The 72089-nt window shown below is 31.4% G+C and overlaps 1 protein-coding gene across 1 annotated transcript; it reads left to right on the plus strand.

The window, feature by feature from the left end:
• The first annotated feature begins 9245 nt into the window (after positions 1 to 9245).
• Positions 9246 to 22219, plus strand: LOC127714622 (uncharacterized). The gene is made up of 5 exons (XM_052220693.1): positions 9246 to 9340; positions 11569 to 11633; positions 15222 to 15366; positions 18616 to 18736; positions 21879 to 22219. Exons 2-5 carry the CDS (start codon positions 11625 to 11627, stop codon positions 22039 to 22041), a joined length of 438 nt encoding a protein of 145 aa, XP_052076653.1. The 5' UTR covers positions 9246 to 9340; positions 11569 to 11624; the 3' UTR covers positions 22042 to 22219.
• The last annotated feature ends 49870 nt before the right edge of the window (positions 22220 to 72089 follow it).

Here is a 72089-nt window from a genome sequence, read left to right on the forward strand (position 1 = left end):
GATAAGTGAAGTATAGTATGTCTACTTCAAATAACGTTCAATATTCGAATTTTATATCCATTTGATGTAGCATAGAACAATTTTATCTACCGATTTGTAGGCCATACATAGTCAGACTCCAATAACCTTAACAGCAATTATCAAATCATAATGACCAAAACGTTTCGTCAACTGTCTATAACAAATATTCCTGATGAAACAGAAGTGGAAGATACTGACGGTAGATCAAGTACAGAAGCTTTGTGGTAAATAAACTCAGAGAAATGGAGGCGAAAGATGTCTAAGGGGTATTCAAACTCATCACTTGATAACAAACTTACAATGTCATGCCAAAAAACAAAAACAAAAAAACGTCAAAAAAAACAAACAAAAGATCACACAAAATACAACATCGAAAACCAAAGCAACGTAAACCCAACCAAATACTGAAGGCTTATCGTGGCTCATAAGTACAAACCCGGCGATTAGTCTCATTCGGCAGGTCATAATCAAGGAAAAGAAGACAGAATTTTGGTAACGACATTTGAACAAATTCGTCGTCAACTGTGAAACAGGTTTTTCATAACGATCAAATACCTTGTGATGACATTTTCGAGTTTTCGAAGGGATGAATTTAACTTCAGCATTGGAATTCTTCGTTAGATAGCTTCCAGATACATGATATAAGAAAGCAACCCTCTATCAAAGAAATCATAAGATGAAATGCAAGTTCTTGAATTTGCATTCAAAAGGTGACATTTTTTTATTCTATTTCATTTGTCCGATCAAAATGACGGAGACATTGAATATTTTACTACAAATGATTTCTAACACTCAGACACATACTGCATTAGAACAATCACTCAACAAGTATGACAACTCTCGAGAAGAGTTGCGTTCTTATACTTGTTCTGTTACATGTACAAAACGTTTTGTAAATGTCCAGACCACTGACAAGAATGATTAAATCAAAATGGTGATATTGTATTGTACATGTTGTTATCGACACGTGTTAACGGACCGTCTATAAAGTATGAGGCTCTCGGGCCCACGTGTGCAAAAGATATGAATTAACACAATGTTTTTTGTGCTACAAAAACGCCGGTAAACTGTAGCCTACAAGTTAACAAACCCCATGAAGTATGAAAGGAATTTGGCAAATGGTCCAGTAAAAGTTTGCATTTTGTTATTATGTTACAATTGTCAGCATAGGATAAATGTATCTTATTTCTCGCAATAGATATCAAATCAAAACAACGGCATCGTATCGTCGAGAGAATATAACGATAAAATAATTGTAGAAAAGGGTATTTAGGTTACAATACACCATTGAGTATTATAGACGCAATCATTTCAAGAAGATAACATGGTATTCAGAACTGGGAGTAAACGAATCCTGATTAGTCGTTGTGTGCAGCGGATAGTTTTGATTAGTAGATTTTCATTGCACTCTGCATTATATCGACGGCTAAACAATAAAGTTTCCTTACGTCTAAAGGAACTAATGCTTTCCTACGATACGACGAGACCCTTTTTTAAGTGCAGAATTGAAAGGAAAGAACGATTCAAAGTTTTAATTGCGTTAAGAAAAGCCACGGGAACATATCTTTTTTTAAATAAAAAATACTGTTCTCAAATTCTACTTATTCTGATATTTTTGTACAAAATATTTAAGTATTACAAATTCTCTTTATCTGCATTTTTCGTACAAAACAATTATTAATACTTTTGCTTTAAACCAATATAATCAAAATCTCTTTTTATATTTGAATTCTGCATTATTTGGTAGTTTTGTTAGCGGTAAAATAATTGTTTCAATTTCAGTTATTTTCTCCAACTAAACTTTCTATAGTTTTGTCTACAAATAATAAGGATTTTCTATCCCGTCAGTATTTCTCAATGCTCTTCATTTTTGTATTTTATTCGGGTTAACGTTTTTAAACATTTTTTGGAACGTTAATGATGAGTCTTTTGTATACAAAACGGTAGTCTGGCGTTCAAATTTTTAATCCTCGTATCGATGATGAGTTCATTTCTTACCTGAATTTGCCTAAAAATCCAAATATTTACAGGCAGATGTGTATAAGGAAGAGTTTGCAAAATCGATTTTGTGATGGACCAATCCAGGAAGTCAAGCTGATGTAGTATATTCCATAAAAAACCAAGAGAGAATCGTCAGAAGGAAAGATAGCAATCTTTATCTTACGTCCTTTACATTTCGAGGAATGTGATTGGTTAAAAGTAACCGCGCGAAGACCATGATTATTTCATATCGAGTTAGTAGTTGTGGTTTATTTCAATACACGGTTAATAGTGGCGTTACGTCCCTATGTAAAAACAAGACAATGTTGGGGAATTATATGAAAGGTTTCAACAGACGAAGAAATGATGATGAACGGTTGAAATAAATTCATAAAACACATTTAAAGCCGACAGGTTGTTATTGCTGGATTTTGTTTTTGTATAGATCATTGGAAGTAGGTTCTTATTATTGAAGACTTTATCACTTTGATAGACCACTAGTCTAGCTACCACATGTTCACATAGTTGGTAAGATAATTTCGTTACACAACCTATATGGAATTTACGGACCCTATATATATCGTATTATGTCACTAGCACACTATGTAACTAATAATATTTTGCATACCTACTTTAGGATAGAGCGCCATATTGTTTGATTTGATCTCGAAGGCGGAGAAGCGACACATGATATACAGGTCTTATTATTAAGTGTTATTATTATTCCAATGAGCACCTGTTAACTGTGCAATCTCTCAATGTTATATAAGAGCATTGAGTTTTATATCTTACAATTTGTTCAGTCCTTGTGGTGTAGGCTTAACGAGTATTTACCGATGTTGAGACTGTTTGTACCAATCTAAAGTTTATTTGTCCTTGCTATTGTATAGAATTCTTTCTTTTTTAATATCATACAAATCTTTCACTTTCGAGCTTTGTCCGCGCAGAAAACATTTAACAATTATAGCCTTTGTGCGAGGTCGATAATGGGTTGATATAACATCGTATTGACCTCAGCCAATAGATTTCTAGAGTGTATTTTAGTAATGTGCTGTATATTCTGTGCAATATGCTAAACACAATAGTATTGGTGTGCAGACTGAGTAAATACAAATATAAATGTGATCAAGTTTTAACCAATCACAAATCCATAAAAACTTTCGAATAATAATATTAACTGATATAATGTCCTTGAAATATCATAGGGAATAAATCCGTCAACAAATACAAATCGTTTTATATCTTAAAAGATTTAATTAACAAACTTTATATATATATGAAATTCGTACCATGAAATAATCATTCACTTTAATCCTAATGCAAGTACACACTTCGATGCTCAATAATTATCTTTACATTATCAGAAATATCATAAAGATATGTTCTTAATTTTATGGGGAACATCCTGTCCATGTTTAATACTTAATATATTCCAACAGATGACATTACACAAATTTTTCTTCTGTTAAATGAATGATTTGTATATCATCATAATTTGCTATTTATATAAACCACATTTTGGTATAATAATTATTTACCATATCAACATTGAATATTTTGAATGTAGAATGAAATATGTTTACAGTATGATTGGTTTGAATCATTTAATTTATAAGATTTAGGAATCAAAATTTGTAATTATTTAAAAACCCACATTGAAATTGTTTTATATCAACACACCCACATTTGAATTATTTTATACTTTAGATTTCATAGCCATATTTGCATTTGTAAAAATATTTATATACCCAAATTTTCAATTACTTCATGTACTTTACATGCCCAACTTTTATTTTTGTTGTAAAGAAGTGTAACTTGAAACAACAGTATATCATATAAAGAGAAATAAAGATTAAAGTTATATCATGAATATTGGTCATGATTTGTAAAACTCAGAACTGGTAAGTAAATTTAAGACACCATTCAAAATGTTCAGAATATGTCAAGCCATACTGAGAAAAAAAAGAGAGTGTAGAGAATATGTCGAGAAATTTCAAGACAGTATTCAAATGTCAAGAATTTGTCAAGAAATTTTAAGACCATATTCAGAATGTCGAGAATATGTCGAGTAAATTTCATACAAATTTAATATAAATGAGAATTTGTCAAGAAAAATTAAGACACAAGTAATACTTTTGCAGAATGTCGAGTAAAAGTTCATGCAAATTAAGACAAAAACTGGTCTTTTCAGACTTTTAGACTTTTGTAGTGGTTGTGACCACTAGATTTATGACGTCAAAATACATTTGCATAACAGTTTTCCAACTGCAAAATGTAATCATAACCCTGAGAAATTGACCAATCGACACCCCAGTGAGTAGTGGGCTATTACGAGTTTACATTCACTTAATAACACGAAAAATTTAGATGAAATTTTTCATCTGGTATTGTGTGTTGTAATCTCAAGTTATGCTTTCCTATGTTCATCTAATGTAATACATGGAATGTACAAGGCATAATCTGTTCGCTAAGGTTATAAAATAGTTTTAGCATTCGACTATTTTTCGTCAAGCCGAATTGGTAGAGAGAAAGTTTTGTTTATTGTTATGCACTGCATTCATTTAACGTGACATTATCAAACAAGTGTCCATTGTTCAGTTAAACTTCTATGCACTCTATAAAACCAGGAAAAAATTTTTAAAGGGATGGGAACTATATGCCGAACGAATTTTCGTATCGAGTAATCTGAGGTTTTGCCAAAATATATGGTCTCTCTTTCAGCAAAGAGAGTGCGACAAGGAAACCTTAAATGCTATCAAACGAAATGTATAGTAAAGACTGACACACAATCTAGATACCCTGGATGAGATAACTTTTGGCTAGACCCGCAATTAAACATTGTGTGTTAAAACTTGTCTTATTCAGTATTTTTGATACTGTGTGACATTAAATTGAATGTATACTGCTCTCTTCTGGTCTTTAGCTACTGTTGTTTTCTTATGCTTTCTCATTCATATATATTCCACTTCTCCTTTGAAGTCTGGTCTAAAGCATATTTATGACATAATGTACTCGTATATGTGCAAGTAACAAACGTAAGTAAAAAATAACGGTCAATATGTATTAGATCAAGACATTAAATTACTTCGCGCTGTAAAACAAATCAATAAAATAATAAAAGAAATTATTGTTATTCATCTCATAATCAGAATTGGGACTTTGTGAATATAGTATGAAACTACACGATCAAGGAGTAAAATAACAAAAATTGCGGATTAATAAAAGAAATAATATTCTTATAAACAAATTACACAATAACAGATACTCTAAAAATTTACAATACAACAATTATAGTGGAATGTTCAGTGAATGTGGTAATACTAAAAGAACATGCTGGTAGACTATGAGGGCTTTAAGTATATGACATTTGTTTTGTTGATAATAATAATTACCAATGAAGGGTTTTGATATCATAATATTTATTAATTTGCCAAAAAAACAAAAAAAAAAAAAAAACGTTTGGTTGCACTATATGAAGAATTGACATTGGCTTCCGAATTTCAGGAGCCTCTTGTTTTCAAATTCTAAATTTATAATGACTATTTGTCTTAGTACATAGTTATTATCCGCAAATTTTACCATAGTCATAAAAGATTTATATCAGAGTTTGTAAATGTGATAACATAAAAATAAATAGCAAGAAAGAACTGGCCAGGTCAATGCAAAGGTAAAGTTTAACGTGATTCTAGTGTGTGTGTGGGGGGAAAAGGAGGGAGGGGGGAACAGACAAAAACGGATTCAAATGATGAATGTTACATTTACGGAAATTTAATATATCAAATCTCTTTCCTTAATTTGGTTTAACTTATTAATGCATTAACCGATAAATTAATATAATTTTTTATGAAAAAAATAATAATAATGTTCAGGTTATGTTTTCTATGTGTTTTTTTTTTTTTTTTGTATACTGTTGTTTGCATTTTGCCAATCTCATATAATAACATAGCCGACAAGTGTAACAAATTGTCCAGTTGCTGAAGACTAGTATAAATGCAAGCACATCAGATATTTTAAACTGATGTTTAGACAGCTACTTATGCTAGCACATTTGCCAACATCACTTTGTAAAAATGTGTCTTTCTCCATACTTTATGCATCTAGAAAAAGACTCATACCACATCTTCTTTTTTATACATACACAACCCATGTAACTTGGGACTTCCTTTCACTAATTAAAACAAAGACAACAGCATCAGGTATACCGCTTGCTCTGTAGATCTAGATAAACACATATAGTGTATTGTACACGAAGACGCCAAAGTGATGGTACTGTGTCACGGAGTATCTAATTTAGATACAAGTAGCAATTGCCAGTAATTGTACCACATACTCGACGAGAGACCACACTCCGCCAAACAGTTAGAGGTGAGGTACAGCAAACTCAACATTCTTCAGAGGAACTTCAACACATTTATATCCTAATAGACAAGACATTCTTCATTAAATTCACGCCAACTAAGAAGCCAATCAGCTTGAAAATAACAAGACGGATATGTTACCATTATCCTAACCAAAATCCCGTCATCTTTTATTCAAATGTGGCATTAACGAAAAACTCTTTTTGCCAAATTTAAATAAATATGAGCCGGGTGCCACATGGATCTGCCTTTCCTACAAGAGCACCCGAAAACGTCCCAGTTTTTATTTTGGTTCGTGTTGCTCAGCCTTGTGATTCTATATTGTGTTTTGTAGGATGTTTGTCTTTTGGTCGTTTTTCGTTTTTAACGGAGTGTCGTTAGTTTGTTCTCTCCATATGGATTTGAATAACTCTTTGGTATCTTCTACGTCTTTTTTAGAAATTGGTATTAGCAGACATGCCATACTGTGGACTGCTATTCGACGTTACACAGTCATTCACTATCAGCATCATTTTCATCAAAGAAATAAAAAAAAACCAAACATAGACAATAGACTCTCAACGTTTATTAATCGATTTCTGCAAGACGAACTCGTCCAAGTCAAAAAAAATTATTAACTTGTATACAAAAATATCAAATGTTGGGGAGACAAGAACAAACCAGTATAAAGAGTTTAAATGAACTACAATGAGTCGAGCATGATCTTCAACTTTGTACTTTATTTGGCCTTTGTAAGTTTTTTTTATTAAAGCGTCACTAATGAGTCTTTTGTAGACGAAACGAGCGTCCGGCGTACCCAATTGTAATCCTGGTATCTATGATTAGTGTATGGCATAAGTCACCATACAAATTACAGTGAACAATTCAAACTGGTCGGATAAAAGATATCAACAGAAGGAGATATGGTATAATTGCGAATGATATAGCTATCTATCTGATACTGCGTGAAGCAAGTGTAAGTACTAGTATATAAATGACAACAATATTTTTATATTAAAAGACTGAACAAAATTTGTCGTTTTAAGAAAGATACCTACCGCCTCTTTTTTTCTTTCAAACACTGATCCGGCATTACAACAATAGTCTTGATCACTCTTTGATATCACAAAATGGTTTCTGTTAAAGGAAATATTGCCTATTTCGCTCAACTGGGCATATATATATGACTTTAATTTGAACATGACTGTTATTGTAGATAAATAAGTTTGGTTGCACCAAATGGATTGTAGAATAAAATATTTAGCGGCAAGAGTAAAACCATTTTCATATATCTAAAAACTTTAAACTAACACAAATAAAGGTTAATGTAAAAAACAAAAAATCGTTAAACTACCTTTATGAACACCACAAACACTGTATAAGTAAAAAAATTTGGAGGATACAGTAAGCTTAATATTATATTTCCTTTCTCCTGTCGTGATTCAGGATCAGATTTCAATATTAGTTTTTCGTTTTATGCATCTCTTAATCTTATAAATGTTTTATATTTTGCAAATGTAAACCACTGATTCTTTTCTAAAATGTAAATTTTAGAAATTAGTAAGAAAATGAGGGTACTTTCGACAAAGTTGACTGTAGATGATTTGTTGTCCCCTTATTATTTTATAGCATATTCAGTACTTTGCTTTCGCATATTTTTTTTGACAAGGAAATATCAATCTAGATAAGCACTTTTAACGCAATATACTTACTAGGTACTATTTGTATAGAATAAAAAAAAAAAAAAAGAAAATGAAATGCTATATGATTTACTATCGTATGTCAATATTTATTCAGTATTAAACAGCATATATCATTATAGTCGATCTATTTGACAACTAATGAAATATTCTTTTATTCAAATCTGAACTGTTCGCAACGAAATCTTTTTGGGTTTTATATTCGATTAAATTCAATGTCGAGGTTTATAACTCTTATCATTTTAAATAAACTTTAAATAAGAGTTTTTTTATGTGTTTAAATAGAAAATTATAATCAATAAAAGTCGATTTTTTAAAACAATTAAAAATATAATTAGTCAGCTATATTACAGTATACAAAATAATCATTGTCATTTGTTAATCAATCAGTTATTGTACTGCTTTATTCACACGTATATATTTGCCCGGGTTCGATCATTCACTATTATTATTGAAACATCAATAGAATATGTAATGTATGTTTTAATTCCTTTTGAAAACTTTTTAATTTATTTCATTCATAACATAAGTTAAGTACACAACTTTTACTGTCAGAGTTTGCTCACCAAATTTTGTCAATATACCGGAATTATAAACATTACTGTCAAAGAAGTTGGATGATTGGTTAGCTCGAAAACCAGGTTTTACCCACCATGTTCTTCGGAAAAGGTCTGTACCTAGTCATGATTATCAGAGTTGTTTTCCGTCTTACGTTTGATTTTGTCAGGTTTTCTGGACTACTCTCTTTTTTAATATACTGTGGAGCTCGGTATTTTTGTTAATACTTATTTTTATTCCATTTTCTACAAATCATTTTCGTTCCCTCTCATTTCTAGTAGAGGAGGAAGCAATATCCGATGCCCACTCTATGTACTTCAATCTAATCTGACGTACCATGAGCTAATAGTTTACCTTTAATATAAATGCAATTTCACACTTCGATGCCTGCTTATCAGTTTCTATCATGAATATAAGATTCAAAGGTTATGTGCATCCTTATAAAATTCGTAAACAATTTAATTGCTTTCAAACTTTTATGCATTAATTTTCTACAACATCAATATTTGATATCTTTAAATGTATTTCACCAAAATAAAATCCTAAAAAAATCCTTGTTCTTTTGTATTGGAAAATCAATGAAAGCTTATCTTTTAAAAACATCGAGAATTTGGTGTCATCTATAACATAATACTTATGAAACGCCCAATAGTCTGACTACCAACTGTCTATCAAGCGGCTAGTATTTATACTCCTATGTAAACATGAATGAACCAAAGTTTCGGTTATGCTTCTTTTGACAAGGTAAGATTTGCTATTTAGTACTAGAACTTGTTTTCGTCAAATAAAATATTCACTACTTGTAATTTATTAAATTTCACTAGGATTATTCCTTATAAGTCTTTGGTGTTTTAGAATTAGTGCTTCGCAATCAATAAATGCTTTGCTATTCAACAGGTTTAGACAACGCTATATATTTCTTATCTTCTTATAACTATTCTTATAATTTGGAATAATACTGTGAGGGAAAGCTGATTATAAAACCCATTTCTGTAAATCAAATAGAGCGGATTCCATAGCTAGCTTTTGTTAATGTCAAGCAACAAAACAACAGATACATAATTGTATGTTTTAAATCTAAAGGACTTGCCAGGCAGTATTTATTGTCAACAATGTATAAAAACAAAAACGATGAAAAATAAACGAGAAATCTATTGTATAATGAGGGGAGGAAGGACCTTTTTCGGAATGTCGGGATTAAGCTTTTCTTTGGGGGGGTTCAGGATTGGGCCTATATTTTCGCGGGAATTCGGGATTAACCTTTATCGGAAGTCGGGAATTTATTATTAGTTTTTCTGGAGACGGGTAAGAATGCTTCAATTTTTTGGGGGGGAATTCGGGATAAAACCCCCTCTTTCCGCTTTCTATAATGAGTATTTATCATGTAATTTATTGGTTGACACTCGTTGCTGTAGTTTGTGTCTATAGGTTTGAACAAAATTCAGACCGTTAGTGTTTTCCTTTGAACTGTTTGACATTTGTCATGTTGGGCACGTTTACACCTTGCTATGCAGTATGGGTTTTGCTCATTGTTAAGGCGTACGGTAACCTTTAGTTGCAAAGTTCGATGTCATTTGGAGTAAATTGAATGTTTCTAAAAGACATTTAAACATGAGTTTACGGAAATAGAACCGTACTATTAAAACCAATGCAAAAGTAGAAAAGACAATTGAATTGGTTTTTGAATGTTACATACTGTAATCGTAAATTAACGTTGTTTACACGGACTCATTAGGAAAAATTATTACTCATCTAAAAGACATATACTGTGGAGTCAGTTATATTTGTAAATACCATTTTTTCTTGTGGATTGAGGAAAACTTGTGGATATTTGTTTTTTAGTGTTACCAAAGTCTGCATACAAACATATGGACTATTTGAACATTTGAATATGAAAATTGACATCACTCGCATAATAATGAATTCACAGTTATCAATAAAAAACATCACAAAAAATTGTCATTTTTATTTGGTTAACTTCGCAAAACATTTTATCTATTTTTTTTTAATCAGTTGGAGCACATTTTAACTATGAAAATTTCACACTTTCAACCATTGATTCCATATCTTACTAATAGCTCACTTCGAACCCTGCCATTTTTCGTGGGATTAACTAACATTAACCGATGTTTAGATTATTCACCCAACTCAAACATATAGTGATTTTGAACTTGGGCAACTGTTCTATCTTTGGATACAATTTCCAACGAAAAAAGTTGAATGCCCTCCAATGTTTTGTAGTTTCAATAATAATCAAACGATTTTTTACAATATTCACCCCAAACCGGACTTCTGCTAAAGTATATTATACTTTTTTAGTAATAAAAAAAGATTTCCGGCTTTCAAAAGTTTATTATTATGATATAGAATGTAGTTGACCGTTATAAATAAGTTCAAAGATGTTTATTTCAATGTTATAAAAACTATATACCAATATATATATATACAATAAAAACCTCACAAAATTGTCATTTTTATTTGGTTGACTTCGCAAAACATTTTATCTATTTATTTTTATCAGTTGGAGCACATTTTAACTATGCAAATTTCACACTTTCAACCATTGATTCCATATCTTACTAATAGTTCACTTCGAACCCTGCCATTTTTCGTGGGATTAACTAACATCAACCGATGTTTAGATTATTCACCCACGGCGGGCATATAGTGATTTTGAACTTGGGCAACTGTTCCATCTTCGGATACAATTTCCAACGAAAAGTTGAATGTCCTCCAATGTTTTGTAGTTTCAATAATAATCAAACGATTTTTAACAATATTCACCAAAAACCGGACTTCTGCTAAAGTATATTATACTTTTAAGTAATCAAAACGATTTCCGGCTTTAAAGGGTTTATTATTATTATATAGAATGTAGTTGACCGTTATAAATAAGTTCAAAGATGTTTATTTTAATGTTATAAAAACTATATACCAATTTATATATGTACTGATTTTCTACTTTATTTAAGGTTTCTTTCCACATTTGTTACTTGGTGTATTTTGGATAGTCACTTTATCTTTGCAAATGTCAGAGGTGAGTATTAGAAAGATGTTTTCAACAATTTCCAATATTTATTATAATTCTATTTCCATAGTTTTGTTTTTGTTGTCTTCAATAGCTTGTGTTTGAATGTATGATTTTGCGTGTGTTTAGATATATATTTTACTTTCAAAAATAAAAATGGTTGAATGTCGTAATTTTCACATGTTAATACATTAAATTATGTAATTCAGAATGTTGAATATTATAAAATCTCTGAAAAAAATGTATTTTTATTGATAAGTATCGATACACAAACGCGCGAAAATAAAAAAAAAAAATAAGACAAAACAATTATAGTATGTTGTTTTTTCTTTGCATTGATTTTAATGTTCATTTTTAAAATTTTTGTTTCCTGTTTGATATTATTTCTTCATTCTTTTTTCGTTTGTCTTGGTTGTCTTGTGATTTTTATAATTTGATAATTTAGACATCTGTACATGTATATTTTTTATTTATTCAAAAAATCATGATAGTGATATACTTTCCTTCTTTATCATAAACATGATAAAAAAAAGTGTTTATGCAAATAAGACAACTACTCTCTAAAAGACTTAAGTACAAAGATGTAAGCAATAACCACGGCCATCAACAATTACTAAACTCATACCTTATTGCATCAATAAAAAGCCCGTGTTAAAAAAAATTAAAATACTGCCGAACTGATTTTCTGTTCGCAAATAAAATGCAGACATACTCCAAAAAATACCCAAAAGGAGAAATTGTCAAAACTCCTGAAGTTTTATATGTAATTTGTTAATATTGGTCTAAAATATAAATCCATGTATCAGCTATAGATCATATTAAATGAAATATGCACATTTCATTTCGGAACCAAAATAAAAAATAATTGCCGTTATATGAATTTCTCATGAAAATGGCAAATGTATTGCTACTATTCTAAACAATAACTGCTTGTGTATATCTGGAAAAAATTCACACACTTATGTTGTTTTTAAAAGGCTAGATAACATTAAACACATGGATGAACGGTTTGTATTACCCAGGTTTAAAGTAAAATGTCTCCATTGTATTATTAATAAATTCAAATAGCCATATCGTTGTAACGGATAATTATTACTACTTTGGTTTTATTTATCTGAATATCAGTTATCATCCTGTAAAATAGACAACATTTAAAAAAAATTGGTTATTGTATATTAGCAGATCACTTTTCACCGGATACGGCATATACTAACACAAGGTAAGCTCAACAAAATGAAAAGTCGGCTTCGGCTGAATTGCAATTGTTCAACCGATTACAACTTTTTTTTGCTTGCTTTTAAAAAAAAGATAAAGTTCATTCTCAACTGAAACTAACGCTAGAAACGATTAAGAATTATGATGATCGATTAATCAATGCTGGATATCCATCCAGATACATGTTGTCTCTGATGATTTCAAAATTTCTATTTTTTTTTTATCATTCTCATGTACAAAACCATATAAGATTTCATTCAAAGATTAGGAAAATTCTATTTAACAAGTTTGGATATGCTGTTTAGTTGTCAGCTACAATAATAGATATTGATCAACATGTTTTTAATATAAAATCAATGAGAAAATTCAATGAAAAATCAGGTAAAAAAAATATACCTGATACATAGGACAATATTAAACCACTCACAGGAACAGACAAACCAGTTTACTAAAGTAAAAAAAAAAACATAATTACTTGAAACTTTAAACAGGAAAAAAATATAAAACAACAAAAGTCCTCTAAAAACAACCCTAAACAATTGAGATGAACTTTTGGATGTTGAAGAAAATAAAAAGTTCCTAGCCCGATTGTAACATCTTATGTGAATAAAGTATGGATAACCTACTGCATCAAAATTGAAGTTAACTGGTCATACCAATCTTTAAATACTTCAAAAGCCTTTCTCGAGAGACTAATGGAAGCAATTATATTCAATTAAGAACGAATCGGATAAAGTTACTAAAACGATTTCGTCACGTAGACGGATCATTGCTTAACAGGGTTAAATTGACTTTAGATGTTTAGAATTACAGACCTACATCTATCCCCGGGAATTCGTTTCAAAATGATGTTGGATATATATAACCTCATTATATGCGCCAACAAGGAAAGCAGTTAAAAAAAATGTCACTCTAATTATAATTTGTTAGTTTATAAATAAAATGGTTTTCTTTCACTAATTCACATGTGGTAATTATTGCATACATAAATTGGTATTCAATACACAGCATTAATCCAAACGTTTTAAAAGTAGAAATATTTGATTGTGAGCGTAATATGAAATGAATGTATTCATGTGAGAAGAGTAAAAGATACAATTGCTTTTTTTCAGTGAAGACACATCAGAAAGTCTCGCTGTTTTATATCAAATAATTTAAAAAGGATACGTAAACTGGAAAAAACCCAAATAAACCATATAATTCTTAGAATAAGTTATCAAAAAATGATTATATGTAGATATCAAATGCATGTAAAACTACATAACACATGTGTGTACAAACCTGTTTCCATATAACAATAAAATTGAGAATGGAAATTGGGAATGTTTCAAAGAGACAACAACCCGACCAAAGAGTATAAAACAGCTTATTTAAATATATAATAATAGCATACTATTTCAAATGAAATTTTGCCGGCTAGGACTTTCAACAAGGTTACATAATTACATCTAAAGTTTTAAAACATTGTTTTAAAATTTAGCAAGTAAAAGAAATCAGTATTTAGTTACTCGTACAGTTAACAAAATTGCATATGAAAGCTCGATTCTGATTGGCTTTTACATTTATCTCAAAAATATAATTTTTAATTGACAAACAAAAGTTATCTTTTTTTGTATAGCAATTTAATTCACAGTTGCCATTCCTTGACTTTATAAACAATAATTGTTAAAATAATAAAAGTTCAATGTCTGACAAAATGCACAAAGGAAATATTTCAACAAGTTCAGCATTGATAACTTTGAAAAATAAATCGAATAGCATAAACTTAAATAACAATGACCAGTCCATATAACAAGAAATGTTGGGGTTATATTGAATGTATTGGGTAGGGAGAAAATTATAGATTTTAAAAGGATATCGTGTTGTTATCTCGACCAAACAAGAATCATCCAAACAGCTGTTTGCAAGAATTCACAAAATTATGGCATTGTTTTCCGAACTCTTATTAGAGTGTGTTTCAGCAATACAGAGTTTTAGCTTCAAAAGTGAATAAAAGTATTAACTTTATCATTTCTTAATATATTACAAAAAATCTCATTCTGATTAATTCATTAAGTTGTTATAAAGTGCTTTAAGTGAACCATGGTAGAGTAAATTCGAATTCCCTCATAAAATCATATCACCAACTTACACTACATGGTAATATTATTACCAAACGTTGAAAAAATGTTACAGTCAAAATAAGTAAATCCGTAATCACACAGTCACGTACACTACATGGTAATATTCTTACCAAACGTTAAAAAAATGTGTACAGTCAAAATACGTAAATCCGTAATAAAAGCCTAACTGATTACCATTTATCTACAATTTTTTTTTGTTCCTCTCGACTGTATGACTGGATATTAGAAATTATTTATATGCTAATGAATACTGTTATAGGGAGTTAAAGTAGCGAAAGAATGCGAGCTAGAATATGAAAAGCTGAAAATGGACAAGAAATATCATTACATAACATTCAAACTGGACAATCAGATGGAAACCATTGTGGTGGAAAAGACATTAGACCGAGGCCTTTGTGATTCAGGTATGCACATGTATCTCAATTGAATTATTTAAGAAACTTATTCTTCTGTGTTGTGGATACAAAAAATGCATACGTGTCCTACAAACAACGTTATATTGATCAGTCGTCCCAGTGCCCTTCGAAACTCCATTTCAAACTATTTACATCAATTTTATGAGCAAAGCCGGGATTCAGAGTTATTTTTAAACAATCTTTTGTAAGGGCAATGTGAATCAAATGTGGCTACTTAAAAAGTCTAAAAATCTGTTCAAGCACATGTAATTATAATATATTTCTTCATGTATTAGTATAAACAAATATTTGACTTTTCTATTCTTTACACTAGCATTTAATATGTTTTCATGATCTTTGCTTTCAATGAACGTAATATATCTATTGAAACACAAGTGTTAATGCGTGATAAATGAAAATAACACTTCATTAATGTTTGCGCGTTCGAAACGCTTTTTAGGATTTACCTTCACCAGGAACCCTAATATTTTAAAGCCAAGGATGTACAAGACAAAAAAAAAAAAAAAAACGTGAAGTGCTTTTAGCTTGCACTAAACAGTAAAAGTGTTTTGGTGTTTATTCATATATCCACGAATCTGTGACTTGGAGACTTCTTTGATATTGTATACCGGTCTTCTTGTTTATTGATGAGTTGTTTGTTTATTGTTTAATGTGTCTTTCGTAGCACTAATATTGAGTTTATCCCTCCTGATTTGTGTTTTTTCTTTCTCTTATGTACTTACCCCTTGTTAGTGCACCGATAGAGATTGAAAATTTTGAGAGTTGAGATATTGATGAACTAGTTTATTCACAGCAATTTGTCAGAGTGTTTATGCTGAGGAGTTTGGTACCTGTTCAATGTTTGTCTTACTCATTATGTATAGCTGTCGTTACAAGTTATAAGCCTGTTACAACCACTGGTTCGATGTCACTGCTGTTGGAAGTTTCGTCCCCTAGTATAAAACCTACATAGTAGGCAGTACTTCTGTGCTTACAAGCAATATCATTGATATTGGTATCTTCAGTAAAATAGCTATTAGTAAAATTATCAATTGTTCGAAACACTAATTTTTTTATGCCGCTGTCAGGTTTGATACATGAAATGTTTGATTTTTCGGTGTCCAAAATGAATTTGTGCAGATAAAAGAGGCATCGGGCGCACAATCTTAAAAGTCTGGCAATGAGTTCATATGTGTATTAGTCTTTCGAACTCTTTTCACAACATGATTCAAAGTTTAGCGACAATTTGATTTCATCTGTCTCTATTAATTTGAAATATACGTTGAATTTCACTTTTATGATATCTTAACTTTACGACTTTCGTTTTCCAAGTATCAGTTAGTCTATGAAAGGCATGTGCTATGAAATTGAGATTGAGGGGCTTTTCCCAAGCACTTAATATCATAGTATGTACCTTTTCATCGACTATCCAATTTAGCACACATCTACAACTCAAGGAATCTTTTAATTAGTCTACTGATAGTTTATTTTGGCTGACTACCTGTATCACAGGTGTTTGTAAAACGAAGTTCATTAACTAAGTTTTCTGTTTTGTAAATTTACTCACTATTTATTTATAAGTCAATCTGAAATCAAACTATGTGATTTTAAAAAGCCTTTGAATCCTGATTGAAAAGATTGTAGCTGCTGGTGTAAGTATGTGTCTATCTACATGCAGTTATTTACATGGCAAGATGAAAACAATTGACCAAAAACTGGCATATATAATTAAATTGCAGTAGAAGCTTTACTTTTCACAGACAAACTAAAGCTATGATAAATTTGAAAAATATAGATATATGTGCCATAGATAGTTTAGCGGTTAGGTATTAAAAAGCAACTATCAATAGATCAATTTGAAAGATGGTATATTTCTTTTCATTTCAAAGTTAAAACTAAGAGCTTTATCAGATTATAGATAATGATGGGACATTCCCTTCAGACGTTATCAATGTTTTTCAATTTATGATGAAATGGATCAAGTTCCTTAACAAAGTTAAAACAATCATCATTGAGTTACCTTTTTTCCCTTCCCAAGGTTTCATAGTACATAGGACATACTGTTTTTATGTACAAAGTAATTACATGGATGATAAATTACAGCAATTATAAGATAGCGTTGTACTATTATCATGGACAATATTTGTTATTCTTTATATAAAGGATAGAATATTGCAATTGTCAAAAATATTTTTTTTAAACCAAATATTTTAATAGCAGAATATATATAAAAGTCAATGTGAAAAATAATTACAAACATTTTTTTGTTCAATATGGGACACAGCATACTTTTCCAAAATCGCCAGTGGCAATCTTTGTTTTAATGTCTTGATTACGATACAATGGAATCTTACCCTTGTGGTCATTCATGTATAGCTACTAAGTACACGGAAAGGGTATGTCCTATGAAACTTAGAAAGCAAATTCAAGCAATTTGATTGGACGAGAAGTTGTAAGTATGTGCTAATTGTGAATTTGCAATTTTAATGTAGCACCATTCCAGTAGATCTGGTATAGTGAGTATATACATTGTGTATCTTAAAATGGGTACAATATTTTAGGGTGTACGTTCCCTATCATTATTTCATTGAAGTAAGTATTTCCGAATATCATTGATATGTACATTTTCTGCAGATTAACTGTTTTAAATTGTTGACTTATTCAAAACACTAAAGGTTTTTTCTATCACATGGCAAAGATAGCCTCAGACGTATTTGACACTACTTTTCGAAATTTTTGGTTTTCAATATCTTCAGTTGCGTATATGATTTGCCTTTGAATCGAGCACCAATGGTGAGTCTAATGTAGACAAAACGCACGTCTAAGTTACCAAATAATAAGCCTGGTATCTTTACTGATTTCTACAGCCACCTTCATGATTTGATAGACCAATATAAAAAATCTGTGTCTTAGTTTACAACTAAAACGTTCCGTCGTAGCTATACATCTCATCCTTAACTCGATTATGACAAGGAATGCAACTTGTCAACGAATTTGAAATTGCATTTTATAAACGACGGTTTATACTAAGGAACTGCTTATCCCTCCGGAGAACCTGTTTTTTTTCTCTGAATTTTGGTTGGTTTCTTGTTGCTCAGTCTTTCCTTTTTAGTGTTCAGTGTTTGTTATTGCAATTTTCCTTTTTGGCCATGGTCTTGTATATTTTTCATTGGACGTGAGTTGTGTTGCCCGTTTTGTATATGCTAACTTTTTTCTATGAATATGACAAGTTAACTTCAAAAAAGATTTTTTTGTCAGACGTTGCGTACAAACGATTCCTCCAAGAATTAGTAGAGACAGGTGATTGTCGATTTGCTGCTTTTGATGTTCAGTGGCAACACCAGCTCGAACTGAAGAACGATATCGTATTCTTTTCTTGGTAAGTGTATTCAAATGAAGAACTATCAGTCGTAGAATGATTTTTACACAAAGTGTATCACCACGGAAAACGATTAACTATTTAAAATTCTTTCATGTCAACAATGAAACTAATGGATGTATACATATATATTTTTGTTATCATTATCTCACTTTGTTTCTTATTTTCCTAGATTTTGATTGACTGGTTTGCTGAAATCTAAGTGAAAAAATGCACAAAAATAACATTTAAAAAGGGTTGCTTCCAAAAAATTTGCCAGGAACAGTCATTAATGATTGTCTTTGATAGGAGTTTGCCAATCCAATGGAGGTCATATTTTGGATAGTCTTGATTGTCTTATTGGGATGTAAAATCGTTTGTGTGAAAAATATTAGACAATAATAAAACATTGATAATTGAAATTTAACTATAAAATCTCGATTATGAGTTAATAGCTGTTAGTTTTTCTATTCATATCATATGTTTCAAGTAAGCAACATTAAGAAAAAAATAGCAGTAAGAAACCATTTCATTTTTATAAATAAAGCATAAATTCAACTTTTGAAGGGCTAGTACTTGAAATAAAATTAGTTATGAAATTCTACCAATTAGAATCAGCTGTCAGTTGCACTTATGTTAACTGCAAAGGGGTAAAGTGAGGTTATAAGATATGCCATTTTGGGCAAGAATTTTTAATTTTTGACGTTGTATTATGTGTACGTCACTGCCTTGAACGTTGTGATTGTCAATTTGTCGTATATTAGACACTTTGACTAATATACGACAAAGTGTCTAATATACGACAAATTAGACACTTTGACTGTGTAACATAGTGTACATGTATATGAGATCAGAATTTCCCAAAAGGGTAAATTCTTCTCATGTCTCTACTTGAAATAAATTGCAAATCTATATAAAATCGGAAATCAAGTTCACAAGAGTTTTAGGATTCATAAATTACTAATAAATAAAATTGAGAATGAAAATGGGGAATATGTCAAAGAGACAACAACCCGACCAAAGGGCAGACAACAGCCGAAGGCCACCAATGGCACTGTATGAGATGAACAAGACAAGTTTGCAATTCGCCGTTTCAGTTAAGTTTAATCTGCCTCATATCTTGACCTACCTCTAGAAATTGGCAACGAGGGTCGGCTTAAAACAAAACTTTTCGACAAAAGAGATTATTTCAGCTTCCCATTTGTGAACTTTCCATTTCTATGTAGCAACATTCCAGCAGCGCCTGCATACGGAGTATACATCTCCCAGTTGATACGATATTCGATACTAACATTGCCAACACAACGGGTGCCACATGTGGAGCAGGATCTTCTACCATTCCGGAGAACTTGAGATCACCCCATGTGTTTGGTGGGGTTTATGTTGATCAGTCTTTACTTTTCTATGTTGTGTTTTGTGTACTATTGTTTGTCTGTTTTTTCTTATTTGGCCATGGCGTTGTCAGTTTATTTTCGACTTATAAGTTTGAATGTCCCTTTAGTATCTTTTGCCTCTTTTTCAGAATCTAAATGAATGTGGATAATTTCATTGCACGTACCCTAAACATGTAAAATGTAATAACGCCACGTCATTGGTTCAAATGCCATTGTTCATAAAGTGTTTCCCTAATCACAGCGTGTTGATGTACGCTTTTCAAAATATTACCAAGAATGCGTTAGATTTTGAAACTGCAAATTCTGAATCAAGTGAACTTTGCGAAAATAACAAAGAAATTCCGATGCAATATATATTATACTGTCCAAAATGATTTAACGGAAACGACGCCTCTCTCATCATTTCAGATCACGAATCATTTTTGCATTTGCATTCGTGAATGACATTCGATGCACATGTTTATATCGTCGGTTTTGATACTTGAATTGCGCTTGAATTATACGGACTTTTCTAAATAAATCTTCAGAATGTAAAGCAAAAATGTTTTATGAAATAATCAGTATTGCTGGGCGACGAACATTTTTATACAAAACCTCTGTTTAAAGATCGTTAATTTAGGTAAGAGTGTTATTTTTGGCATCCTACATCGACTATGTATATATTGACTTCAATGGGAAACATTTAAATAAGAAAAACTATGGGCTTGGAGGATGACTTACATATCAATTCAACAATTTATTTTTAATAATCGTTCGTCTTGGCGAAAGATAATGCCTAACAATTGTAATTGTAACATAATTTGTTTTATAGAGGAACGAAGAGCCATCGGGGTATTGTTTCCGGTTCTCGTCATTAGTGGGTTCCAGCCAGATAGAATCTTAATTGACTAGGATTGTCAGTTTTCCTACCGAAGGTCGGTGATTCTCTCCGGGAACTCCGGCTTTCTCCACCAATAAAAACTGACCGCCACGAAATAGCACAATAGTGTTGAAAGTGGTGTTTAACACAAACCAGTAGACTGTTACTTAAGTCATTAGCTTGTTTAATATCGACACAGCGCGTCGGACTTGTACATATCAGGCTTAATATTGCCATACGGTAATGTGCATTTGATTTTTCACTGTACTATAAACAGCCAATCATCGTCATATATAGTAGAACTTGTTGTTTTCTGTTGTTAATATGGTGATATATAGATATAAAATACTTCACACTGCATTAAAGGTCTGGTTGATCTCATGTTACATGTTAAATATTAATACCACCAGCACTGGTAAATAAAGAGTCTTAATCAATCATTATGATTTAAGCATCATCTGAAAAGTCAGAAACTAAAAAATCGTTAAGTTCTTGTTAAGAATTTAATTAATGGTCTGAGATATATTCTTATAGTAAATTCAGTGCTGTTCATACTTTTGCTTGCAGCTAACCAAGTAGTGTCCAGTATCAATTTAATATATTCTAATTTTTAAAAGGTTCAAAACAGCTACTGAAGAATATGAACATAGACTGAACAGATAACAATTGACTGAATAGATAAAAATTTACTGCGAACAGTTCTGAATTAACCAGAGTGATAAATCTGAAAATTGACTGAAAGACTGAACATGACTGTACAACTTTTTTTTCAGTCTTTTAGAGCTGTTCAAATCCAAATGATAATTTCAGTGTATAATTAGTTTTCTAGTGCAGGTTGATCTGTTGTTACTATTGTAAAAGATTATCTAATTGTTGGTCTGCAATACAAATTTACCTTGGTTTTTTACAGGTTACCCGAAAACAGCCCTATGCGCAACAAGATGGTATATACTTCATGCAAAGACTATATAAAGAAAGCGCTAAAACCCACTACAGAAGTACAGGGAACAACAATTAATGAATTCGATTTTGAAATAGTAAAAGCCAAGATCATTCTCGGCAAAAAATTTTGATTTTATGAATTTAATCATTTACTCTTATCACATATTGGAGTTGTCTTTTTTAGACACTTCTTATCAGTTTAGACATGGGAGATAACACCTTTTACCTTAAAAGAAGTTGTAAGGAAGAAAACTCGATATCTTTAAGAGACTTTAAACTTTAATTAAGGTACAGAAGAAATTTCTGAAATCATTAATCCACCTCTAATTCCCATTTCCCATACGTCTTCCACATTTTTGTATGTTTTCTTGTTTTCGAAAGACAGTCTTATTGTATTATTACATAAATCTATGGAAGATTCATGTTTTTTGAAAAAGTAAAAACCATAATCATACGAGGCAAAAACTTTTGATATTATGAATTTAATAATTTGCTCTTATAACTGATTTCAGTTAACTTTCTTAAAGACATAGGAAATACCAACTTCTATCTTAAAAGAAGTTGTAAGGAAGACAACTCAATTTATTTGGAGTTCAATTAAAATACGGTAGAAATTTTTGAAATCAAGTTGAATAATCCACCTCTAATTCCCATACATGTTTTACATTTTTCTGTTTATTCGTGTTTTGGAAAGACAGTCTTATTGCATTATTACTTTAATATATGGAAGATTCATGTTTTATCTTGTTGTCACATTCATAAAACATTTTTTATTAAAGTTCACCATGAACTGCGTTTGTTGTGTAAACATTTGACGCTATCGGTAAAATCTAACCTGTAGTAAACCAGTTCGTGTTTTAAGTTTGATTTTTATTTTAATTCTTATTGTTATAATAATTTCTGCAATCGTGTTTTTTTCTTTCTCACAAAGAACAAATATAATATCTTATTTTTCTATGTTGTGAAAATACCACTTTTCGCTTTTTATCAATGAACTTTTGAGATATTGTTATTTATATTTTTTACTGCAAGAATTAATTTTTAATGAGTTGTCAAATACTTAATAAAATTAAACATTTCTCTTCTTAGTCGTATTTGTATTTTAATAATGGGAATCGTAGATATAAATTTCTTGTTTTGAGTTATAATTATTCTTATTTTGTGAAGAAGAACCACACTGATTCTATCAGAAATTACACTGTGATTTTGATATTATCAGAATGCTGGTCTTTTTAATCGACAATATATTTGTTGAGTTTGGAGGATTGATTTTTCAAGACAGTCGGTAATCCAATGGGTACTAATTGTGCACCCATTCTGGCCGAATTATTTTTGTACTAGTATGAAGCAGAATTAATTCAAAACCATCTAAAAGACAAAAAGAAAAAGCACCTTGCAAAGTTCTTTAATTTTACTTTCAGATATATAGATGATGTCCTATCACTGAATAACCCATATTTCAGTCAGTACTTGCATCTCATATATCCCAGTGAACTTGAAATTAAAGATACTACTGATACAAGAAGGACTGCTTCATACCATGATCATTTCATCAATATTGACACAGATGGACGACTTCACATTAAAATCTATGACAAACGGGATGATTTCAACATCCCAATTATCAATTTCCCATTTCTCTTCAGTAGCATACCCTCTGCTCCGTCGTATGGTGTGTACATATCTCAATTGATACGTTATGCTCGTGCAAGGTCACACTGTCTTGACTTCATATACAGGAGTGTGCTCTTGATGCAGAAACTGCTCCAACAGAATTATGATTAAAAATGACACTCCGTAAATTTAATTGACACCAATTGGTTGATCTATACGATGTATCTGTGTCTAAATTAACTTATGACATTTTTACCACGTATTAGATTGTGGTTTAACATCTATGTCGTCTGTCTGCTAAGTACCGAACGTGAACTATTTCCGAATATGACTGTTATGGCGAGAGTGAATTTACATTGCTATACGACGTGTCTCGGTATTTTGTACATCCAACATTCATGTATCTATTTGTTAATGTTTTTGTTATGGTTTCGGTTGAATAATGTGTTTTGTCGTATCGTTTGTTGTTCAAATAATTATAAAAATGCCTTTCAATACCATCATTGTCATATTCCCGAATATGACTGTTATACTGAATGTGAATTTGCATTGCTGTGCGGCGTGTCTCGGTGTTTTGTACAACCAACATTAACGGATTTATTTTGATGTTTCTGTTATGGTTTCGGTTGGATAATCTGTTTTGTCTTATCGTTTGTAGTCCAAATATAATTATAAAATTGCCTTTCCATACCATCATTGTCATGAAAATTGTTTGGACGAATATTGTGAAAAAATTGTATAAATTTCGAGATTGCATGCTAGTTACGTGATCGCGTCACTGTTTCTGATATCCTGTGGTGTTTTTCGTTGATGGAATATGTTTGTTGTTGTTCTGTGGTTTGCATGTTATGTCGACTATTATATTATTTGTTTGTGCGTTTCTCTGTTATGAATGTTCTTGCGTGTGTTTGTGCTGTATTTCTGTCACGTAGTGTTTTAGCGATATTTGTTAACATTTTCATAAAGCGGGAGGTTTGGCATGCCATGAACCCAGGTTCAACCCACAAATTTTTCTTAAAATATCCAGTACCAAGTCAGGAATATGGCAGTTGTTATCAAATAGTTCGTTTCTATGTGTGTTGGCGTTTGTTTTTGTTGCACTTCGGTGTTCCTGTTGTTCCTTTGTTTTCCTCTTATAGTTGATGTGTTTCCCTCGGTTTTGGTTTGTTACCCGGATTTGTTTTTCAATCAATAGATTTGTGACTTTTGAACACCGGTATACTACTGTTGCCTTTATTTACTTCTTCACATCGACAAAAAATAGAGAAAACTATGTTTCCTAGAAATGAATATCCATTTCGATTAACGTGTCCTAGGTAGTTCTGTGAAATAGTCTATCATCTAGAAGCAGAGTGTATATATTACCTTCTGACAGAATAGTGTTTCGAACTTTAAGCTGAAATTCAATTATTATCATTATTAGGTGCACTTCTGATACACTCTAAATGCGTATGGCACAATAAAGTTCTGCATGTCTTTATTTCATGATGAAACATCACGTTAGTTAAAAGCGGAGAAATATATAATAACAGTATTTCGCAAAGTTTCTCATTTTTCAAAGTTGCAGTTCAACATGAAAAAAGTAAATTAACAAAAATACCGAAATCCGAGGAAAATTCAAAACGGAAAGTCCCTTATCAAATGGCAAAACTGAAAGCCCAAACACATCAAACGAATGGATAACAACTGTCATATTCCTGACTTGGTACAGGCATTTTCTTATGAAGAAAATGGTGGATTAAACCTGGTTTTATAGCTAGCTAAACCTCTCACTTGTATGACAGTCGCATAAAATTCCATTATATTGACAACTGAAGAAAATATCAATACAAAAAATTGCGTATGGTTAAATCATATTTTTTGTACGTCATATTAATTCGTACTATGCGGATTTTTTCAATGGGAATTGTGACGTCACAATACGTTCTTAATACCACGAAAACCCATAATACGAAGATACAATTCAGAATATTGAGTAGGAATTTTCTTGGCCGTACTTGTTTTACAATTTTATTTTATCGAGCTAGAAAGCACGTGGTATAATATGAAATAATTTGAAGATCATGTATTATTAGTAGTGTTTTACAACAGCGTTATCTTAAGATGAAAACAATTGACAATTCATCCCGATTCCTCCAAAGGAAATGCAAATGTTGAATAATTCTACTTTTAATTGCTATAATTTTATCATCTAGCTGAAGATATTCGAAAATAAATGAAAAGATATTCCATGATTTAAAATCTGCAAACATCACGTTACTCATCAGCATATGAATAATCCATTGTCCACTGGACCTTTGAAAATCATTAGTTCACATAAAAAACTTATAACCAGTATTCATATGAGGCTGAGTTCATAGAAGAGCTTCTTGAGAAGAATGGTAAGAAGCTAGCAATATCCTTGAACTTCACATATCGTTATAAAGAGGATATCCTCTCACTAGATAATTCAGTTAAAAATGAGTTTGGTTCATATATTGAACGCATCTATCTCATCGAAAAAAAAACAAATAAAGGATACAAAAGATAAAGTTAAGTCTGCTTCATATCTTAACTTACATCTAGAAATTGACAATTTCGAACAAACGTTTACGATAAAAAGAGATGATTTCTGATTCCCAATTGTGAAACTTTCGATTTCTATATAGCAACATGTCAGCAACGCCTACATATTGAGTATATATTTCCCAGTTGTTACGATATTCAAGAGCTTGCATTTCCTATCATGATTTCGTTGATAGAAGGTTACTGCTTACAAGGAATCTTTCAACCAAGAGTTCCAAGTTCAAATTTCTGAGGTCCCGGGTTCCAGTCCTTGAGGAGACAACGTGATTTAGAAATAAGAACTTAGTCATTATAGCTAGGGTATGTGTTATGAGAGTCAAAATGGTATGATAACTCTTGAGGTAGGAGTGTGACGGGATTGCTTCTCTTAGTAGATGTTTAGATACTTAGCAAGCCGTAAGCGGATGAGCGAGGACAGTACTTCTTTAGCTGAGTCGGTTAAAGCACTGCCTCGTAACATAGAGGTCTCTGGTTCGAGTCCCGGAGGAGACAAAGATGATTTTTTAATGAGCGTCATGCTCTCCAGTTACATTTGGCACCCATCTAAAAAAAACCATGGTGATTAGAGAGGATGTCCAGCCAGGATATGTGTTGTGAGAGTCATAATTAATTAATAGTATGATGACTCATGAAGTGGAGGAAGTGTGACGTGATTGCGTCCTTTGCATAGTAGTTATATAGCCAGCCGTAAGCGGTTGAGCTAGAGAAGTACTTTTTTTTTAGCACAGTCGGTTAGAGCGGTGCTTTGTAACAAAGTCCCAGGTTCGAGTCCCGCAGGAAACAAAGTGTTTTGTAATGAGAATCATGCTCTCCGGTTACAATTTGTTTCATAGCTTCACTCTCTCTTCTTCTTTAGTTCAATATCTTTACTGTTATCTCCTCGTCCTTAGTGAAACATCCTTTTTTTCTCACAAAATATTAGAATTTTCAACACTGCAAAAATAAAAGAAAAATAATTGTCGAAACAGTTAGAATGCATTTTATATTTGTTTTGTTGATAATAGTTGATACCTTGATCTGAAGGAATGAAACACGGTGATAACAAACATGCTACAAAGTTTGTATGTGCATCTTTTTTTACTGTAAACCAACTTATTTTCGCGGTAACTTTATCTTGCGTTTAACCCTTTCTAGTAAACTTCGCGGCTATTTAATTTCGCGATTTTTTAATTTACTTGATGTAGTTTAATAAGGAAAGATCCAAGTTTTACTTATTCGCGACGATTTATATTCGCGTTATTTTTCTACTCGCGAAAGTCGCGAAAATAAATCGCTCACGAAAATAAGTTGGTGTACAGTATCCAATGATGATGAATTATAATTGTTGTTGATTGTTAAAACAGATAAGGAGCGACTAGGAATTTGTAAAGGATTTGCCGTAGTCTTAACATAAGTTGAAAATATACTGTCGATCAAAATATTAGTGCATGGTAGAATTTCAATTTTATAATTTTTCACTGAATATTACGGTAATCAATTAAAATTGTTGTTTGCTTGTGTTACAAGGAACACAAATTATGTTTAACAACGTCTATCATTTGAGATCGAATTTACGTATTGTCGTGATAACCTTTATTTACACGTGTTACATGCCAAATTCGATGGAAGTTCTAGCTCCGATCCGCATACTACTCTACACTAATACATCTATGGAGTAAAGGGAAATAGTTCCGGAACAGTGTCTGTTCCGGAACTATTTACCTTTATGATCACTGTAATATGTGTACTGAGTTTGGATATTTGCAGTGAATGCAACTTTGCTGAATAAAAAAGAAAAAAGAACGGTTTCAGAACATGGGGTACTACCTAGACGTATAATATATAAAAGTGACCATTGTAACAAAAGTATAAATTTCTTTTTATTTATCTTGTATATTGATTAAAGAAACAAATGTGTTCATTAAAATACAGACACTCATTTTAATTAGATGTAGTTAACACTATATATCGTCATCATATACCAGTATCGATAAAGTTAACACCTAGGTCAAGGTCCTTAACTTTATGTACTTAGCTAAGCCATTGATAAAAATAGAAAATAGTGCGGGTGAAAGATTTTCGCCTTGTCGAACACCGGAATTACAACCAAACCAATCCGTCAATATATCATGCGGTGAAATACAAAGGGTGGTATTGACGTAAGTGTTGTTGAATTATAAATTTTACCATCGATTTTGTTGCAGCCTATCTCTATCAACAAGGTCACACGCCTTTTTCAAATCGATTAATATAGCAATCGTTTTTGGACAGTTCCTTACAATTCCATTTAGATTGAAAATATGGCCTCTACATGAACAAAATCCATTCTGCTAATCTGCAAATATATTGTTTACTGCTACATATGCGGATACTCGACGGTTTATAAACGCGATAACTTCGACATACAAGAAAGCAGACTGATTCAACGATCATAGTAAAGAGCAGTTCGCTGATGATTTGTCATTTTGAACTTGACAAATAATTGTGCCTATCGCCAGATTGATGGATTAATACTGGTTTCATATGTAAGCTGAAACACAGAATGAGTTACCAAAGATTTTTATTTCTACCGATTGCTATCAATTCCACATGCTTTGCAATTCTTTTCACATGTATTAATCGCCTGATTTCGTCGATAGTTATTAATGTATTTAGTTCCTGGTTTTCATCGTACAACGACTATAGCATACGGTCTTCTAAGAAATACTTGTGCGATAAAACTTGACTATGAAATCTGCTTGTGGTACAACGTCTTCCGTAAAATTAAAAAAAAGCTTTTCCTTAAGATGCATCGTGTTCAACAGTTGTTTGAGTTCATCATTTCAGGAAGATTTAATACTTTTATGTCGAGTTTTAGTCTTTCTACTTGTATCAACAACTAGAATTTACTGTTCCTTGCGTCACTTATCAAAGAAGTGATTTCGCGTCTCCCTTGTGATCTCTATTCGTTGAATGTTCGCATTTTTGTGTGTTTGAGATCAAATCCAAAAAAAGTCATGAATAATTTATTTTAGCCTGCAGCGTTTCGAAGTATTTAATTTCGAGCTACTATATTCGGGTATGTCTGTTTTTAAATTCTGCCAATAGAATAAAATGATCTGTGGATTTAACTCCTGTCAACTAGAAATTGGAAAAGATTATACACACGTATTATCCACCTCCGGTTTTCTTCTTCACATTATGCAAGTGAAATTGTTTTTATTCGAATCCTATCTACCGTTTAAAACACACGTTTTTGATTCATTTAAGAACTTTAAGAATGAATTACCATGTTGATTTGCTGTTTTGTCGATCACTGTCCTGTTTCGTATGGAATCGAGTTGGCCGAGTTTATCATTTCAGAAAGATTTAATACCTTTATGTTGATTATTTTTTATCTTTCTACTTATATCAAAAACTTAAAGTTTACTGTTCCTTACATCATGTATCAAAGTACAAATGTCCAAGTAGATGTTATCCATGTGACTTCGAGTGACCCTTGTGATCTCGATTCGTTGAAACATGTTAAAGTTCGCAATTTTGCGTGTTTGAGATCAGATCCAAAAAAGTCATGGAGAATATATTTCAGCCTGAAACTGTATTCAATTTCGAGCTACTGTATTCGAATATATCTGTTATTGTTTTAAATTCTGCCAATAGAATAAAATATCTGTGGATTTACCTCCTATTACCTAGAAATTGGAAAAGATTGTACACACGTATTAACCACATCAGATTTTCCTCTTAACCCAGTATGCAAGTGAATTTATCTTTATTCGAATCCTATCTCCCGTTTAAAACACACGGGATTTTTTTAACTTGAACTGAAATAGCAAAGATCATACAATGTTTGTTAACTTAATAGTTAAAAAAGTCCAGTTTGAATATATCATTATATATTTTTTTTTATAGAAGCCATTAACAATTAGCTGTTGATAACGAATTTGTATGTTGACTCTATATGTTCATGATGTTCGCGTATAGTTCGGAAATTTACTACTTTATTATACATATCAGAAAGTTCTTCTATTTATGCATTTTTGGGGAGATTTGTCAGGACTTTCAATAACAACTACTGTCTAAGGGTTTATATTTTCAATATTAAAATATGTGTACCCTGTAATATATGTAATAGCTAGAAAATTTGTAAGACAAGACAGAACATATTTCAGCTGGCCTTTAAACAAAAATGTGTACTAGTTCAGTGAAAATAGACGTCACGAAAATAATTTAAACAAATAGGCAAACGGATTTAAATACAGTTCATAATCGTCGACATTTTAGGCATTCGAATATGCATTCAAGCACATGATATCTCTATAAAAAATGTTAACCTTAAAATATTCAAATGTATATGATAATCAGCAATAAGCCTGGTATGATATTTGCAGTGCATACAATAAATGCCTTAATAAGCATTTTTTTTCCAAAAATGTGTATGCAAATTCTAATTAACACAAAAATATTACATTAACTTAACTACGCAAACCAACACTTCTGTATTTCACCACTGCGGCTAATGATTCATATATTCACGATTTTCTTCATCTGACGTATCAATTTGTTTTAAAATATCATTTTGTTCAGATTCGGATTCATCAGACTCTCAAAGTTAACAATAGCGCCATCACCATCGTTCAGATCACGTTGAGAACTTTCTATCTGGGAAAACTATAATTCATCAACAATCTGTAGTTCCTCGATGAACTCTTGTCCTATTTATATGTTATTTCCGATGGGATACTAGAGCAAATTAGAACAAAACTAGCTTGATTTTTTCACTTTGTCATTTTTTGTTTTCAGTTAGGGAAGCAACTCATGATATGAAAAGACGAAAATACGGAATCAGATTAAAAATAAAAATTGCTGACTTTAATATATTAGGATAATTACGAAACAAGCACACGTGTTAAGCTGCTATTGTAATATATAATTCATTTTTGTAATAAGTGAACGAAAGTTGAGTTAAGTGCAGCGAAAACATATTTAACAGGTGCTTTTCGACGTTTAATTTGCAACGTCAACGTCAAATATACGTTTTACCGTATCTGGGTCAAATTTGTCGGACTCCGTCAAATATAATAATAAGCAATTATTATGTTCTGACAATTGCAGTACCAGTTTTACTGCACACGAAAAATGTCTTATTAAGAAGTTTATATTTAAAAATTTCATGTAATTATGCATATTCTAAGCAACACAAAAATATTAGATTGGATTAAATACGCATCATTCAAACAGACAATTATTTATCCATAGAACAAATATATTCGTGAAGGTTTTTGAATCAAACATTGTCTGTAAGATCTTTAAATAGTCCTAAACGGTTCTAACATTGATTATATTTTCATTAGTGTAACACATAGGTAAACATATATTGCTTTTTAAACTTTAAGTTCTACACCCTGTCAAGACTTATGTTCTGCCATTGAAAATAATATTACTTTATAATACTGCTTATAACGTGTTTATACAGAATCCCGTCATGGTCTAACGTTGGAAATTTTACCAGTAGGAAAACATGGTATATTTACTCATTGATATGTATTGCAGTAACCGCCAGAAATATGTTCCTTGATTTGTGCAAAGCATCGATCTGACAAACGATTTGCAACTGACGTTTCAAAATTTAATATTGCAATCTACAGCACTGTTCCAGATGGAGGGTTGAGCGATCTTAAGCATGCTTAACCCAACACCGTTCTTGATGTGCCTGTAAAAAATTAGGTGATTCCAGGTTAATAAGACAAAAGTTTAAACTGTGATTTCGTTTCAATATTATAAATATTTACCATGTTTACGATATTTTTACAAAATTCCGATTCTGTCTACAAAAATAACAAAATTTGCATATTCCCAATCATATTTGTAAGCTGGAATTATTGAGCAAGTGCAAACGCAAAGGTATAACAATTACATGAAGGTGTTTGGTCATTAAAACGATACAGACAAGCATCTAGTCGGTTCTTGTATTGCTTAACTTTTTCGGGTCCAAAAGCAATGTATTATATGACCAAAATTGTGTATTTTGCACGCAAACATGTAGAGTGTCTTTGTGGGGATCTGACAACTGCTTTTATTGTGACATCATGGGCAAACAATATTCGTTTGACATAATTTAAACTTTAAATGAATTAAAATTTAGATTAAAAGTTTAAACTAACGACACAAAAGTTAAAAAAATTAAGGCCCTTATCTCATAATATTTTTTTTGTCAAACTAATGTTCATAAAAGAAAGCTTGGATTGTTCAAATTACTAAGGATGTTCTACCCTAGGAAAAGATAACCTTAGCTGTATTTAGCAAAATCCCTCTCGGAATTGTTTGTTTACAGTGCTCTTGAACTTCGTATTTTGGTTGAACTTTTCACTTTGATTAATCAAGCGTCATTGGTCGGTTTTTTGTAGACGAAACGCACGTCTCCTGTATAAATTTCTAAGCCTGGTATCATTCAGGAGGTTTTTTCCCACCTTCTAGAAAAAGTTGACCGTAATTCGGATTGGGATTATTTTCAGTTCCTTTTAGACATATAGCTGTTGACCTGTAAGGTACTTATACATTCAAAGCTTTATTGTTCTGTTTAGCGATCTTGATAAAGGTAAATTCGCAACAGATTTTCGGACACACAAAAGTGTTTATTTTCATTTGATGCTTTCGATAATGATTTTTTTTGTTTATTGCTGTTGTATTATGTCTGGATGTTAGATTTCTCTTTTAACGTGTGTCATACTTCGACACCTCGACCTTGAATAACTTAATATATAGTATGTAATCTCCAATTGTCGAAGGCCGTGCGTGTACTGCGATGTTTTATTGTCAACTTGTAACCTACTAATGTCAACTTGAAACTAAATTATATCAACAACAAACTGACTAAATTGAAACTGACAAATATCAACTTTGAACTGACAAATATCAGCTTGAAACTAAATAATGTCAACTTGGAACTGTTTAATATCCACTTAAAACTGAGAAATGTCTATGTGAAAAAAAAACTCTTTAGTTTGTTGTGTCCGCTTTTCTGGATATACCTTCATCAGTAACGATCATAACCGAAACAAATTTTTTTTTATCCAAACGTGTATATTTGATAACATTGTGAGGAGTTTCTTTGTATTTTCTTAATTAACGAAATGGCAATTTAAGTAAGTGTACATGTATGTTATGAATCATGTCAAATCTGAAAGTAGACTTAGATAAGTCACCTTGAACTTGAACAATTTCATTTTGGAACTGAAAAATGTCAACTTGGAAATGAGAGATGACAATTTAGAAGTGAGATATGCCAACTTGGCACTGAGAAATATTAAATTGCAGCTGAAAATCGTCCAGATGGAAGCAAGACTAAAAAGGCTCGTATATTTTATTACTAATATTATTTTTAATTTATAGAAGAGATGTAGTCACAGACAGATTTATCAAAAGACCAATTTTTTTATAAAAGAAATAATATTTGGTAAGATTGTGGTATGTGAAATTCTATTTGATAAGATTTAATGTTATGAACTTTTTTTTGATAATGTTGTGTTATGCAAAAAATTGAGAAGACTATGTTATGTGAAATATTATTTGACTAGATTTTGTTATTAATCAAGAAAAACAGACATTCAAATGAACCACAAATTTTTTTTTTCATTGCTGCTTACATGATAAATACTGCGGTTATTAAAAGGACTTTAATCAAAGTTTGGTACACGTATGTGTTGTATCGATTTGAAATTTATTCTTTAGTTTGTTTAGTTCAATCTTTTGTTTAGGTCCTGTGTTGTCAATCAGCGTTTTCAAGTTTTTGATTTGATTCCTCTGATACCTCCGTAAGAGTTACATTGCTGCTAATTGCGTTCCTGTGGCTTTACAAATTTCTAACTATAACTTGAAGTCAAACATCATGATGTCTTATTGAAATTGGTTATATTGATCAATATGTTTTTCTGTTTGAAAATTACTAAGGGATATTTTTTTCAAAAGTTTATACCAAAAAGATCTCTTATGCAAAATTATCATATACATGTTATGTCATTGTATTTTGTTTTATGTCTAAATGACATTTTTAAATGCAGACTTTTTGTATATCTACCTTATACATGCTATAAAGGAAACAAATATTAAACGAAACAAATGGCCAAATAAAATTATATGTAAAATATGACAGACAACACCATCAATACATGATTGAAAAAAAGAAGACAACAATCAACAAAATATGACATAGGAAACCATAGATTTAGCTTCATAAATCATGTCTGAAACAGAAGATTTAATCAGGCGCTTTGTAGGGGTACGCAGTTGCTGGTTGACATCAATACACAAATCACCCTTGTTACATAGTAGCATTTTCTTAAAAGATCGATTTAATGAATATGTTTGACATGCCTTTTGATTGAAACGAAAAACGTTCATCATTCCACATTTAGCTCAGTGGCTAGCGTTTTTTCGTATGGTGTTCTTTCGGTTCCGTTGCAAGAATAATGTCCTTGAAATATATTACCTTTCCTGTTTCCATTACCATCATAACCTATATAAGCTTTTACTTCGAACCAACCGTTAATTGTGTTAGAACAATCCATATCAATGTCCACTAACCATAATTTTTTCCAAATCTGTTAAAAGATAAGACACATAAATTAAACAGTATTACACAACGTATGTCACACTATATTTATAAATTCCTATCATTTCTCTTGGTCTAGCAAAACAAACATGTTCATATTGGGTGTCGAGTTTCTAGTTCCGTCTATATCTAAAATCGTATATAATGATAAGTACAATTTTAAGTCATTCAATTTTTTACAGTGTTAATACTGGTCAAGATTTTAAAGACAACTTATACTATATGACAGGCAGCATTAGTATACGTATGTTCAAACACCGTAAAACCTTTTGATAAACAATCAGCGGATGAGACACAAGCAAATAGCATTAACTCTAAAAGGATCGGGATCGGTTGCTCTGATAGCCACGACAATCAAGATGTAGTCAAATAGGTCTAAATAGGGCCGGTCTTAGCATGATCTTTTTTTGTGTTGTCCAGTTCTGTTGGTGATTCCAATATTTTTTTTATGATACATCATGAAATTGATAACGAATTATTACAAAAAAGTTTACTTATTTAGTTTATTACATATAACATCATTTGGGTTATTAGTCGTCCATAGAGCTGGCGTTCCGTAAGCGAGTTTTCCTTGGAATATACCTTAACCAGGCTCAGGTCCATGCCACTCAATGATATTGTTTCCTTTTCACCATGCATTATACGCGGCATAAAATCGTGGCTTTGTATTGGTATCGACAAGTTGCTTATAGATACAAGAGGAATTTCCTGTGGTCACTGCAAATACTCTACTAGCCCAGTATTCACTAAAGTTTTTTTCTCTATTTTCCAAAAATAAAAAACAAAACAAAAAAACATCAAGCATTTTTTGACTCGAAGATAAGTCAACCTACGTGAACACGGTTTACTGATTCCGAACCGACCAGTCTTACGATAAATTTTCACTTCTGTTCTCGTACTATAAACAACAAATTTATTTATTTTATAAAAAATATTTCCATACTCCATGTTCTCATTACAACAAAATTATTTTTCTTTATCTGTGTAGGTTATTTTATTTAACAGCGTTTTGTTCAAGGTTATAGTTGACTTTCTGATATTGTTTTACATCTCATCCCCCCTTTTTTTTTATTAATTTTGTATTTACATTGTGTCATAGATCAAATTTATTTGTTCAGTGTATGTTTACTTGTTTTTGTTAATATGTTTTTTGATTGAGTTAAGCCATTTCAATTAATATTTTATAGTGTGACTTTTATGTTGTGATGTTACACTATTATTTGAGGTTAGGGTGAAGGTTGGCGCCTGTTCAAACGTTTAAACCCGCTGCATTTGTTTGCACCTGTCCTAAGTCAGGAACCTGTTAATCAGTGGTTGTCTTTGTTAATGTGGTTCATAAGTGTTTCTCGTTTCTCGTTTTTTATATAGATTAGACCGTTGGTTTTTCTGTTTGAATCATTTTTGGGGCCCTTTATAGCTTGCTGTTCGGTGTGAGCCATGGCTCCGTGTTGAAGGCCGTACTTTGACCTATACTGGTTTACTTTTACAAATTGTGACTTGGATGGAGAGTTGTCTCATTGGCACTCATACCACATCTTCTTATATCTATTTGCTGCTATTCCTAATTGTAGCAGAAAGTTTTACTTTAAATTTAAAATTTGCTGAGATGCAGAAATGAACAAACAAGAAAACTTAATTATTAGCACCGTATACCCACAAATAGTTTTCTTCTACAGTTATAAAACTCACAAAAATACCAAATAGTGATTTTAAGAATATACTTTGGTCAGATTTAGGAATTTTTGTCAGATATTCGGACTCCTTGGTTTTTTTCCTACGATTTAGGGTAAAATATTTTGCCCATAACACCTGTTTTCTTCTCATATAAGACTTTAATAGATCATAAAAGGTCATATACCAAAATTTAAGCAGATTCTAGATTTCTTTCCTTTTGATTTGAGACCCAAATATTACCAAATTGAATGCAAATATAAGGTAAAAGTCTGAGCTTTCCTTTTACCGCCATTTTTTCAAAAATTAAATATCTCGAAAAGGAGCTCCATAACCTAGCAATATCTTCAGCTTATTTTGTTCCTTAACTAATGCTCTTCTGACTTACAGTATCAATTTTAAATTCTTTATTTTTTTTTTAATTTCACCTAAGTACACCCTTAAACATTCACGAAAGCAATTGTTTTGTTTTGTTGATTGACAGATTGTTGTTGTTTAACGTTTAATGCCGCTTTCAGCATTTATCGCACACCATCATCGCCGTCAGTTTTGATTTTTGGAGGAAACCAAAAGAATTGAAGTAACCTCGGTTTACCAAGATTTATTTTGTTAACAAATTACATGTATATAGTGTGAAGCCTAGGTGGTCGAGTGGTCTAGCGCGTCGGATACAGTGCAGGCGAATTGATGTCACGATATCTCAGTAGCATGAGTTCGAATCCCGGCGAGGGAAGAACTAAAAATTTGCGAAAGCAAATTTACAGATCTAACATTGTTGGGCTAATGTTTAGACGAGTTAAATATATATATATATATATACTCTTTTTTCAGTAGGAGGATATTAGCACACACAATATAAGGAGTACATTTTAACGATGTGACAGGGGATTTGAAGTTTTTGATTCTGGAGCCTCACTTTACTGGTGCAGAGGAGTTGAAAGTTACTCTAGATAAGGTACTAAATATTATTGTTAGGTTAACAATATTTATTATGTGGATTGGTTGTGAGGAGGATATGGAACTATGTCTGTAAATCTCAAGCTCCACTGGTTCAGTTAAATTGCATTATATATGTCATATAGCCTTTCATGTCTAGTCTTCATTTAAGTTTTTTGATTTTTGGTTTAACTTATTTATTATACATGATGGTTGTAGATATATTTTGCATTAATTGATTAAATGTACAGTTCATGGCCAAAAGTATATAATTGTACCGATATATTACATATGAAATTTTGTTTCTTTCAAAAATTCCTTGACGGATAATTTATTTACCATTATAAGCATCATTGTGACAGATTTATTTCTTTGTTTGTCATCTATTTTTGTTCTGAAGCATTTTCAATTTCTGATGATATAAACACTAGTATGTATACATTTTGTAAAAAGATTTTACAATTTTATTTGGTTGAAATATACAGCAAACTTCCGCACAAAAAAAATAAATTACTGTTTATATCATCAGAAATTGAGAATGCTTCAGAACAAAAATTGTTCGGTGAGGCTTTCAAATCGGAGGAAATAAAAATCTCACCTCACTATAGTTTTAACACGGCCCCTAGCACAAACTTGAGCGGAATTTGTATGCACCTTTTCCTGTAATCGCAATAATTATTCTCACATTTGAGTCTATCATGTCGAAAGCTCAAAAACAAATGCACGCAATAATTTCTGAATTTACAGTATATTAAAATGAAGATAACAATTTTTTTATTTTATTGGACAAAAGTAGGTTGTTATTTTAAACATTTTTGCATTTTGTTTTAGTTTTTTATGCTTGTTTCAATGAGTTTACTCCCACTGGAGGAATACTTGTACGAATAGCTCACCAATCATTATAGGTGTTCCTTGTGTTGTGAACTGTTGAGCCAATTACCTCCTTTTGGACGACAAATCAACCCCTGTACAGACAAACATTATCTGTTAGGTGACCTAAAATATATGAATAACCAATGTAATGCATTACAAAAGATTGATGTGTAGAATTAAAGAAAGTGTGTGCCAAAGCAGAGCTGATTTGACAAAATAGTATCTTCCTTGATTCAAATTGCCCTCAACAAGGTAGTCATCAAAATATCAACGACAATACAGTTATCTGTAGATCTTAATCTAATTGTTTCATTTTTACTTTTTACAGTATCTCTGTTTTCAAGATGATCAACCAGAAAAACTAGTCAAACTCACTATTTAAGTGCAATAACTTCTATGAAGAGTCATTTGTTAATTTTGGTGTAATGGGAAGTTTACAGATCTTGACATTCTGAGTATTTTTGCACGATTAGATTTTCTCTATCTATTACAGTTTTTAAGATCGTTAACAATAAAAGCATTTTACCCTTACATTCTATTTCTATACATGTTAGATGTTGTAAACAGTATCATTCGATATAATGTTCTATATTTGCCAAATTTTACTTTTTTTGTGATGCATTCATCCTTTGAAATCTATCAATGAAAAGTGAGCAGGGTAAGAAGAAATGGACTTACATGTGTGAATGTCATACAAATCTTCCCTACCTTCACTGTCTCCTCTATCTACTGTCAAATCAATACAACATGTATTCCTGGTTATGTCATGTATTAACAACACTCTCGTCTGTAATGTTTACAGTAACAGAACCCTTTCCTACCTTTACTGTCTCCTATATCTACCGTCACATCAATACAACATGGCTATGACACATGTATTTACAACACACTTGTCTATAATGTTTACAGTAACATCACTCTTCCCTACCTTCACTGTCTCCTATATCTACTGTCACACCAATACAACATGTATTTCTGACTGTGCTACATGTATCTACAACACTTTCGTCTGAAATACTTATAGTAACGGAACTCTTCCTATCCTCTGCTGTCCAAAAGTTAAAACTATTTTCAGATAAAACATTGGTCAGGTTATCTGGTAAGGTTAGAATTAGTAACTGGGAAAACTGTGTAGATAACTGAAATATATGAGAATCATCACTAGATATTTGGCATACATGTAATAAATGTTCTCACTGTCTTGGTTTGGTTCTACGTTTTGGTCCTTTTCTATAAAATTTTGAAATATTAAATATTTTGTCCTCAAACACCATTGTGGAGAAATAAAATGTTGCAACTGGTACATTGACATTGGTACCGTTAGTATTAACAATTCTCTAATTCTTAGCCAGTTTATTTTTTTTCTAACCCGTTGATTATTTTTATTCAATCAACGTGTGGTACATTTGATCTCAGTTCTTCATTGATAAACATTTGCTTGTTTTTATGCTTTCTTCTCGGATGTAATGAAAAAAGGTGACCATGTCTGATGACGTTACATAAAAAGAATACATCTTTTTGCAGATCATTTGAAACGAAGGTTTAAGTGTGTCTGCATATCGTCTAAAAATCATTAGAGACACAGATTCCACCACCAAATCTCGTGCAAGACGATATTTTTCCCCTCTCAACATTTAGATTTCAAATATTCGAAACTCTCGGCAAGCCTCACGTTTTAAATTTGAAAATTTAACTGTCACGAGTGGATAAATATCATATTACACTCGATGCAGTGGTGGAATCTGTATATATATATATATACTTTTCTGTGTTATTTTACATGTAACATACCTTTTTCAGTAAATCTTTACTTTTGGGATCGAAGTAACCCATTACGAACACAACTGAAATAAGGATTTCATTGTATGACACAAATGCTGCCAATGGCAAATAAACAAAATAAGTTTTTGTGCCATACAAAATTGGATATAAAATCCTAGTTTATGAAGTTGTGATAGAAAAAATATTGTTCAAGGAACATTTTAAACTTACAATATTAACATTACCACAAAAGAGAGGATTTTTCTTTCCCTATTGTTAATTTTCCCCTTTTTTTGAAGGTGATGTTTCCCATGTGAAATTGAAAAATCGTCTAAAAGAAATAATTCACAATGCTTTTCAATATAAAAATGATAGCATACGCTATAAATGTATTACTTTGGAATACCATACGGCATATTTGGTTAATATTGAACAAAAAGGTAAAACATGCTACACAGAGGAACACGTGATCAGTATGATTGATTTTCTTATTGACAACATATTTGTTGAATTTGGAGGTAGATTTTTTCAACAAGTTGTCGGCATTTCTATGGGAACGAACTGTGCGCCTTTCCTTACCGACCTCTTCTTATTTTCATATGAGTCGGAGTTCCTTCAGACACCTGTCAAAAACAAGAAGATCAAAGAAGCCAGAATATTAATTTATTTTTCAGATATATTAATGATGTTCTTTCCATTAACAATCCAATCTTTTTTATTGGGTTCCATAAGAATATCCTCCAGAACTAGAAATTAAAAAAGCAACAGACACGGCTGCCTCCGCCTCATTTTAGACTTTTGACATAAGCGGTCATCTCAGTACCAAAACATATGACAAACGAGACGATTTGAATTTTGAAAATATCAATTTCCCCCTCCTTAGTCATGTTAGTAGCAATAAACTAACTTCATCTGCATATGGGATATACATTTCATAACACATTTGATATTCAAGAGCTTGCAGCTGCTACCCAAACCTTATAAAACGTAACCAGTGTCTGAGCAGAAAGTTGATGAACCAGGTTCCTTTTTCTAAAAAGTGCATCGGAAGATACCAAAACCTTGTTGATAAATATTCAGTATCAACTTCACAAATAATACATGATGGTCTTGAAGTATAGATAGAGGTACTGACGTTGTTTACCATCTTAATTAAGTGTTATAGTGTTCTTTTATTTGTCTTGAAGTTCGTAAATTATTAACCTTTACTGTTTAGTCTATTTTTGGTAATATCCTTAAAACGTGACTAGGTTCTTATGTCTATATTCCATTTTTTTCATTTGTTGACATAATTGTGACCCGCCATGACATATCCAGGCTTATGGCGGTAAAATAAAGTTTCATTTTTTCTTGACTTGAGGAAATTTGAATCTTATATTAAGATATACAAAACGAGTAGATTTTTTCCGTAAAATTATAAATTTAGGATGAAATCCAGTTTAAATTTGCGTTCTAAATTCACACATTGCATTGACCTGAATTAAAAATCATTTTCAAAGGGGCCTGAATATAAACTTTAGATCATTATAGGCATTTTAAAGTGCAGCGTTTATATTTCTCTCTAATTTATTACGAATACAGATAACAACAGTAACATTAAGTTTTTTGAGTAAATCGCATTGTTTTAGATTGTAAGGAAAACCATGAACACATGTATGGACATATTTCGGTACTTGTTAATAAAGCAAGTTATGCCTACCAATGAGAACACCAATAGTGTCTCATTCCATGTTCTTTCCTATATGTATTTTATCCATGGCTGTCTAAGAACTCAATTAACAAGTCTTATGTGTTGAAAGTTTCCTTGCATTTCCTTTATCTACATGCCCTAATTTTGTTGATCATACTGTTTGTCTGTTTAATGTTACTCTGCATTAACAGATCTTTGATTTAATCATTTTACCAAGATACATGTACAAAATGTATTCACAATACGATAATAGATGAACATTATAAGCATATTAGATAATACACAGCTCCTTGATGGTTCATTTTATAATTTGATATTCATTTTCGCAGCATAGATATAGTTTTCCTTAAGAAAAACAAAAATGGAAGTCATTGTTATTTAGATTGCAGATTCCGGGTAAAATTGATTTTAAAGCAACCGTTTGGATGATATAGAATTTCAAATTCTTTAGTTGTTAAGTTATTAAAGATAAAATTATATTTTGATTAATTAAAACAATGCCCCCCCCCCCCTCAAAAAAAAAAAAAAAAAAAAAAAAAAAAAAAAAAAAAAACAGTTTGACAAGTTTAAAAGATAACTATCATATATGGACATACATGTGCTAAATTGAAAAAAGGATTTTTTTTTTAATAAAATCGATTGTAACAAAAATGACCATGATTCTGTTATTTTGCAAAATCTCGCAAAATAACTTGTCAGGGTGTTTTGAATCTATGTATACTTTATAAAATGCAGACAACTCAATTTGACCCTGGTACCTCCATAAGCCTGAAAAATTCATGGCTGGTCACATATTTGTTTGTTTTTATAGTAATTAAGATTATAATACAATGTTGACTGCTGTATACCTATTTTTCCATTTTTTACCTATTATGTCTGTTTGTTTTGTTCACACATTGCTGTCAATATAATGGAATTCAATGCGACTGTCATACAGGTGATAGATTAAGCTAGCTATAAAACCAAGTTTAAACCACCAATTTCTGCACAAGCAAATGCCTTTACCAAGTCAGGAATTTGACTGTTGCTTTCCATTCGTTAGATATGTTTGAGCCATTGATTTTGCCATTTGAAAAGGGACTTTCCGATTTGAATTTTTCTTGGAGTTCGGTATTTTTATTAATTTTTTCTATATATCTATAATTAGAGATTTCTGCATTCTACGAGTTTTTGTCAGAACTATACTGTGCTATCTCCTCACTCCCATTGAATTATAATGGCGTATTCATCTAGTTGGATAACGGAAGTTCAAAGAAAAATAATTCTATAGTGTTGTATCTGCATTTTTTAGTATTTTTGCTGTAAAATAGTTTTTATTGAAATAATCTTAGTAGCACTCAATCTATGAAAATAAATTTTAAAAAAAACCTTCCCGAATTAGAGATATTATGAAAATTCATGATCTATCTCTTATGGATATATAGGGATTGGTTTCTTATACAGCATTGTTTGTCGTAAAGTTCTATCTCCACACAAGGAAGTGCTCATAATAAAAGTGAACACAGAGTTACTCTTCATGTCCCTAAAATTCAATTCCTCCATAACTTTTTATATTTCTGTTAAATATTTATTATTTAATGTTTTTAAACTTCATGTTAAATTTCCCAACACTTTAAAAAATGCGACTTACAACATTATAACACTAACACGACGTTTTGTAACTTTGTAATTTCAAAATCGTATAAATAAAGGCAACAGTTGTATACCGCTGTTCGAAATTCATAAATCTATTGAGAAAAAAACAAATCCGGGTTACAAACTAAAACTGAGGGAAACACATCAAATATGAGAGGAGAACTACGACACAACAGAAACACAACATTAAAATGTAACACACACAGAAACGAACTATAATATAACAATGGCCATTTTCCTGACTTGGTACAGGACATTTAAGAAAAAAAATGTTGGGTTGAACCTGGTTTTGTGGCTAGCCAAACCTCCCGCTTTTATGGCAATGTTAAATATAACATTAAAATGACAACATTACATGATAGGACTACAATAAATGGGAGAACATATAGGACAGAGAAACATACGAATAATAGCTAACAAAAGGTACCAGGTTTAAAATTTAAGACGCACATTTCGCCCACACAAGACTAACCAGTGACGCTCAGATCAAAAACGTTCGAAAGCCAAAACAAAGCTGAAGAGCATTGAGGACCAAAAGTTCCATAAGTTGTGCCAAATACGGCTAAGGTTATATGTCTAGGATAAGAAAATCCTTAGTATAAAAGTATTATCCGCTGTATTCCTATTTGCCATCATAAAGATCGCTGAAAAAGTAACAAAATATTGTTTCACACATAGACGAGTTTAAAGAGAATAATAGTAAACATAATTCAAAACATAATGCTTTTCCTGATACAACATAAAAAAACAAAATCGTAAGATTTTAGAGGGGTTTGTTTATTCCAATCGTAAAGGAGGGGGAAAGAGGATAATGACAGAAAAATCAATTAAGTCATAAGATGATGAAAAATATTGGATAAATGTGGTAAAAAAAGAGATTATTTCAAGGAAACAAGTGAGGTCGAGATTGACGTCATTACAGATTTGGTGGAGATTGGAGAGGAAGATAAAAAATAGTCACAAGTAGCATCATAATTGAATTATAGAAAAGAGAGAAGGCAGTTATTGACTAAAAAGAAATTATGATTAAAGTACAAAGTTGTAGTACTGATCATTCAACAAGACAACTTCAACCTTGAAAAAGGGAAATGATTGATGGAAACAGGTCTCTCAATGAAGAAAAACCATATTATAGTTAGAAAAGTTACATCATAGAAAATTCCATTACAGAGAAAAATGAGAAACTGGATAAAACAACACAGCATACACGGTGTTTATATATCCTAACTCGTTCGCTATGCTCTTGGGTGTATTGACGTTTTGGATTTCAATGAACGTAATATATGTATTACTGGTAAATTATTGAGTCAATGATTCGTTACCAAAAATTACTTAAAACCTTCACACTTATTCTATCATAGATATATTGATTTGATTTACACCTTTGACCGAATCTGTTGAAAACTTAGTACAACCATGATAGACTAAATAATTAGAGCATCACAATTTTTCAGGGGATGTTGTTTATCGAGCACGTAAATTGAGATACGATTCTAAAAGGTTGCCAATTTGCACTCTATTGTTTTTTAAAAAAAATATGTGACTTACTTAGTAATTCATTCTGGGCTATCAACTGGTAGAAGTCATTTTGTCTGAACTCTTTTTCCATGCAATTTCTAGCCAAAATATTGTCAATAATTTCTACTATTCCTTTTGCACTATTTTGTTTTCTGTGGTATTCAGATATGTGACATATAAATTTATATCAAAATGTAAAATTGTATATTAAAAAGAAAATATACTTTAAGAAATTTAATCACGAATCTGTCTGGCAATATCTATTGACTTCTCCGTTTAGAAATATCCTAAAGTGTGGTTTAATTTTTGTGAACATTTTTTTTCCCATTTTTTTTTTTTTTAATTTTATTCTTTTTTATATTTCAAGGAAACATCTTTTTTAATGGCTTTCTTCTTTATATTTCTAAGTTTGTCATTACAATAAATTAGATGATTTAAATATAATTACCACCCATACATGCCGTTTCATTTTATATATATATATATATATATATAACTTTCGATGAAGTTCCACTTTCCTATTGTTTTTAACGCGGCATACATATATTTAAAATAATTAGCGTCGTCTTTTTGTGATATTTACTCCTACAACTATTCAAATACTGATTTTTTCATTTGCTAAGGTTTTGCCGAGGACAAAATATAAAATGCAGTCGAGTCTGTATATAAATGACAAATTCTTGCACTGAATTAAAAAAAAAGAGAAATAAATACCCAATTTGATATATTAAACATGTTATGTACATGTGTATATGCTCATGTTTCACAAATATATCGTACACGTTTTTCGATTCAAATATGAAAAAAATAATAAACTAACGAATTCAGTTATAGTTCTATGAAGTAGAAATCATTGAAAAACATTTTTGAAACAAGGTACATCCTAAGTAGATATAAGAAGATGTGGTATGAGTGCCAATGAGAGAACTCTCCATCCAAGTCACAATTTGTAAAAGTAAACCATTATAGGTCAAAGTACGGCCTTCAACACGGAGCCTGGGCTCACACCGAACAGCAAGCTATAAAGGACCCCAAAAAATGACTAGTGTATAACCATTCCAACAGGAAAACCAACGGTCTAATCTATATAAAAAACGAGAAACGAGAAAACAATTATGAACCACATTAACATACGACAATCACTGAATATCAGGTTCCTGACTTAGGACAGGTGCAAACAAATGCAGCGGGTTTAAACGTTTTATTAGGCGCCAACCTTCACCTACCTGAAACAATAGTGTAACATCACAACATAGAAAGGCACAATATAAAATATCAATTGAAATGGCTTAACTCAATCAAAAGACATATCAACAAAAACAAGTGAACATTTACTGAACGAATAATTTTGATCTATGACACAATGTAAGTACAAAATTAATAAAACAAGGGGGTTGGATGTTTAACAATATCAGAATGACAACCATAACCTAGGACAAAATGCCGCCAAATAAAATAACGTACACAGGTAAACAAAAATAATTTTGTTGTAAGGTATACATGGACAGACATTTCCGTTAATAATGATAATAAATGCAATCGTCATATTTAACAAAGAATTCAGAAATTAAATAATAAAATATCGGTAGTATATAATTTTTTGATGATACTCAGTGGCAAATATGTCATGCGTATTTAGGATCAAAACTAATTTAAACAAAATGTAGAAAATATTTCACACGAAACGTAAACTTCAAGGTCAACATTATTAAATGATAAAAAATATATGTTTTATTTTAGAACAACATCCCTCAGGTTAAAAAACATATTGTATTTGTCATTCTTAATTATTTAAATTTACCAATTGTCTTATCGGCCCTATTTTTACCCGATGTTGGTATCAAGTTGAGTTTAATAATTTCAACTTTTGGCAAACATATGAGTATGAAAGCATGAATCCAAATATTGGTCATTTTTGTTTAACTTGAAAATGAAAAAAAGTGAACAACATTTGTCGTAAAGATCAGATATATTGATCTGTTGTGTCCAACATCGGCCCAACATTGGGCCAACATTACTTGTAAATTGTGATGCAAACAACAACAAATGTTGTTTGCTACGAACATAACAGCGGGTCAACGTTGGACTAATGTTGTGCAGCCAACACCAACGTATGCCCAACTGACCGATAGTTTGCCAATGTTGGTTTACTGTAAGTCTGTTGAATTGGTTCACTGTAATTTGTTCCATTACTATTTGAGCCTGTATTGCGACTTTTATTTGTTTACATACGGGTCCATTAGTCCTTTTTGATACAATAATTATAATTTTTTTTTACAATTAAAAAAAAAAAAAAAAGCAAACGTAATTGCTCGTAGGCACAAAATCCTTGTGTTTGAACATATCATCTAATCGGTTATAATCCGCCAAAAGATAATTACCAGCTCACGTGATCGATTTCAAATTAAGATTTACAGATTATTGAAACGTATTTAATCTTGTAAAAGAAATGGATGGCGGATGATATTATTTGCATTTTGTAAAGCTGTATATAAGTCAAATGTCTTAATACTATTGAAAGAGTAATGAGACGTAATTGGTATTTCATATCGCACAAGTAACATTCTTAACAGTCACGGACTATCTATATTAATTATGTATACTACAGTTAATCTTTTTTGGGTTTGTTTGATTACAAAGCAAACTGTGGTATTAATATTCCATATTATAAATAACTGCCAAGAAACGGACCAACAAAGTACCGAACTGCAAGGAAAATTCAAAACGGAAAGTCCCTTAAACAAATGGCAAAATCAAAAGTTCAAACACTTCCAACGAATCAAGTTTGTTCCTTTGGAGACAAAACGCCAAGAATTTGAATTTCTTTTTGCGGATCAACGGATTTTCATTCATTTGCACGATAACTTCAATTCAATTATCTAAAATGAAATTTACATCATTTGAGGCAAAATATATTGAATCTATATAAAACGTTCTTAAAAGGTTGATACAGATGTGTAAGCTAAATGATCTTTTCTTTTTAAGAATTCAATTTTCGATATTGTTTGATGACAACCCCATTTTGAGCTGCATATTGTACTTTTGCTGATATATGTTCTATATATGTTTTCTGCATCGTCTCAATTTTGACAAGTTCTGTTCATCAACAAGAAACAAGTATTACGTTTATATATGCAAGGCATGTATTTACATATGAAGGTGATATCTGTACGAATATTATAATGTGTCAACAGACAACTAACCCAGCTTTCAATATCATATTTTCGAGTGTATTGCTATATATCGTTTTAAATATTAACACCGTAATGGATATGAATTTTGATTGATTCACAATTGCCCATTTGTAGTTGAACTGATTAGATGCGATTGTCTAAGTCATATATATAGCAGATAAATTATCTTCTATTAGTCTAATACAATGATGAAACTGCATATTGTCTGGTGACCATAGTATACCAACGAATAGACAACAAACAGGTGCCTGAATATAAAACAAAACCAGCAGCAACATTTGCTAAAATTAGGAGTGTGGGAAGGTTTTTGTTTTTCCGGAATTTTCCCGGCAACACTAGGTAGCTTGACAAGTGACGAATTAGTAATTCGAGTTAAAAATATCATAAACTAGTGCCACCTATCGGCGATACAATATATGAATGTAAGCTAACCACGCAGGTAAATATTTGATTTAATTAAACCAAATAATCGAAAATACAAAATTTTGGTAATATTGGTTGAATAAAAATGATACGAAGAACAACAAATAAGAGTTGTTTGTTAGCTCTTATTTGTTTAAGTCTGTCTTCCTGGACCATTGTCTGAATGTGAATAAAATTGTTAAGAGTTGTCTTTCTTTCCTTATTATTGTAGTTCACAAATACCAAGATTAACTGCATTTCATATACATGTTGTATATATTGACTCGATTGTGTAGAGTATACGTTCTTTTATAATAAACAGATACCACTTACGGCCATTACCATATACACCATAATTCATTATCAAACATACATTTCAATACACAAACTTGCATTTACATTTTGATGACTGCCATATATACAATTTTTCTGTGTGGGATAAATTTGGCATCACGGTATTCTTTAATATTTTGGTGAGGCGCTAGGTTGACTATCAATTACCTTCACATCAGCTGACCTATGTTGACATAGTGTCATAAAATCACTATCAGAATTGCAGTAGTGACTTCATTAAACAAATGCAATCGAATTATTTAGATTTTGCAGTTTTGCAAGTGGTCAAAGATTTCCCCCCCTCCCCCCCACCCCCCTCCCTCCCCCCCCCCCCCCCCCCGGGCCCCCCCAAAAAAAAATAACCGCAAGCATAAATTCCTTAGTTTACAGAAAGGAAAAAAAGAAACAATTCAAAGCAAAATACATCTGTATTTTAAGTTAGTTGATTTGAGTATAACTTCATCGTAAAATGCATCAACAAAAGAAATGACTTGTAAAACATAATGTGCCAATTTTACACTGACACAAATTATAAGTTCAATAGACCGTTACATTCGGGTTACAATTATAATCTGTAAGGTAATTTCAAAAACACATTGAACAAGTTAATATCGTAATTTCTGCATCTTGCCATGTTTAATTTTAACGCAAAAAATATGAAAGATACTCGCAAAAATATAACTACAAGGAGTAATAGGTCCGTGTATATTTGCGTCAATTCGTTTTTTGTTTTGAGATATCGAAAATAAAAAAAAAACGAAAAACAAAAGGATTTCTGACACAAAACAAAAACGAAAACTGACAATCTATTTTATTTCTTGTTTAAGCATCCAAAATGTTTTCATTTTTTGTTACATAGCCATCGAAATTGAAAATAGTCAACGTAGTTTGTTTTTATTTAAGGAATATCACTAAATATTTAGTTTGTAAAAAAGACAAAATAGACCGCCTGACTTATTTATTGAAATAAGTTGACTAATGTATCGATCAATCAATCAATGACTACTCTTTTATAATTTTACTGTATTAACGTTGTAGTAATTGCTTTGATATTGTCTAAATTTTAATATTTGTTTTGTTTATGGCCTTCTTAATTCCTCAATCATTTATACCGAAGAAAATTTGTTATTTTTATCAAAGTTTCACGTGCTTACATATGAAAAAAAAAACTTTGTTCTTATGAAATGGTTTTACACCACTGATGTGTGTGGGGGTGAAGCACTCGCATACATATTCAACCCAGTACATTCGTTTTGGTCCAGTCCGAAATCAGGAGCCTAAAAATCTGTTGTTGACGTCGGTTGCTGTGTGTCATATATGTTTTATTCGTTTATTTTTGTAACATAGAATGGCGACCATTTCATATTTTGGCTGGGGGATAGGAGTGGCAGACGGACTTTGAAAATGAAAATTCTGACCTGCTTAGTATAGTCAAAAATTTAATATTTAAATACCACGCAAAGGAAAAACGAAAAAAAATATGGCTGGTGACCCATAAGATGGACTTTTGGAAGTTTTTTTTAATTGTTCTAAATAAGATATGACAGATTTTCATCCTGAATGTTCGTGTAATATTGGCTGATGAACCTTAGTCATCAATTCTAATCATCTTAGATAACCAACTTTTCAAAACTTAAAAATATAGATCATGCACCCTAATTGTTAAGATTGTTAAAGTCTTCTTCATTTGTCGGCTAAAAATATCTCCGATTTGAATACTATTGATCTGATAATCGCTGTGTAAAGAGCTAGTTTTCTTATTGGTTTAGTAGTAACCTCCTCCCTTGTTAATGTCATATAGTAATGAAATATATATCTTTTTACTATCTTAATCACCTAATTTAAATGCATACGTCAGGCGGTCTATGTTTTCTTTACACACTAATTAAACGGTGATAATCAGTACATAAAAACGAACTACGTTGACAATATTCAATTTCGATGACTATGAAACAAAAAATGAAAGCATAGTAGATGATTAAATAAGAAATTTTGAGAATTAAATACAGAAATTAAATCCAAATAACGTATTTTTGGTCTTTGAGAAATGAAAAACGGAAAAAGAAAACACGTTCGTTTTATTGTTTTTGATATCTTAAAACAAAAAACGAATGGACGCAAATATACACAGACCATAATATAATGGTGTCTGTCCTTTATATGCCTACGTTCTCCACAATAAATATTAGTAGCGTAAATGAATAATTCTTTGTAGAAAATAATGTTTATTACGGCACAATAAAACAATGTACAGAATGACTATTAGAATAATGTAATTTTCAAGGTATATACAACAGATATGCTTCTATTTTAATTTGTCATGTCAATTTGGATAAATAGGCGGAGCTGATCTAGATATGAATTCAAGCATGTGTTGTTTTAACTAGGATAAGGAAAAGCCAAACGATACTTGTATGGTTAAAAATTGAGACCATGCAATGCATACAGGTATCTGCGCTGCTTCTTACCTCTAGATAGGGAATCACCTGGGTCTTTGCATTCGACAAAGTGTAAACAACAAAAACTGACGAACTTGACCTCTGGTATTTATTCATAATTAACCGGAAATAAACATTCTAAGAGATAGAAAACCATAACGTCAAGCGCTGACAGAAAATATAGGTGTCCCCGACTCAAAATTATTATTCTAGTAAACGATAGTGACTAAATCAATCTAGGTATATCAATTCTTCCAGTTAAAAACTCTAGGTGAACACTTTCGGGTTCACGCTTTAAATATTGACCCAGCGGTAACGTTTTTAACAGCACATGGCAAAGTTGCGCCATATTTGACGTCCTCGATTCAGCTAATAACTTAAAGTAAAACGTACATTAATTCCTCTTTAAAATATACTTAAAACTAGGAATATCTTTTTTTAACTTATACACAATCTCAAAATACAAAAGTAACAATATTTCATTACTTGGGACTCATCAGAGACAACATTTACAACGGTTGAAATAATACAGATCACGATTTGATGTTAAGAAACTTTAACCAGACACGGAAAAAAACGAACATATCGGCGAACAAACGTACAGATAAGACAGCTAAATGATTAATTTTGAATTTTTTAAATATAAAATATTGGATGATTGCCGTGTTTCTTTTTATACCACATTGTGAACCAAAGGATAGTACAGTGAACATCTACATACAGGAGCAGTTTTTAAATTACGGTAAGGACCAAAACAGCTTGTCGACTTAATATTTTTTTGTAATATAATTCCTTGCTGAAATAATAGTAAACAACACATGCATCAAAGTAGCACACTGCTGTTACTTTTCAAGCAGGTTGTTTGCATTCCTATGGAAACCATCTGTGCACCTCTACTGACCGACCTGTTCTTATTTTTATATGTGTCTGAGTTACTTCAAACACTTGAAAATAACAAGATGATTAAAGAAGCTAAATCATCTAATTTCACTTACAGATATATATATATATATATGTTCGTTTCACTAACAATCCAAATTTTCTGATTGGGTTACACTTATTTATCATCCATAAATAGAGAATAAAGAAATCATAGATTCAGCTTCCTTTGCTTCATTTCTTGACATATATCTTAAATTTGATTTCAGTGGTCATCTCAGTACCATAATCTATGACAAACAAGGGAATTTTAGTTTTGAAACTATATTTTTTTTTTCACATAAGAAGCAATATATCAACTTCACCCACGTATGGAGTATACATTTCTCAACGATATTCAGCTGCCATTCATACTTTGTAGAACGTCATCAGTGTCTGAACAAACGATTCATGAGCCAGGGTTTTGTCAAAGAGCGTCTCGTCCCTTTTTCTCAAAGAGTTATCGGAAAGAACCAAGGCCTAAAAGATAAATATTCAGCGTCTACTTCGCAAAAGATACAAGATGATTTTGCGTTATAGATTATAGGTGCTGCAGTTTTGTGTCTTTATATTTACTTTACAGTTTTCCCTTTATTTGTTTTTATGATTTTATGTTCCTTTTAGTCGTACGACTATTGACGTGACTCAGTATGCATGCATCCAGACATCGGGTTTGTGGCTTTGTGAATCCCTGATGCAGGTTTGTCTAGGGGTGCAATTCGGACGCAAGATGATTTTACAGTGTTATTTACACTTTCTTTGCCCTTGTCTTTATATGTTACTTAATCTGCACTTTATTTACTATAAACTACTAAAAAAAATGTTGGCGTCTAATTTAGATTTATTTGTATGTTTGTTTGAAATTTGTAGACAGTTGTGGTTTGTTGTCTGTTATGTATGTTAACACATTTTTGGGTACTGTTCCCAATTATTGTCAAATTAACCTACTATGTCTGTTTTGGTTTCTTTCTTAAGTTTGATAATATAACGGAACCATGAACTTCTGTCATACAAGTGGGATGTTTAGCTAGATATAAAACCAGGTTTAACCCATCATTTCTTCTGCAAATATCTGTACAAAGTCAGGAATATGAAAGTTATTTTCAAATCGTTACAGTGGTTGATAAAGTTCGACGTTCGATTTTGTCAGTTTTTATGGCTTCCCCTTTTGTGCGTTTAGAGCGACCATAAAGTACCTCTGGTATACATTATGCAGATGAAAAAGATTAATTTTAATAAAATAAAATAGAAAAGAATATAAAAAAAAACTTTATCAATACAAAGGACACTTAAATAGCAACAACCAATTAAACATTATCAATGCAAAACTTCATTTTGTTGTTCAAAAGATATTTTCGGAAAATAGAAAATTGCATTATTTTTAATTTCAAATATGTTTATACGAATACGAATACGAAAGTTTTATTTTGATTCGGTTCACATATAACAATACAAACATAAGCTCTTAAGAGCTTTTTACCGAATATAAGGTAACACAAACACAACATTAAAACACACAACATGCAGACAGGATATATAACAGCACAGTCATATCGAAATACATGCAAAGCACTTTTAAAATACATATCTATAGCCAAAGCTGAAGCACAACTAAAAATTAAGCACAACTAAAATTAAGCACAAATAAAATATAGCACATATGCAAAAATTTAAGGCATAATAACATGTTAGAGCAACTTCTAAAATCTACAAGCAGAACAACAACATTTTGAACCATTCCAAGACTGTATAAGGCTCTTAAATTGAGAAAAACTGTTTTCAGTCCTGAAATGGTCAGGTAGGCTGTTCCACAGAGTAGCAGCTGCAAATTTAAAACTTTTCTTACCAAACTGTGTAGTTTTTACATGTGGTATATCCAGTATATTACTATATCTGAAAGAATATTTACAATCTTTTATATTTAATAAATCATGTAAACAGACAGGTGCTAATTTATTGACTATATTAAAAGTTTCAATTGCCATAGATCTTTGTCTTTTAATATGCAGTGAAGGCATCTTAGCCTTTTCAAGCAACTGTTGATATGAGCTTGAATGGTCTTCGTACACAAACCTTAGTGCTCTTTCTTGCACTTTCTCTAATTTTTTTGAATTTTTCTCGGTACAAAAATGCCATGCCAAAGGGCAGAAATTGAAGTTTGACAAAATAAATGTATGGAAAATAGTAAGCTTACTTAGCTTGTTCAGATAAGCTCCCAAACGTTTCAAAATATTTAGTTGCTGAGATGCCTTCCTGCATATTTTACCAATATGAATATCAAAATTTAGCTGATAATCTATGTCAATGCCAAGTAATTTGACAGTTGACTCACACGAAAGATCAGCACTTTGGATACGTATAGATGGATTTTTTTTATATGTCTTTTTCCCAACTGCTAAGACCTGAAATTTGTCGGGGTTTGCCTGCATTTTATTTATTTTGAACCACTCGATAAGTTTGAGTGATTCAGATTCCGAAGTAGAAATCAAAACATCATAATCAGGACTACAGTAAGATAAAGTATTGTCATCTGCATAATTATACAAGGTTCCATTTTTTATAAATAAGAATATATCATTGATTAAAACATTGAATAGTAGGGGGCCCAGGATAGAACCCTGGGGAACCCCCTTATGAATGTCAGCCCAACTGCTAAGAATACTATTTATTTTAATTTGTTGTTTCCTGTTTGTCAAATAAGATTTAAGTAGTGAAATAGAATGAACAGAGACACCATATGCTGATATTTTATCAAGCAGAATTTCATGTGGTAGGCAATCAAAAGCCTTTGAAAGGTCCATTAAAACAGCAGCTATATACTGGTTTTTATCTAATGCTGCACGCCAATCTTCTAGCAGTCGTAACAGTGTGGTCTGACACCCATGGCCACGTCTAAAAGCACACAGATAGGGATGAAAAATAATTTCAAAAAAATCACCAAGTTGAATTTCAAAAACCTTTTCATAAATTTTAGAAAAAATTGGTAGAACGCTGACAGGCCTATAATTGGCTTTGTCAAGTTGGTTGTTTTTCTTGTGCAGTGGTGTTACTTGAGCCTGCTTGAGTCTATCAGGAAAAACTCCAGTTTCTACAGATAGATTTATAAGTGTTGTTAACTGTGGCACAATTATCGGTTTACAATGTTTCACTACTTTTACTGGTATGCCATCTACTCCAGTAGCTTTTTTAATGTTAATTTTATTAATAATTTTTGCTACTTTTTCTGTTGTTGTTTTCCGAAAATCAAATTTTGTGTTATTGCAGTTTTGATCTTTTATTTGCAAGATACTGGCATGAGTTGGTGGGTCGTATATCACGTCACTACCAATCTTGTCTGCAACTGTCGAAAAAAATGTGTTAAAGTGTTCTGAAACATCTTTGGTGTTGTTTATGATTTTGCTGTTTTCACATAAAACAATTTAATCTTTTTCAAAAGTTAAGAGAACAGACAAACATAATTTTCATATGTGGAAAATTGAAAATCGCATTTTGACTTTTCAAAATATTTTCCATCTTAGACAAACATATGTTGAAAACTGCATTTTTAGTGTTTATTGTGTAGCTTGTTATTGATTTTCATTTTTCATTCTTAAGTATGTCTGGATTTCTTTATTATGTTTATAAGTCAAAATACATGTATACTTTAATGACATAGCAACCAACCAACAAAACAAAACCAAAAGAAATCTAGAAGGCAACAACAGATATCTTGGCACGCAGCATGAATAACATACAGTTATTTTAAGATAAAAGGAAAAAATAAATCAAAACAGTAATGAAATCGAAAAACATATTCTTAAACACAAAAAGAGAAAGGAGGAGATTGGCGTCAAACTCCTGTTATGTTACAATTCAATTTAAAGTAGTCAATTTATATAATGTAAACAACTATATAGAAAAACATACCACGTGAAAATTCCATGCTAGTAAAGTAACAATACCTTATTCGCATTTAACAAATTAAAATCGTCCCGTTAACCCCAAATTACCAACTTATTAGTATGGATGTACGACAGTACCTGTTGCAAATACACCAAACTGTACACAACTCAATCTAAAAATAGGTTAAAATCATCGTACTGTATTTCTTTAACACGACAACGCCAAGATAAATTATGTTTATGAACGTCTTACAAGTTTGCACTCTTTGGATTATTTTAGCATTAATAAAGTATTGCAGTACGTCGCAAAAAAAATAAAGGACAAAAAGACACAATGTGGTTTTCGCCTCGTTTTAACGGAATCGAAAAGTGAGACTTAGGTATGCTGTTTCCGATGAAGTTGTCGTAATCAATCGGTTAAGGTGTGTGAAAAGGTCAGTTTATAGGGAACCACAAAAGATAAATCAGTGATATTTGGTATGTATTTGTATAATCATTGGCACATATCATTTCGATTGATATTATTTGACCCACCTCCTCTGTCAAGTTCTAATTAGTTTGAAACCTGTTCAGTGTTTACATGTTAACGATTGTGACTATGTCAGTTTACTTGGAACCACGTACGATAAGTCAATAATAATTGGCATATCTTATTTAAAGGAAATTATTTGGCGCCGTATTTTCAGTCATGGTTCATTGATTTTGAATATTTCGGATATATGTTACATGTTAAAGTACTGCTATTTTAATTTCAACATTTGGATTTAACTTTAAAAATAATAAGAGACATCTCTGAATTAAAAGTCTATGAAAATTATTTTTAAATTGTGTGTGCAAAAATTTAAAACAAAATCTTAAACTTTTACATATTGAAAACATTTGAAGTCAAAATCAAGAGTAACTGTTATACTACTTTGACAGAAAACTTGTTATCATAGAGAATTCAGAATTGTGAAGTTTCATAGCAGCAAGAAAAATGTATCCTTCCATGGTACAAATATATATAATCTCCATTCCACAATGCTAACAGACTGTAAATAAACATGTTTCGAAATGACTGTCAGTATATTAATTTTGAATGTCGGTCCTGTTAATTTTATTATTTCCAAACTTTAATCTAGAATATGCCCTCTATAAAACAAGTTTAACGCTGTGATAAAAGTATTAGTTTACATGGAAATGCATTCCCTGTTTTGTACGGGCAGAATGCGGCATTTCCTGTCGATGAAAACAGATCATGCACTCCGTCTTTAAGTCGCACGAACGAGAAGCTACCCACATTTCCATTCACAGAGGTTGAGTATCCTGCTACCGTACATCAAGAGCCCGTAGGAAAGATTTAACTAGCTTGAGTTTTATAGCATACAGAAAAAGAATCTAAACATATGCATACACCCATACGATGATATGAAAGGGTAACATCAAACAGCTTTAATTTCAAATGAGCAAGATTTATACATCAAACATTTGTTAAATCAATTATGTTACATGTACGTTTTAGAAATTCATGTTATTGTCTGATAGTTTATGAGTAAGGGCGGCATTGATATTAAAACGGGTTTGATATTAAAGCCAGAAAACGGATGGATGTAAGTTATAGTAGGCCCACTTTCTCCGTCATCGAATCAATCACAGAGTCAAATCTTATAGTAGGGCCAATGTTTCTGTTATTTCTTTACTCACAGAATCAAATCTCATAGTAGGGCTAATTTCCCATGTTATTATTTCATTTACAGAGTAAAAATCTTAAAATGGCCAAATCCTACTGGTACATGTATTTGGAAATTGGAATCTATATATGTCATAAATATAAAGAATAATTTACCATGAAATCAAACGTATTTTAAGGAAATTAAAATTAATTTAAATAAGTTTTTGTTGAAGGCATTGTTAAAAATTTTCAAATTTTGTGTATCACAGGATATTCATTATAAACAAACAGAAAAAATATGTTCTAGTATTTGAAAGACAATATATACATAAATTGCTTAAAACATTTACTAAATTCTTTCATAGATACAAAAATTTGATTAGTAAATTTGGCTGTACCTGACAACTTATTAAAAACGGTATTTCATATCCTAAATTTTACGGTAATATTGTACTAAAAGCGCGAAAATCGCTATGTGATCCATGTAAACTTATCGAACCTTTAAACAAACTTATTAGTAAAGGTTATCTTATTAATGTTGTAATAAGATCTTTGAATATTGTTTTCATTGGCACTAACATCGATTTTGTCATCATCAAATTAAAACATAACTAAATTTGTATTCTTTTCGAATGGTTTTTTGGAATGTAAATATACACATTCACGTCTATTTTCTATTTAGAAATTGTTTTATATATATATAACATCATACATATTTATTATAAGGTTAAATCCTAACTATCCTACTGCCTGTCGTTACTTTTATTTTGGCATTGCACAAGTCATGTCTTCTTTGACTGTGCATGGTGTTAAAACACTAAATCCCTGCCTGGGATGTGTTTTTATTGATTTTAGTCTCTGATGCATGTTTTTTTATTATTAATTGTTTTTGGCTTTTAACTTGCTTTTAGTAACTGCGAGTACTCTCAAATCGTACTTTCGTGTTAATTTGACCTGTTGACACAATTTGTAAGGTATTTCTGTTATTCAATGTTTACTTATTTTATGTGATATCTCGTTTTACTATTTTTAATGTGTACCACCTTTGATAAGTATTTAGTATGACGATAAATTTTCACTTCTGTACTCGTACATGGAACAACAAAATTATTTTGTAAAAAAATGTTTCTGTACTTCTTACAACTAAATTATTATATTTAAATTAACCTGTTTACGTTACTTTATTTCACGCCATTTTGTGTCATATATCAAACTTATTCGTTCGGTGTATATTTACTTGTTTTTGTGTATATGTCCTTTTGATGAAGTTGAGCCATTTCAATTGATATTTCATTGTGTGTTTTTTTATGTTGTAATGTTACACCACTGTCTCAGGTTAGAGTGAAGGTTAGCGCCTGTTAAAACGTTTAAACCCGCTGCATTTTTATGCACCTGTCCTAAGTCAGGAGCCTGTTGTTCAGTGGTTGTCGCTTGTTGGTGTGGTTCATAAGTTTTTCTCGTTTCTCGTTTTTTATATAGATTAGACCGTTTTCATAAAGTATTAAAATAATTCTTTGTAAATTAGAACTTAAATTTAAAACTAGAAATTTAATATGAGAATAAATTTTGTAAACGTATCATTTCATGCAGTGTTTTCCTGTTTGAATTGTTTTACATTTAGTCATTTTGTGGCCCTTTATAGCTTGCTGTTTGGTGTGAGTCAAGGCTCCGTGTCGAAGGCCGTACTTTGACCTATAATTGTTTACTTTTACACATTGTGACTTGGATGAAGAGTTGTCTCATTGGCACTCATACCACATCTTCTTATTTATATATACGTTTCTTCCTGCAGAATTTGGTTCTCGTATTTTTATTTAACTACTGAAAATTGCGGATTTGCGATATCTTAACGTAGTTTTAATTTTATATAACTGTTAGAACCTTACACTACACATAAAGAGCTATGCTACTATGAAAGGTATAATTCTTAAATAGCCATGCAATTGCCATTTTGCTTCGATACTTTATGGATCATTGATTGTATTAACTGTTGATAACTGGCACTTGCCATAAACCCAATCTTTAAAGTAAGAACATATCAAATTAAGCTAAATCTGCTGTGGGATCTGAACTAAAAAGTCAGATATATTGTCTTAATGAAAAGCTCTATCCGACGGTATATTATATTATTTATAGTTATTACATTCCCCCGTCACGGTCTATGTGCAGTTACATGACCTTAGTTTACTTAAAAAATGGCGGCCTTGGTAATGTTTAGACACATCACTCTTCTGAGTAAATTATTACTAAATAATACAAAGCTTAGAAAATAAAAGTTTGTCAAAGTTTCACATTATAACTCGCTCGACTTTAACTAATAAATGGTCCGAAATAATTGTTAAGTTTGTTATGAAAGTATCGACAGAAATCGAATTGAATCATCTGACATAAAGCAAACTTGTAACGTGTAAAGCATGTGTAAAGATTGCAGTTTTTTTTTTCCTTTTCAAAGACGAAAAACAATTGCCTTACACATTTGTTCGGGATAACCACTTCATATTGGGGTTAAGTGTATATCAAACATGTTTTATAAGTAACAATTGCACATGAAACCGATTTCTCTGATGCCCGTTTATTGCATATCTGTTGTAATATGGTAACTTTTATAACTCTTATAAAATATATACTAATAAATTCTTTATCATGAAATACAGGTTTTGGCAAATATTGGTAAAACTTACACAAATTCTGTGATACACAATTAAGAGCAATTCTCTGTAACCACCAACTATTTCATATAGAGGGTCGGCACGCATAGTCACCGATTTTCCTGAAATTTAGCCTGCTCATTTAATTAGTTGAAAAATTAAGAAAAATGCCTCCCAAAGTGTTGCTAGGCTACGGCTGCAATGTCAACGAATTCAATGAGTTTTTCCGTATATTTTAGGGAATTTAGCATTTGAAAAAACAACTATTTTGTAGGCATTCTGAGGCAAAACCAGATTTCATTTCATTTTTATTATTTTCAAAAACATGATGTTTTACAAACATAACAGCAATGTCATATATAAAAAAAAAATTGGCTGAATACCTTCACAACCGCAGGAGCAGATGTCATTTTTCATTGTATTTGTGAAGGCAAATTATACACATTTAGCATGGTCAGAATATACAGTTTTGCATCCACCTCCATTTAAGTTGTGGTTATAAGTATAATGTATCAATTTGTTTCTAGTCAATAATTTACAACAAAATATTTGGGATTAAAGGTGTTATGATGGTTGCTATGGAAACCAAAATGTGTCATTTTTGTTTTTTCTTCAGAAATTCTTCCATATTATTAAGATTACTCGAAAACAGTAATTACTAATGAATCACTATGATGGGAAAACTATTGAGCATAACATGACCTTCAATTAACATAAGGTCAAAGGTCATAGATGACCTTGACCTTCGATCTTGACTATATATCAATTGGATTTTGTAAGAAAAGACAAAAGATAAAAGAAAACAATACATGAGGGAATGTTTAGGATGATTAAAGCCACTGTTTTGTTTAAAGGTCAACAGTAAGAAGTCGAGGTCTTGATAAAAGTGCTAAACAACCACCCGTATTTGATAAAAAAAAGAACCTAGTAACCATATATGTTTTGGTTCAGGACTGTATGGATAATTAAATAGACCTAACATAAAAGGTCGGGTGTGAATATTTTATCTATAATGTCTGTTTTGTTCACGCATCGTTGTAAATATAACGGAATTTGATAAGACTGTCGTACAAGTGAGAGGTTTAGCGCTATAAAACCAGGTTCAATCCACCATTTTCTACATTTGAAAATGCCTGTACCAAGTCAGGAATATGACAGTTGTTGTCCATTCGTTTGATGATTTTTGTCATTTGATTTTGCCATGTGATTAGGGACTTTCCGATTGAATTTTCCTCGGAGTTCAGTATTTTTGTGATTTTACTTTTTACCACACTAGTCCTTAGCAACCATTCATTCATAGTGAAAAATTGCCTAGCAACCATTTGTTTACATTGGAAAAGTGCCTAGCAACCATGTATTTTCTGCTTCATTTAGACATGTTAGACAAAAATAAGAAAGAAATCGACAGCAAACATGCAATTTTCTTTAAATTAGTAATCTCATTGAAGAACATACATTGTATTTATCGAATTGTTGAATTACACTGACTTGATTGTACACATGCATAATCCAGAATAGTTCATCATATAGAAAATACAATTTCAAGGTTGAAAAAATAAGGGTTTGATCAATTTCGAAAAATAAGATGTGGTTTGATTGCTAATCATGCTAATGAGACAACTCTCAACAAGAGAGCAAATGTTATTTTTAAGACGGGTCCTTTGAATCTACAAAAACAAGGCGAAACGAAATTAATTAGAGAACGACCAATTCATTTCTTTGGTTAGGGTTTGCTTTTGAGAAAGATGTTTCGCGTGTACAGAATACTCATTTTCACCCGTTATAGGGCTGGATTACTTATTCTATGCTTTTTTTCATCCGTTGTGTATACAGTCATCTATTTTTGTTAAATCGTATATGCATCTCAATGTACAGAACATGCATTGTAAGCATGTCTTGGGTAAATTTATTGATCTTAAGTTCCAGACAACATCACTTTCGCTTCATTCAGCATCCCTTATCCAATCGCAAAATATAGAATGGTCCTGCCCTAGCTAATAGAACTACTCTGAATCTGATCACTTGCTACTTTTATATTTTGCGGATATCATAAAAAAACTCCGTCTTAAAACAAATATATTGTATGTTCTGCCAAATTTCCTTTTTTTCATGTAGATTTTATCTTGGTGTTCACATTTTCTCCCTATCTACTATAGTTTTTCAGCTATTTGTAAAGTCTCAACATTTAGCTAAAAATATAGTTTCGGCAATAACTGCTTCAGAATGTTGATTCACAATTTCAGCAATGTTAAATCATTGGTAAATCTTATTTTTAAGCTCATTTTAGCTGTATATTGCCTCGTTTCCTACAACGAAAAAAAAAATGACTGTTATGTGAACGTATTTTAACTCTTTTCTTGTTGATCTCTTTTTTTTTCTTCTAAAAGTATATCTCTATCTATTATAGTTCTTAAAATTAAACCCCAAACGCAGAAAGGGCTTTCTAAGGAAACAAATGTTAAGGAGTTGATTTCCAATTCCTTTATCATAACTTATTTGTTGATCGTATATTGCTGATTTTTGTCCGCTAATATTTTCTTCCAATCCATAATACTATTCAAGAAAATAGCCCAAATTTTTTTTACAGTTTATCTATTTACTTATTTAATGACTATTTATCGCACCTGGGACTTGATTTCCAATTCAATTATCATAACTTATTTGTTGATCGTATATTGCTGATCTTTATCCGCTAATATTTTCTTCCAATCTATAATACTATCAAGAAAATAGCCAAAAAACCGTTTACAGTTGATCTAATTACTTATTTAATGACAATTTATCGCACCTGGGACATGACTAATACATTCTCTTGGTGCCAGAATGTCTATTCCTTCATTTTTTTAAACATCAAAGACTACTAGCTAATTTCCTGTTTAAAGAAATCATTAGTTTATTAAATTGCTTATTGTATTTCGATACTATGCAAATAGTGATTAACATTGTACAGTATGCAAATAATTACATGTTTTTCTACATACTATAACGATAAAATATTAATATAAATTGCATTAGAATTAGGGACTCTGTGGGATTTTTTTTAATGAAATAAATTCACAAAAAGCATTTATTATTTGAAAAATATACATGTGATAGAAATATTCTAGGACAAGAGTTTTCATTTTTATGTTTGACCTTTGACCCGACCCCAAGCATCTGCCTGATATTCATGAATATATACCTTTTGTCTGCCAACATTCCAATTTTCAATAAAAACACACTTATAAACTTAGTAATATAACTACCGCAGCACACATCATACAAAAAATGAGCAGAAAGGATGCAAAAACTAACTATTTTTTATAGTGTATGACCATTATACGTGAAAATCTTATTTCGCACAGGAAAATACGGGAAACTGTACTAGTTAGCACAAAACAATAAAAAACGAAATTTGCAAATGTTTTGAATTTTTAATTTCCATGTACTTACTATTTGAGCATATGATTTACACAAATAGCAGTTTCTTGTTTTAGAATTCGAAGTGTAGCAAGTGTTTAATAAGGCTACCATTGTTGGATGCACAAGTCGGTTTGTCTAAGGTCCGGGGTAAGAACTGACCCCCCCCCCTAATTTTACCATTTTTGTTTTATGATAAAATCAAAGAAAATTAGTTTCAATCCACCTTTTCTATGTGAAACCCTCTACATCAACCTTAAAGATTTCCAGATTTCAGACAGTAATAATAAATTAAGCATAAACAATCATAACTTGAAGCAAAGCTGTGTGTCTTTCTTTTTGACGCTTTTGAGGTCTAATTTGCAGTAAATATGAAAAACAAATTATTATGTGCATAATAAATATGATACGTTCCTGGATTTGTGTTTTTAATTTTTATTTCTAATCATTTTTGTGGCTACGTTGCTGTCTTGTTGCTTTATACATCTCCTTTCATTCATGAGCCAAGATAAAAAAATTATTGATATTTGTTTCATGTCAAGTGGCAAATATTTCAAACACATATAGGATGAGAACACAATATAAATAGATGTAAAAGCTTGGTTCTGTAATAGGGATCGACCGGGGGAAAGGAGGGGAATTTCAACAGTCACCAGCTGAAAATGTGGGTATAATGGAAAGGGCATGAATTTTCTGCCTTGCATCAGGCTACCCACGGACCCATAAAATAGTTGCTGCAAAAATTCTTAACGTGCAGGGAGCGTGGTACTCTCTCTTCACGAGGTTGCGTATTCATACACCCCGCACAACCAAACGGATGCTTCACTTTGCTCAGGGATTTACCTGTGGTCGGAGGAATACCATATTTCTATACCACCAGTCACCTTTGGGGTTCAAGGATGAAGACATGGTACTGTACATGTCTTGTATGTATAGAAATGAGAATAACACAGGCCTGTATATACGTAACAGATATTTGGACAGGCACTCTTTCATACATTCAATTCAAAATATGGACTTAAAATATGAACAATTTCATTATATGTTATGAATTAATCTAATTTGATATGGCCATGTTCAGATATTATTATGTTGGTATCTTCTGGAAAAAATAGAGCTAAATTTCCCTGAATATATTAGACATCCGGACAATTTCCAAAGAGTCTTCATCATTATCAATATTTAGAGTATGGTATCTTCTTGTGTCCAACCACAACATTATGACATTTCTTTAAAAACATATCACCTAAGTATGGGTCATAGCTGCAACTTAGGTAGATTGTTACAAGTATGCATATGTACATTTGTACCACAACATGTATACAATGAAGAAGAATAGCATACTTTACCAAAACCAATAAAATTGAGAATGGAAACGGGGATGGCCAAAAAGACAACAACCCGTCCAAAGAGCAGAAACAAGCCGAAGACTACCAATGGGTCTTCAACACAGTTAGAATATCTCGTACCCGGAGGCGGGCTTCAGCTGGCCCCTCAATAATAATGTATACTAGTTCATCGAAATGGACGCCACACTAAACTCCAAAGTAACGCTCCTTCTTGTATTTCAGATACAAATCATTTTAGTTATTTTAAGGATTTCTTTCAATGCAAAATTTTGAATATCATTTTATAATATTTTGTTTATACATACTGTTTTAAAACTGTCCCCTACAACAATATTTAGCACTGAATAACCTTTTAAATTAATAGATAGATGTGTGTAAATTTTTTTGTAAAATCTTCAATCTGTATTGATTTAGACTCTAGAATACTTCGGATTTGTAACCTTCAAGTAAAACAACTTGTTGAATAATAAGATGTTATTCTTTTTTTTTTTAATATTTAATCGAAATATTACAATGCATGTATTTGAATAAATCTGTGTGGTGGTGGATTAAAACGACAACTATTTCACATGATGGAGTCAAACCAGCTAGGAAAATCTTATTCATTTGTAGATTGATCTTTATACATGACACGATATGTGGTTTATATTTATAATTTGCTTAATGTCCGGTGGCAAACATTTCTTATATGCTCAATAAGTTAGCAAATCAAATTATTCATTTATTTATGGTCTTCAAAATAGACGATCGCGGAATGAAGGGCAGGAAATTAAGACTTCAATCGTTATAGCGGGATTGTTAAGTATGTGTGTGGATTTGCCTTGCAGAAAGATAAATGCTTTTCGCAAACAAGGCTTCAAATTTAAAGTTGACATACTGTTGCTTCGTATTTATGCATCCGATATACCAAATAGCTAAAGTACAGCCACCTCAACAAGGGTCTTACATCCGAAAAACCTAGGCCAACAATTTGGTTTGAAAAAGTGATAGTATAGCCATGCATATTTTTAATTCATGTTACAAAATGTTCAAGCTTAGAAACATTACATCTGGGTTAAAAACAGCTAGATTCAATACAACTTTCTTTAATTTATATATAATATATATAATTTGAAAGTAACTTTAAGATTTTCAGGGATATATAGTTTTAAAAATTATAAAAATTAAAAATGAGTGGTTTAGTGTTTTTTGATTGAAAACATTTATGTAACTTTCTAAGACCCCGTTTACACTTGTAAAAAAGGTCGATCTTTCCTGAGATCGATCTTAAAGATCGATCTTTAGTCTAATGTAAACAGGAAAGATCGATCTTCAATCGGATTTAAAAAGTCCACCTCTAGAGGTGGTTTTAAAAAGATCGATCTTATTTGAATAGATCTTTCTGCAAGTGTAAACGCTAAGATCGATCTTTCTTCAAGTGAATGTTATATTTAGATAATTATGAAGATAAATCTGCGCATGTTCGGCGGCAAAAACACACATGTTTAAAACGATGGATGGTATAAGAACAGTAAACAAAGATTCCTCCGTTTTTTGGATCATTCTTCTGAATCGATAAATTCTAGTTCTTTGCTGCAAATCCTCATCTTCAAAGGCATTGGCATTTTGTTTTTAAGTGATAGTCTTCTCGCATTTCTTTGTCTAATGCCTTGTGGCGTGTGAACCAAAAAGATTATTGATAACTGCATACGAAATTCCAATGATCCAACTATTTTCTCCATAATTTTGCAGGGTGTGATAGTCCGCGCGAAATGCACTTGTTATTATTCAATTCTATTTTTACGATTATTTGTTTACGAAATGTAAAGTAATCAGGTCAGACCGGTTCTGTTCATGTTGCAGTGTAAACGCACTAGATTAAATAAGATCGATCTCGATCGATCTTGCTTGTGCAAATGTAAACGCGAACTGATCTTTTTTAGATCGATTCAAATAAAGATCGGTTCAATTTCGTACAAGTGTAAACAGGGTCTAATATTTTAAAGAAGACGTGTTTCATGTAGTATGTGTTCCGTGACACAAATTCAATGTTGAATCAAATGCTTATTATAAATATTATACTTGTTTCCTTCAAGTTTTATCAATACCGAATGGTATAAACTGAGGACAATCAATAACAAGCTTTTATAGCCGACCATAGGGTATGGTTTTTCCCCCTCATTGTTGAAGGCCGTACGGTTGCCTATAATTGCTTACAACCACTTCATTTGAACTTTGATGGATAGTTGTCTCTTTTGCAATCATACCACATCTCCTTATTTTTATTTTGTTTGTACTCATATTATTTTAAGATAAAACATGATGTTGTTAATTCTTTTTTGCTTGTTTTGGTTTTTTTATTTAAATTTTTCTTTAAGGATGTTTGCTACTCTGTTTCAAAACTAAAGAACCTTAGTGAGCGCGCTCACATACCCCACGTCCTCACATTGTCATTGGAGAAATAAAATACAAAAATGTATGTGTAAGAAAAAAAATTGTATAAGAAAAAAAAATTGAATCATAATTTCCTGTCGATATGCACATCTACATAGTATGTCCTTATTATCTACAAAGTTTCATGAAATTCTGTTGTGTGGTTTCAGAGGAGTTGTGATGACAAACTGTTGCAGTAGTACATTGAAGCAAATAAGTTCAAAGGGGCGTAACTCCTAGAAAAAAAAATTGAACCGTAATTTCCTGTCGATATGCACATCTACATAGTATGTCCTTATTATCTAAAAAGGTTTCATGAAATTCTGTTGTGTGGTATCAGAGGAGTTGCGATGACAAACTGTTGCATAGTACATTGAAGCAAATAAGTTCAAAGGGGCGTAACTCCTAGAAAAAAAATTGAACCGTAATTTCCTGTCGATATGCACATCTACATAGTATGTCCTTATTATCTAAAAAGGTTTCATGAAATTCTGTTGTGTGGTTTGAGAGGAGTTGCGATGACAAGAAACAGGACTGACGGACTGCCGGACTGACGGACGGACGGACGGGTCAAAAACATTATACCCTCCGCAACTCGTTGCGTGGGGTATAATTACAAGCTTTTTAAAAGACTGTTATAAACTGATAGTACATAAATAACGGAACTGAAAAAAAAATATGGGTCTGTGTGCTTGTTTTTGAGATATAAGCCATTGAAAATTTGGCGAGAAATGATTCTCTCTAGATTTTTCATACAGTTAACATTGGCACCTTTTTTCTTTCAAAAAACGATGAAAAAAAAACAAGGGTTTTATAAGATTTTCAAAGATGACATTTTAAACGATATGTAATCAAATTATGGAAAGAAAAGTAGGGTTATTGGGCAAAATTTTTAACGGCACTACATGGATAAAACCAGAGGATTCCGAATATCTGACAAAAATTCAAAAACTAGAGGAGCGAACATCCTTAAACGATTGTGACTTATCTTTTTCTTCTTGTTTTATTTTTGTTTTGTTTTGTTTTGTTTTGTTTTGTTTTTTTGTTTGTTTTATTTTTTGTTTTTTATGGAAAGGGGAGATAGTTAATTTTTTCAACCTGGACCATTCTGATTTTTAAAATAGAAAAATTCAACGTCACTTGTATTGCATATTTTGTTTGAATTCAATTATAATGATATACTTTTCTTTAAAGAAAAGTATTAATTGGTTGAGTAAATAAATTATATATACTTAACTCTTATTATTGCATTACAATTTTATTAAATTATGTGAATTCAAGTATACAGAATATCCTGCACAGTACCTCAAACTATTTTTTATAATTAAAAGGAATTAACCCTTATCAGGTATCTATAATGACAATATTTCATGAAGTTAGGTTTCGAGCGAATCTTTGTCGTATGTGTGCAAGTAAATATAAATTCGAATTTATAATCTGATTAATTGACAACAATGGATCGTGAATGTGAACAGTGAATTAATCTAACGTTACGGCGCTTTTTTTGGTTATTTTAATGCTGGACCTTGCCGCCTTTGACGCACTGGCGCCTCGCTAATTCGTAAAACATTTACATAAACTGGACATTGTTGTAAAGATAATATGTTGTAGATTGCGAGGAGCGATGGATCCTTTAAAAATGTTTGAACATTGGGTATCTTTTCGGAGGAAAACTCAATTTTTTTTTTGATTTTCTTCAAAATTAGACACCTTATTGACGAAATTGAATTAGGATACCCACAGTGTTTTACTGTTCTCATTTTCAGGATGATGCATGCAAAATTTTGATGTCTGTTTACGTTTCTATAAATAGCGCTAGGTCCCGATAGGATATTAATTGTTGCATATGATAGCGAAAAATAAACGTTGTGGATAATATTACCGATTTTCACATTGTTATGAAATATAGATACAAAAGGTAAAGTCTATAACTTTTAGCCTAGTTTGAAGAGCTGAAATTCAAGTTTCCTGTGATATTTTATTTTTAACTCGCCAAGGAATATATTTTTGTCCCGGCTAATAAGGCTGCTAACAATATCATTATTGTTTGACGTAAATTTTACATTGATGTTCTACAAAAGGAAATCACGAATTCACCAACATTCCAACTGACTCCATTTTCGGAAAATGACATCTGTAACAAACATAAACTTTTAGCTACCTCTTTACAGGCAGAACCAAATACAATGAAAGTTCCAACTATGTACTGGCTTTCGAAGCTGCATATATAGATTTATTTTGTCTTCAAGCCATTGTTCCACTACTAAACTATCTATTCTACTTACTAGTACAATCAAAAACCTTGTAATAAATTGTTCAAATAAGGCCTTTGAAAATAGTGGAATGAATTACTTTTGGAGTGTCAAAAATTCGTTGGAAGTACTTAATAAATTGCATGCTTATATTGGTGATTTCGAATCTGTTCAAAGTTTTGATTTTTCTACCCTATATACCACGTTGCCTCATAATCTTATTAAGAAAAAATTCACATACTTGATTAAATGGGCATTTTAAAAGTCGGAATGCGAATATATATGTTCAAACTCTTTAAGGTCATTTTTAGTAACAACAAACAAAAGAACTATGTCAATTGGACCTGCTTTGATACTATAACTGCCCTATAATTTTTACTAGATAACAGTTTTGTTCGCTATGGAGATTCCATATATCGTCAGGTTATCGGAATTCCCATGGGGACTAACTGTGCACCACTTATTGCGGACCTGTTTCTGTATTGTTATGAGTTACAATTTATGACTAAAATCAGCAAAGACCCATCGAAACAACATCTGATTCAAAAATTTAATAACACTTTTAGATATTTAGATGATATATTGGCACTCAATAATTACGACTTCAGTATGTACACTAAAGAGATTTATCCTGCCGAACTGACTTTAAATAAAGCTAATACTAACAATGAACACTGCCCTTTCCTGGATCTTGAAATCTTTATCTTTAACGGTAAGCTTAATACCAAAATCTATGATAAAAGAGATGATTTTTCTTTTCCTATTGTTAATTATCCATTTTTAGATGGTGACGTTATTCACTTGTCACCATCTTATGGTGTTTATATATCTCAACTTGTTCGATTCGCTTGTGTATGTAACAACGTACTTGATTTCAACGAAAGAAATCTCCGTATTACTGAAAAATTATTCCACCAGGGTTTTCGATATCACAAACTAGTCAAAACATTTACTAAATTTTATCATCGGTACAAGGACATCATTCGTAAATATAAATCAAAATGCAGACATCTTATACGTTCAGGTATTTCACATCCAATATTTTATGGTAATATTCTTTACAAAGCACAAAAACATCGGCATTCACCTCAAAAGCTTACCAAACCTTTAAACAGACTTATTCAGAAAGGATATAGTTACGATACTGTTTTATGATGGTATGATACTAAACCCCTAACGGAAGGGATTGTACTTAATTTTCATATGATGAAGACATAATCTTTCAATCAGTTTAATTGAGGTCTGGAGCTGGCATGTCAGTAACTGCTAGTAGTCCTTTGTTCATTTATATATCATTGTCATTTTGCTTAGTTTTATTTTGTTACCTATTCTGACATCGGACTCGGACTTCTTTTAAACTGAGTTTTACTGTGCGTATTGCTATGTGTTTCTTTATTTTACATTGGCTAGAGGTATAGGGGAAGGGTTGAGATCTCATAAAACATATTTAACCTCGCTGCAGTTTTGCGCCTGTCCCAAGTCAGGAGCCTTTGGCCTTTGTTAGTCTAGTATGTTTTTTGATTTTAGTTCATTTATATGTTTTGGAGTTTAGTGTGACGTCCATTTTCACTGAACTAGCACACAATTTTAGTTAGGGGCCAGCTGAGGACCATCTCCGGGTGCGGGATTTTCTCGCTGCATTGAAGACCAATTGGTGGCCTTCGGCTGTTGTCTGCTCTTTGGTCGGGTTGTTGTCTCTTTGACATATTCCCCATTTCCATTCTCAATTTTATTGAATGAACAAGTTTTTGTTTGTAATTTTTACCAACGTCGATAACACCAATTATGCATTACGGCAGATATGAGTTTATTGACGTGACGTTCCCACAGAGTCCCTACTAATAGAATGGACATGTATATGTGCAGTATTTTTTTTTTTTCATCGGTGAATAATATCTTTTACATGTTCAAATCACTGATTAATTAAACCCTAAGCAGCCCAGGGCAGCTAACAGAGGGGTCCCTCCTTTTATTTTACATATCCCATTTACAGGGGAAAATACAAATGAGTGAGAAAAAAAAATACTCTCTACATGATATATTCAATATAAAAACCAGCATCTGTTTTCAATTAGTGAATGTATTCTAAAGACAATTATAAAAGTATATGTAATTGCTATTTATTTTTTCTAACCATTTATCTCATGAAAAGATAAACAATTATGAAATCTTTTGTTATCTTAATTGTGTTCCTGATTAAATGCCTTTTAAATATTGACATCAACAGGACACGTGCTTCAAACACTTTAGAATTTTCGACGAAGGATTACTTTTGAAATAAACCTATGTGCACTTATAAAGAATCGCAATCTGTGGTGAGTAAAATATTTTTACAAAAAATGTAATACAATTATGCAGTATGTAATATAAATATGTATAAAATATAAAGTATAAAATTAACTTAAGCGTTAAATCTATGCACAGATATATCAATCTTTTTATTTTTTCAATGATGTTTTGAATGTTATAA

Source organism: Mytilus californianus, unplaced genomic scaffold, assembly GCF_021869535.1.
Source record: "Mytilus californianus isolate M0D057914Y unplaced genomic scaffold, xbMytCali1.0.p SCAF_9, whole genome shotgun sequence".
Lineage (NCBI taxonomy): Eukaryota > Metazoa > Mollusca > Bivalvia > Mytilida > Mytilidae > Mytilus > Mytilus californianus.

What these genes read in the sequence shown, in the direction of transcription:
- LOC127714622 (XM_052220693.1), top strand. An exon ending in CCGAGGCCTTTGTGATTCAG is followed by an intron (nt 15,367 to 18,615) that starts GTATGCACATGT and finishes TTTTTTTGTCAG; the next exon opens with ACGTTGCGTACAAACGATTC. An exon ending in GATATCGTATTCTTTTCTTG is followed by an intron (nt 18,737 to 21,878) that starts GTAAGTGTATTC and finishes GGTTTTTTACAG; the next exon opens with GTTACCCGAAAACAGCCCTA.